The sequence below is a fragment of the Amia ocellicauda genome, chromosome 20 (genome assembly GCF_036373705.1).
Source record: "Amia ocellicauda isolate fAmiCal2 chromosome 20, fAmiCal2.hap1, whole genome shotgun sequence".
NCBI classification, from domain to species: domain Eukaryota; kingdom Metazoa; phylum Chordata; class Actinopteri; order Amiiformes; family Amiidae; genus Amia; species Amia ocellicauda.
In genome coordinates this window covers 13729238-13799924 of record NC_089869.1, presented here as the reverse complement: position 1 = coordinate 13799924, position 70687 = coordinate 13729238, and the positions used below count along the sequence as shown (strand labels likewise).

The window sequence follows — 70687 nt, the reverse complement described above, 5'->3', positions numbered from 1 at the left end:
ACATACAAGTTTGTCCAGGTTTCCAAAGTAAAATTAATTTAATTATAGTAGTAGTATGCATGAAAAAAAGGAAAATAAAATTACAAGTTGCATCTGTTTCTTTCAGTTTCCAATTAAGTTGTATAACAATCATATAAAAAATTTAAATCAATGTGTTTATTCTGCAAACCAGCAAAGATGTAGATGTTGAAAAAACTACTTTCTACAGAACCTCATTAGATTTGTTTCCTTTCAAAAAGTAATTTGATGTTAAAACCTTCATGAATACAACCCTGGGGGCTTGGTTTATTAAGCTTTTCTATCAAAATGCAATTTGCGCTATGTATAATACACAGAAGGATTTTTTCACCCAAAACCGAATGTAACTGGGTGGCTGGACACATCTCCTGTTCAAAGTGTGCATCTTGCAGGGACCACTGTTACACATAAGAAAATATCTCCAGCCAGCCGTTCTCTAACCCATTGCGAGTTGTTTTCATTATTGAAAATATATATTTGCCTGCATTTTATGTATTATTCGAACATTTTCCTCATTTATAGTTTTCTTTTTGGTCTAGTACAATGTGGATTAAAAAAAAAAAATGGATTTGAAGATAATGGGGCAAGTGTTTGTGTCCTGTGGCTTGTTTACCCTGTAAGTTGTGCTCAGAGGGACAGCAAGAATGAAACGGACAGGAAGATAAATGTGAATGATATTTTGGATGTTTGTTTTTAGATTTTTTTAATGAAGATGATGTATACTTACACAATCATGTCCAACTTTGGACCCATTTAGAAATTGTTGTGGACCTATTTAGAAATCTGAAAGATTTGTAAGAAGGTGTTATTTGAGGAACTTAAATTATAACGCATGAGGTGCTTTTACAATGCCATTTCTGATCCAGATCAAATACATCTGTACATGTGATCAGGATCAGTGGTGTCACGTCTACACTGCCATTTGATCAGGATAAACTGTCAACAGCCCTTCGAATGCGCAGCAACACGGAAGGCTAAACTTAATCATATGTATATTCAATTAGTAAGTTAAACATAGAGCTATATTAATTAATTAAATTAATTAAACCAGCTCACTTGCATGTTTTTTCACAACCCAAGCATTTGATCCAATTGCTGAGGATTTACAGTGCTATTTCTGAGCAAAACCAGATGCTACTGATGCATTTGATCCGGATCAGAAATGGAATTGTAAATGCGCCTACTGTTTAATCATAGTTCCTAAGAATATTTTTACTAAGGTATGCTTTTTTTTTTTTTTTTTCCTCCCTCATTCCTTTTATAAAGTGTGCTTTCTTCCCTGTGCCTGACTTGGCTATGCTGTCCATAGAAAGCAACAGACAATAAAACTCACTGAAAAGAGGCAGAATGTTTGGCATGGCCTCCATAATGAATTTTCCTCATTAGTTTTTAGGCTGACGGGCTGGAAGACAGTAGTAATTAGTTTATTTTTAGAATCACCAGGTGTTTTGTCTCTTGAATAATTCCATTTTGCAATGCCAATAGCGGGCCATCCTGTAGATACGTCTTGGCAGGCCAGCTGTTTTTCCTCACAGACCGATCCTAAATCATGAGCTTTTGTTCAGATGTAGATGAAGCGATGGGTCAGTTTTAGTCTGGAAGGTGACAGTAACCTGTGTGACATCTCCCTCCATCAATGAGACACTGTGTCGAGTCAGTTCCCTGCACAACCTGTTGACGATTAATATTTATATAACTTAGCACATCGTGGAGTAATGGAAACTGAATAAATTATTTGGTATAGTTGAATCTGTCATAGACCTTTAATCGTCACATTCAGTGTCCTCCCTGTCTCGGGGCCCTGTCTCCAAATGTGAGAATCTTTTGCTGTTAGGTCTTCAATAACTCAGGGTGACATCTTTCAATACTTCAGCTAATGGATTCATGTGTTGCCACAGGATATAAACCTTTCGCAGTTTTTTTTTTTGTGATAAATATTACACCTAGATGTTATTGAGTGATTTCTAATGTGGGAATGTGGTGTCCCATCTTTTCCAAACCGGAAAATACATATGCAAATGTTAAATATTGGTGGCAAATATTATTGCAAGATCTTAATCTGTGTCATCAATTCTTACAGAACAACGATAAGAAAATAATTAATACACTCCCAACATTTAATTGAATAATTTTTAACCCTTACACCAATTGATTACTAAATTTTAAGCTATTGTTTTAGGGGGCAGCTGTTGAATACAGCAGTCTGTACCATTGCCTATTTGAGCATCTGGGAGCATATCAGACCAAGAAGAGTTTAATTTCTTTAAATACATTTAGATTCAGAGCCCCTTCTGTAATCAAAGCAGGAATAAGAGTATTTTTTACTAGAAATCCCATGTGACACGAGAGCAGTATCAATAACTGTAATTGAAGTCTTACTTGTTTCTAATGCTCCTGTATGAGTTCTGTCAGCATATCTCTTGTTTCTCGCTTGGCTGTCATTTCTCTGGATAATTATTCCAGTGAGACAAAAGAAGAGAAAATATGATGGAAGATGAGTGATTCTGGCGTTTCATTTACTGCCAGTCCTGAGTGGCACTTACAACCCCTGTTGGTTAAGTGTTGTAATTACATTATCTGTATGCTGTGGAGCACAAACTGTAGTGCGTATGCTGGCTTTCAAGATGTGATTATCTCCACAGTTCCTCTACTCCGCCCGATTGTGTATGGTCAAGAAATTACACAGATACTGAGACTCCCTAAACCTGATGAGTAAGCATGTGAGTGTGTGCTCTGCTTGCAGGATGGTTAAGTGGAGTGAGAATGTAATTGCAAAACATTCATAAATAAACATAGATTAAGTCAGCAATATTTAGGTACAAGAAATATAAGATTTCAATAAGAATAATGAAGCTGTAGTCACCAGATTACTGGCACTGGACTTCACAAAGGCTTCAACCAGGAAACCTGCTTTTCAAGTGCGATTAGAACTGCTATCATCTTTATTCCCATATCTGAAAGAGCCATTCTGCATATTGAGAATAAAACGGCAAAGGCAAAAGACCAAGTAATAAAGTTCTGCACAACGCCCTGGGCCTGTGTTTTACCATGCAACCACACTCTGGTCAACACACAAATCTTTTCACAATTATTTTAATTCCCCCAGCATTTGCATGAAATTGCACAAGGGCACCAACTTGAAATTGCTTAAAGTGATTGCTAATTTTCCAGTGCACAAATAGCACATTTAGCAACCACATTTCTACTGTCACTTTTTTGTTGCCAGCTGGTACTGACAATAAAAATGGATTTTGTATCTCTGGCCTGCATATCCAAAGCCTGGACAAACAACAATATAGACTTTCTGCATTGAACGTCAGTTTTGCAATACTGCATCGGTTATCTGAGATACACAACGTAAATCTTACACATCACTAAACATGTTGTATTGATACATACACATGAATTACACTGCCTAATTAAAGCCAGTGAGTTCAACTTTTTACTAAATCAGTGTTAAGTTCTTAAGTTCTTTTTTTTGTTATTGTTTTCAGTTGGAACTGTTTTCTTATTATGACACATTAGCTAATGGAAATTATTACCAAGTCATAATATAAAAGTTTGTGATGTAATTATAGCAAAACCAAACACTGTCAGCTCTGTTTAGAATTAAAATTAAATGGTAGCTTCACTTAACTTGTTCCATAGCACTGAAACTAAGCCCTGCAGCACAGTATCACCTTCTCTGTTATTCTGAGTGCATTTCCAATTTAAACTCATCTCAGACCCTTTTTTCATTTTCTTGCTTGGAGACTTTCATATATACGGCTGGGAATGTTTTTATTGACATTGTTGTCATTTTGTTGGTGAAGTATCAAAGTGCTACCAAACATTAGCAAAGGAAATTTAAAAAGTCTGCTACTCAGTTAAATTGATAAACCTGCTAAAATTATATTTTTCGTAGCTGATACCCTTATCCAGGGCAACTTACAATTGTTACAATATATCACATTGTTACATAACCACTACTACACACTTGTGCTAAAATACGTCATTGAGGCTTGCTTTGCATTTGATGTTTTGGTAAAAACTGTTTTTAAAATATATATTCTTCCACCCCTCCTAAAAGCAGCCACATCTTTTCAGTATTCAATGTATTTTTATGTAGTAGTGATACGAAGATTAATTGTTAAGAAACATGGAAAATAACATATGTTATGTGTTTAGATGTATTGAAGGGTTTAAGGCCCTGCTTTCCATTGTAACTATGTCGGGTAAACTCTGTGTAGTACATGGACGTGGGCACAGTGTGCCATGTGTGGAAAAAGGCCTATTTGTGTGTAGCACATTGGGTTTAATCCTTTTCCCCCCCACTCCATTCTCACCACTGCAAACACCAGTTATATTCAGACAGGAATATTCATCACAACAAGTAATGCTGTAGGACTTTTCAGAGAGCTAAATCCCACAACCATGTGCTCAAATGCAGCTGTTTCTTGCCTGAATGGAGCAGCTGTCTTGCCTTATCATGCCTCGCATTACTAACGGTAACAGCTGGAAATCCCAGCAGGCAGAAAGCAAGCTTTTAATGTAAATGAAGGCCAAGTAGATTGATTTAGCTCTTTCTAATTTGTCTTTTACCTCAGAATTAACCCTTCATCTGTCCATTAATGTTCAAGGGGTCTGTTTTGCTAATGCTGTGGACAGGACCATGAAGAATGATTCAGAGGATTCAGATTCTGAATTTCAGGACACACATTAACTTTTTAATATGTATAACTTCAGTCCAGTTGTTTTCAGCATGATGTGTACCATGCACCATTTATGGAAGGTAATTACCACTAAGTTCACCTGAAGGCCTTTTATATAAAAGAGCTTGTTTCAGATTGACATCTCATTTCTGGGTATCCTGGTGACCTTGATAATCTTGCACAAATGTGAAGGAACAGAAGTCTGAAATGTCATATGAGGAATATCATGGTGGCTTTTCCACATTCCTAATGTAAATGTTTAACAAACATTAGAGTATAGAAACGATGCTGGACACACGTGCACAAAGCATAATCTTTTTCTGATTATCATCAAAGGGCCAACTCATACAAGATGGCCTTTAACAGAGCAGCATGTATTCCGTGCTTTCATGTCATTTGATTTCTTACTCGTTCACACTTCATCTGCTTTCCACCACACAAAATTGTATTGAAATTGTGTAGCTGACAGATCTAAAGAGGAAAAAAGGTAGTTTAAAAAATAAATGTGCAAATGCCATGAGTTTAAATTAATTTGTTTACATTTTCTGTTTAGTCCTCGTTGATTTGTCCACAAGATTAGACACACTGACCATGGCCTTGGGTTTGGGAAACATGGCTGTAACCAACTTAATAGAACATCACTCTGAACGACTAAACTTACAAATGATCAAATAAGCCAGTTGTCAGATGGAATTCATGAGAGAACCAAAGAATAACAACTAATAACAAAGATCATAGCCGTTGATCAGCATTTATGCGTTGGTACTACATGAGAAGAAGTAGCTATATCTGAACTAATAGCAAACATCACAAATGAAATACAACAGCAGTAAAACATGGGTAGAAAGGGAACAATTCAAGAAATACTGCCAAGCAATGCTTTAAAACTATGCTTATTTTGGTCTGCCTTTTTTTGCAAGACGCCTGCCTAATGATATTTGAGGAGGATTGCCTTGCTATAACTTGTTGCAAATGTAGTGCAAGCACTGCAGTTCCCTGCAGCAGTAAAGATAAATTGCCATGTTCTCAAGACTGAACAGAGGAATTAACTCTGACTAAGCGTGGTATAAACTGGTAAAATCAGTTTCATACCATAACAGTATGCTGGAGACGCCATATACAGTGAGGGGAAAAAAGTATTTGATCCCCTGCTGATTTTGTACGTTTGCCCACTGACAAAGAAATGACCAGTCTATAATTTTAATGGTAGGTGTATTTTAACAGTGAGAGACAGAATAACAACAACAAAATCCAGAAAAACACATTTCAAAAAAGTTATAAATTGATTTGCATGTTAATGAGGGAAATAAGTATTTGATCCCCTATCAATCAGCAAGATTTCTGGCTCCCAGGTGTCTTTTATACAGGTAACGAGCTGAGATTAGGAGCACTCTCTTAAAGGGAGTGCTCCTAATCTCAGCTTGTTACCTGTATAAAAGACACCTGTCCACAGAAGCAATCAATCAATCAGATTCCAAACTCTCCACCATGGCCAAGACCAAAGAGCTGTCCAAGGATGTCAGGGACAAGACTGTAGACCTACACAAGGCTGGAATGGGCTACAAGACCATCGCCAAGCAGCTTGGTGAGAAGGTGACAACAGTTGGTGCGATTATTGGCAAATGGAAGAAACACAAAATAACTGTCAGTCTCCCTCGGTCTGGGGCTCCATGCAAGATCTCACCTCGTGGAGTTTCAATGATCATGAGAACGGTGAGGAATCAGCCCAGAACTACACGGGAGGATCTTGTTAATGATCTCAAGGCAGCTGGGACCATAGTCACCAAGAAAACAATTGGTAACACACTACGCCGTGAAGGACTGAAATCCTGCAGTGCCCGCAAGGTCCCCCTGCTCAAGAAAGCACATGTACAGGCCCATCTGAAGTTTGCCAATGAACATCTGAATGATTCAGAGGAGAACTGGGTGAAAGTGTTGTGGTCAGATGTGGAAGAAATCGAACTCTTTGGCATCAACTCAACTCGCCGTGTTTGGAGGAGGAGGAATGACCCCAAGAACACCATCCCCACCGTCAAACATGGAGGTGGAAACATTATGCTTTGGGGGTGTTTTTCTGCTAAGGGGACAGGACAACTGCACCGCATCAAAGGGACGATGGACAGGGCCTTGTACCGTCAAATCTTGGGTGAGAACCTCCTTCCCTCAGCCAGGGCATTGAAAATGGGTCGTGGATGGGTATTCCAGCATGACAATGACCCAAAACACACAGCCAAGGCAACAAAGGAGTGGCTCAAGAAGAAGCACATTAAGGTCCTGGAGTGGCCTAGCCAGTCTCCAGACCTTAATCCCATAGAAAATCTGTGGAGGGAGCTGAAGGTTCGAGTTGCCAAACATCAGCCTCGAAACCTTAATGACTTAATGAGAGGATCTGCAAAGAGGAGTGGGACAAAATCCCTCCTGAGATGTGTGCAAACCTGGTGGCCAACTACAAGAACCGTCTGACCTCTGTGATTGCCAACAAGGGTTTTGCCACCAAGTACTAAGTCGAAGGGGTCAAATACTTATTTCCCTCATTAACATGCAAATCAATTTATAACTTTTTTGAAATGCATTTTTCTGGATTTTTTTTGTTGTTATTCTGTCTCTCACTGTTAAAATACACCTACCATTAAAATTATAGACTGATCATTTCTTTGTCAGTGGGCAAACGTACAAAATCAGCAGGGGATCAAATACTTTTTTCCCTCACTGTACCCGTAATCACCCTTATGCACTTTATGCCAGAGGGGAAAAAACGTTTTTTTCATATAAATGTCAGTTGTATAGGTGAATAAAAAGTAACTAAGAAATAAGTGAGAGATCTATAAGTATTGAAAGTGATTCTCTTCACTTCTGTGATGTTGAAGAAAGCATGCTTGGAGATCACTCTGGTCTACTTAGCCACACCACAGGTTTGCAGAATCTCAAAGTGCTTTACACTGAGCCATGTTTCAGTAAGGAGAGCATAAGTACAAAAAAGCATCCCCCCCACGTAGCAAACTATACTGTCGGTCAGGCTCCTGTTAATGTGGGCTATTGTTAGTAAGAGCTGGCCCTGATCTCTTCTACAGCTCTGCATTTTGCTCTTACATTATATTTGCCTTTTCAGTTTATTGGGTTTAAAAAGGGAATAATAATCAGTGATTGAAAATGACTACAGGTGGGGAAAAAAGGGTTGAATTCTGCGTTTCAGACCTGTATGTGTTAATTATTTTTGAGCTGTGGAAAATACTATGCCTTTTTAGTTAATATTTGAATGTACAATTTTATCCATTATTTTCTATGTACATTTACCTATGTGCTTTACCTAGAGGCTGATCAATAAGTGTGTATCTCTGAAGCTCTCTAGCATAGTAAACAAAGCCATTCTGATGATGTAAGCAGAAGTCACCTGCTATTGTGACATGTACTAGCTAATGGTATAAAGGCAAGTCTACAGATTCATTATTCCTTGTTCATTGTTCTTTAATGCAAAGTGTAAAGGATTTACAAGGAAATAATAGTGCCCTGAAGGAAAAACAAATTCATTATTTATTTATTTTAATTAATATTGTCAGTCTGCCTATACCATTTACTTTTCTTTCAGAAAACTATGAAAATATAAATTAAAAAGCATAAAAAATGAATTGTGTGGGTGTTTAAGCCAGTACATTCCAATACTGTATAATATTTTCAATAGTTTCATTAAAACCATAACCATTAAAGAGAACCAGACTGGTAAGAATCATTGTGGTCTGTTATGAAACTTTTAAGAACGATTACGTGAGCATCCTCACATCTCGGTAAGATGTATGTGAGGTCTAAATGGTTATCCTTAGCCTGTATAGGGGTCGGAGGTCATTAAATGTCAGTAATATGGAGTGAAAATGGGTGCTGTTACAAGTTCTCAGTGCCTCCCTTTGCCTTACATTTTCCATATATATCTATATATCTGTCTATATCTATAAAATACAGTTATTGATGTTATTCTAACTGCCCTTGTGGCATTGCATTCCAGTTCTTCGGTGTGATCATCAGCTGGCTGTACATCACACGGGTGGAGGATGCCATCGCGGAGTGTGGGTACACCAGAGACGTCCTGATCCAGGACTCGCACAGGAACGTCAAGCCCCAGAGCAGGATGGCGGCCTGCTGCAGGTGTCTGCCCGACCTTGACTGACCCACAGAGCAGGACTGAGCTCCTTGGACACCATCTTTGAGCAGAAGCAGAAAGTAACCTTTACATTGTACAGGTACCACACTGTTCCTTTTTAATTGCAGACTAGGGGGCTTAGAATATAGTACCACCCAGTGGAAATATTTTCTAAGGACTCTATTTGCTCTGACAATTATTGGCCAGTCTGCACTACGAAAGATTTTTGTTTTGTTTTGTGTGAGTGCTTTTTAAGTCTGCATTTTGAAATCGGTTCACATGCATTTTGTGTCTTATCAACTGGTAGCACATTATCAAACAACCATTGCACTTGAGATGCATCTACAAGCAGACAAATGAATTACTATGTGTTAATAATATTAATTTCCTTGTTGGTTAGGTTATGTTATGTTATGTTTTGTGTGCGTATGTGTGTGTGTATGTGTAACATAAACAATGTTGTTTAATTCAAACATTTTAGAAAAGCCATTTACTGGAGAATGTGTTATGATCCTTTTCTTAACTGTTGTGTTATATGTTCACCTATAACAAGCATCACAGCTTATGTATGAGTATCCTTAGTCATCTGTGTATGCTCTGTCTCTGTGACTGTCTTGGAGTTCTTCTGCTCAGTTCTGAATCGGTGTCGTCTCCGTCTGCCCTTGTGACGGTCACTGTCAATGCCATTACAGAGGACTGCTCGAGGACTGACCCCTTTTCTGTCAGAATTTCACTCTATATGATTTGTGACACATTCATAAAACATTCCAGATTAATACCCAAAATGTACAAAATATGAAATATGAAAACAAGTGATGAAACTGATTATTTTTATATGTTCATAAGTGACCTTGTGTGTGTGTGTACCTTTGTTAGTGCAGGACTACTGTTCTTAGCAGACTAAGAAATACATAATAAATACTGTCATTCTATTGCTATGTCATGAAAGCTCCATTAGGTTTTTTTATTTCTTTGAACTCATTTCATTAATTATAATTGGCATTAAATTGTTTATTTTTTGTATTTTACTTTTTTGTGACTGATATCTGAATTGCAGTGATGACATTTTAATGCCTTGCTTTATAGACACAAAGTCTGATAAATAAGTCATGTTTACAGTTCTCTTTGATGTGCCTTCTGAAGTGCCTGTATGGTGGGTTTTCTAATCTTGCCTTCTGTCCTGCTGTGCGCCCTGCGGGCGGTCTGGGTGTCTTGCTGTGACACTGTTAATATTTCACTACAGTTGTGCCTCACCTGCCCAACCCGGATGACTTATTAAACGAGTGTGCACTTTTAATCCATACCTTAAAGGGAGAGTGTATAGGATCCCTGTTATTTTGGGTGTTATGTATTCAATTGTGTGCTGTGCCTGACATTATACTCTTGGTTTCTGCTGAGATTTCTGCATCTTTAGTAACTTTCAGCATATAATGACTTCTGAAAATGCTTTGAAGTTCAATGTACACTGAACAGCATTACAGTGGATTGGAAATCTCATTAACTTGCAGACTTTATACACTTGTTGTACTGTAGTGAAGTGAAAGTCAAGCCTTGTTCACTTCACAGCTTACAATAAGCAACATAAAGGATTGTTATGACATCCATACAAATACAGTTGACATTTTTATTGGCATGTTTTCATAATTATTGGTTTTAAAATAAAGAAGGATGGAATATGTGACCTGAAACAACCAGAAGCCCTATTCATGCTGCTGATCCTTGTAAATCAGTCTGCCTTGGACACATGCCTCTCCAAATATATTGCCTTCACACCTATACTGTAATTCATTGTAAGCTGTAACCTCCTGACTACAAAATTATTTTATTTAAGAATAAACATTTTCAAACTGAAGTCTTGTTGTTATATTCTTCCGTGACTGAATTGTTTAAATTGAATTTTGTATGTGTAGTATGATTTACTTATATTTCAGTCTTACGAACATGCATATATATATTTATATGTGTGTGTAATGCAAAAATTATACAGAAACTACAGAAGCAAAGAAGCAGGGAAAGATGTATTGTTGGAATAACATGAAGAGACAGGAAAAATATTTAAATGGGTCAGAGAACAAACAAAGCTATATGATATATCCAAGAGTGAAGCTGGCAGTGATCCAGACACATTGCAAGAAGAACAGATCCGAGGCGGACTGAAGAAGCTTTAGAATAGATCCCAAGACATGGACAATGACCAGGAGAAAGACCACATAGAGGATGAGAAGACAGGATCGGAAGCAGTCCAGTAACCTGGAGAAGTGAAGCTGTGGGTTGAAATGGTACTACTTACATTTTATTTGCTTTTTGTTTTTCTTGATCAGCGTTATCTCCACCTTCCCAGACTCCTTTGACACCCTCTGGACATTCTCTCCCTGCAGCCCCAGAGATGGTGTGAAATCATTATGGGATGACAGTGTAGAAACGACATTCACTGGCCCTAGAAGAGGCACGATAGAGGCTTCTGAGCTGTAAATGCATCTCAAGTAGCTTTTAATAAAGCTGAGAGAACTCTACTCGAGGTCTGGCACAGTAGGCATCCATAGAGTCAACCTTTTCTGAGGAAATTGTGGGGCACCTAGTAGTATTCTCTGGCTTTATTCTTCTGAATTGTAGCAAGTGAGGCTATATGCTTTTTCAGTTTCCTTATCACACTTGTTAGTGCTTTGCCTCAGGTTTTTTTATATATTGTGTGTGTGTGTGTGTATATATATATATATATATATATAATTTATTTACATTATACGCTTGTTTGTGTTGATATTAAAAGGGGGAAAAAAAACACTAGAAAACTAGAAGATTGATTACCACTGCAATGCAACCTTTCAACTACCTTTCTAAAATAAAGGTTCTAATGACTTCAACACAAGTATCTGCGGTTTTCCTTTCCCTGAATTTTGAAATTGTACAGTATTGTACAGAATATGAGACCAATTAAGGAAGCTGGTTGGAAGAAATAACCTTCTAAATTTAAAATATTGCCAATATTTGACTAGAGACTTTATGCTTTTCTTTACTAAGTGAGACCTTCAATGTATGGCACTTATATATGCACACGCATACACACACACATTTCTTCCAAAAGATATTCCCTCATTTGGTGTTTTGATGGTGGTGGAGACCGTGGTCTAATGCGTTGGTCCAAAATCTCCCATAGGTGTTCAATTGGGTTGAGATCTAGTGACTCTGAAGGCCATAGCATATGATTCACATCCATTTTCATACTCATCACACCATTCAGTGACCCTCGTGCAATGTGGATGGGGGCATTGTCATCCTGGAAGAGACCACTCCCATCAGGAAAGAAATGTGTCGCCATAGGATAAAGGTGATCACTCAGAATAACTTTGTAATGATTTGCAGTGACCCTTCCCTCTAAGGGGACAAGTGGACCCAAACCATGCCAGGAAAATGCCCCCCACAGCATAACACAGCCTCCGGACCCCCTGACACTAGGGGTTAAAGCAGTCAGGCCTGTACTGTTCTCTTGGTGTCGCCACACATGCACTCGCCCACTTGACGAGATGGTGAAGGATGACTCATCTGACCATATCACTTTTTTCCACATCTCTGTAGACCAGTGCCTATGGTTTTTGCACCACTGAAGTATCAAATGTGCATTTGTCTTTCTAAAATCTTGTGGTCAACTGGGCCTGCACAGCATGATAGGATGTTAATTGCTTAATTGTATCATGCAGTACACCTGTTTGGAAGCATCTGCATTCATTATGGTCCTCCACTCATTTATTCAGGTTTTTCCTTTAATTTGTCACCCGTTGGTATATAGTAATATAATTTTCACCATTATCAAATTACAAATTTACTTTTCTATCAGTTTAAAATATTGAGAGATTTTTGTAAATGTGCTTTTCCAACCCAGCTCAAAAAGATCACAACAGTCTAACCCAAGATATCGACGCAAGCGTAAAACATTTTAAGTTTTTTGTCCATACTGAAAAACAGCCAGGTGTGTTGCAGACAGAACAAAATGTTTTTCTTGCATTTAGTCTCACAAACTGGATGTTGGATGTAATAGTTATCATTTACAGCTTTATTCCTTCTTTTTCCACATTTGAAAATAAATGTCTTTCCACCTTATAATGTGCACTAGTTTTGCACTATAAGTCAAATCAAATGCCAAATTCTGGTCTCAGCTGCCATTTAAATAACATTTTGTTTTTCACCCAGATCCTTTTCAAAACCAACCATATGTGTTAATTTCCTCCAAACAACAATTTGCCGACAGATTACTTGGTTCAGGATCAGTTTTAAGTTGTTTAATGTTCTTTGATTTCTGATCAACTGCAGCCAGAACAACTCTGAACTCATTCACCCCCACCATTGTTCATAAATATTGATTCATTTTCACTCTGCTCCTGCTATTGCTGTTATTTTCTTGCATTTATCAATATTTTATTTGTACAATTTGTTCCATTTTATTTCATACGGTTGGCAGCATGCAGTTTTGTCGGTTCATAATTTAGCACTAATCTACTAAAAGATTAATTTTCTTTCATCCTTGCTGCAGAGTGACTCAAAGTTTGAGTTTACTACACAACTGCAGTGTCCCCTGTTAGGTGCAAATGCAAACAAATTACTAATACAGCATCTTTATGTTTGAGGAACAATTCAGTGTAAGAAGAACAGGACTGAATAGCAGCATGTGCATTATACATGATCTTTCCTCTCCAGCTTTGTTATTAGTGAAGCAAGTAGTAGAACGTAAAGGATTGAAAGTTTTTTTTTTTCTCTTTTAATTTAAAAATGTCTGCTGTTCAGCTGTCTGACGCCACAAATATTTTAACAAATAATGGACTTGGGAGAGAAAAAATGCCACTAGAAAACAGGCTGGAACATTTGTATGAATGAGAACAGGCAATTTGGCACATCAGAGCTGCTTTGTGTGTGTGGAGCTCTTTATGATTTTCCAAAGCCGCATTCCAGTTGTTCCTCAAAGGTCAGAAGTGGTGTGAACAGCTCGCTTGTTTCAGCTATGGAATTACTATCCATCTCACTGGGGAAACGATCAATTTTTCCATCACAAATAAGGTTCTCGTACAGAAACGCCCTAAAGACATTCCCCGGCACAGTGCAGGTGTGCCTGTGAGCTGGCTGAGGTAATGGTGAGCACAGCTGGAAGACACTCTGCACGTTTTTTACTTGCTTCAATTGGTAAGAATTGGAAGCACACTGATGCAATGACTTTATTTATGTCATGTAGACCTTTTTAGTCACTGACCTGTTCTGAGGTACAATGCAGTCATTTTTTATGTTTTTGGGTTTTATTTCCTTAGCGTTCTGTGTGAAATAACCAGTATATCTAACCAATGAGTAACTCCACAAACCAAAAAAATGATACATTTCAAAATGTTCATTGGGGATATCAAGTCATTGTATACATGATGTCATAGTGGATCAGTCAGCAAATTGCAGGAAGGCAGTTTTGTAGCTATGAGAGATTGTTGTTAGCCATATTGTTGTAACCAGGTTTTGATAATAAGGAACCATAGCGTGAGGCTGATAACATGCCCATGCCCATTATGGCCATTTGTGGAAGTTGAACATGAACTCGTCTGAGAGAATTGCATGTGACCACTGGCCACGGTCCCTTGTTGAGGTTATGAACACCAGTGTAACTAGTGCTCTCATGATCAGCTGTTGGTCTTTAGGATGGTTGGCCTATATCAGTTGTCTACCAAAAGGTCAATCACTGACATTTCCATTTCATAATCAACATCACAAGTGCCTGACAACTGATTGTGAGATATTCAAATGCAGGGCTGTTTACTCAAAGGTAGAAAGCAAATCCAGGATGCATTGCATGTGTCGATTTAACATTTTTTGATTTTTGTATTTATTTATTTCAAATATTTTCTTTTTAATTGATGGACCTCATATCCACAGATATAAAGCATTGCAATTTGAGTCACTTACACAGCCTGGCAATCTGATTTTGAAGGTTATTGTTCTCAGTGGGGTCTTCTTTACAGGAAATGATTAACCTGTATGTATCATTATTCATTCTTTACTTTGATCTGGCTCGTACTTTTAATTCCTATCAGTGCTTAGTAAGCAGTATCACCCGAGGAGGTCTTGGGCCAAATGACGCACTTCCCTTTGTTACAACGCTTATCCCAGAGCCCCTGCTGTTTGGATTGTAAGATAAAATCCCTCTTTAGGGAACAGCTAACAGAGGTAATTATCGTACGAAATTGTTCCTTTAAGATAAGAAACAGTAATTATTATACAGTTGGAAAACACTTGTTGAAGTTCAGACTCAATCGATTTTGTGTCTTCAATATCTCTCCGAAAACAGCATATTAACGTTTTATAATTTCCAAAAGACAAACTAAAAGTCTACAGATCATAAGGCAATATGTACATTTTCAGGCGTTTCACACCGCATTTGAGTTTTAACATTGAGAGGCAGCTGTTTTTTATAATCCTTTTGCATGTATTTTGGAGATGAGTAAAGCCAGTAATCTTGAATCCCAGCAGTGGTAGTGGTTTTATTTAAGGTACAAACTCACTGCAGAAAATAGCCAAGAAACCCTAATTCATCTTGTTCAGTAGCTAAGCAACACATCAGGGGACTTTATTCCATACTGCAGAGACGCTGATAGCGAGGAAGGACCAGGGTGAATTATTATGTTTGCAAATGTTATTCTTTTGACCTTGTGTGACTGAGTTTATTGCATGAGAAGTGACAGCAAGGTGACAGCAGAATCAGCCGTGCCCGTTTAATTATTGCAAGGTTTATGTGCTACACAGCTTAGAATCCTAACCCATGAAGGAAATGGGTAACCTCCAATTAATCCATTGATTGGTAAATTGATCAGACAACTAATTTAGACAAGTAGTACAAGAAGCCTAAATGTATGTGCTATCTATTGTGCTGCCTATATCTTATGAATAGTTCATATCAGTCATGTACAGCTGGTTAACAAAATAAGCAATATTATGTGCTGGGACAGGGATTGTTGTTGCTTTTAGTAGTCTATTGTGCTGCCAAATACCAATGCAGGTAGGACTTCCTATAAGCTTGGCGTACTGATAGCATTCAGATGAGCTTTCAGGTTTGGCTAAGTTGGGGATTAGGGTTCCCATTCAACTTACTTCCGTTAGTGTGAGAGTACATGTTAACAGGCTTTTCTTACATACGTTGTCAGTGGCAGCTTAAATTTAGCTTCAGCTGCTGCTGTGTTGATAGGGTTAGGCTTGTTAAAAATAGGAGAAGGTTCAAAGTTCTAATTAGGAATTAGGAAGATTTGGGCTTCAAGGTGGTAAATAAAGATAATGTTTCATTCAGTCTGCTTTTGTTCGAGGCTTAGGCTGTGATCATGGAAACATTTTTAATTAGAATAATGCAATTACAAATATTTTAATATATACATTCTTAACTAGTGTGAAAGAATCTGAACTTTGGAAACTCATGTTTGTTTTCAAACAGTAAAAATAGGTTTGTTTTCCTTTCAAATTTTGAATTTATTTTAAACTTTTTGTTAGCTTGATATATAACCGAGGACTCCTTAATTAAATCTGTGAACAAAGGTGTTTAAGACTGTGTAAGTGAGTCATTTTATCAAAGTGATACATTCATCAGTATTCAAAGCTGTGCATTGTTAATTTTAGACTTCATGAATCATAGTGTTATTGCATTTATTGTCAGCAAAATTAGATCAAATTGTGTTCTCTTTTGATCTAGTATAAATTGCAACATTATTATACTGATATCATAAAAGATCACTAATCAGGTTGAATTTATGCTCCATTTTGGCAGAATAAAAAAATATAAACTGAATACATTTGCATTCCATTTTAGAACGCTAAACAAAACACGTCCTCTTCTGCCATACTGTGGAGTGTCTGCCTGTGTGTCAGGAGGTATTTTTCTCTAATCCCAGCAGAGGATAATAAGCAATCAGTTCGCTTTGGCAGATCTTGAGTGAAAGACACTAAAAATAAATTATTGCTATAAATGAGACGATAGACACATACACCACCCTTTCTAATCCCAAGACGGACGAACATTAGTTATTGTAGACATTAAATACACACTGTAACTAATGAGTCAGCCTGCAGACTATATTGACCTTTATGTCTTTTCTGAAATCCAGCGGTGGAGTGGATGTGCTCTGAAATGAAATACTGGAGACACACGGGGCCTTGTGCTAATTTCGAACAGATTTAATTTGTGTCCCGTCTGAGTGACATTCATAAATACAATCCTGACATACAAGTGTTGCTAGCATCTCCGAGTCACCTTCCTGTCCTGCAATATGAACTCGGCCTAATGAGACAGAATATTTTAGAATTTTGGTGTGAATGTCCCCCAGGAAAGAACACAGATTGAACAAATATGCTGTCATTAAGTGGATTGCTTTCTTTTGCAAACAATTACTGCTATTTATACCTTCCTTATCCCAGTGGTGTTTAGAGATGTTTAAAATGCATATTTGATGAGAGTAATAATCAACAGCAGTTACCAGGGACAATCCCTGAATAACATTCCTGATTGTTGGCACCATTGGATGACACTGATGCAAGAATGGCATATTTCAAAATCCCAGTTTGTTCTACATGTTTTGTAAGCCTGGAAGCTTTTAGAATCTGGTCTCGGAAAGAGAGGCTATTGTGTATGATTAGTTTAAAATCCACTGACCCAGGAAAGCTGTCTTTTACTGCTATTTTGTATTCAGGTCACATATTTCATGATCAGAGTAATAATATAGCAGATCTTTGTATTCTTATGAATATATCTGTCTTGGAAGGGACTGGGGAAAGGGTTTCAAATATGATTATTCTCTGCAGAAAATCAATCGTCTCTTTGTAGGTCTAGATCGGGCTTACACATGTATAATGGCTGAAATGTAATTGTCTTTATATGACACAATTTTGAGGAGTCCAGACATAAATCTGTGTGATCCCTGTTGTCATATAGCTTTGGGAGCCACTACTTCTACTTCTAATCATAAATATAATCAAACAGAAAAGGAACACTTACAGATCATACCAGAAACTGTGAAAGATGGACGTTTTTGTCATTCCTAAACCTGTGTAAATCAGAGCTGCTGCAATCTCCTGAAGGATTGATATGAAATGTGCCTTCAGCCTATGAAACGTGTCTAGTCCACAATTGAAGACAAAAGTCTATAGACTGGACACTGTAGACTAGATCACCACAGAATTGTAACTGGACAACACTTGTTGGCACATTCAGAATTTTTTCTACAGAGAAAACAAAGATCTTCATAAAGTAATTACATTGTATCCATTGAATGTTTTCCATAACAGAATTTCATCCTCATTTCATCTCCTTTACATTTCCAAAATGATTTCCCTGCTCGTACGGCTCTCTTATGTCACACACTCCAAACTTCAAAGACAGCATCAATCTAGGGGACCTAATGAAGTTCCATCTTGTATGACCTTTCTTCAGAACCAAAAGGAGATGGCTAATCTATTACAAAAAAAAGAAAATCTGTTTGATCACAAAATATTGCGAGGCATTTCTTCTGAGTACATTGAGTGATTTTGCTAACCATAATTGTATTATAAAATGTTCAGTCGCTTTTTTTTTTTTTACTACTCAATCAAGCTCAGAAAGCAGTACTCAGACAGGCAAGTCCGTTCTGAAAATGGTGGCTTTATTTACTCCACAGTTTTGTGTTTCAAGCCTTCCAATTTTCAAGATGGACTTCACTGGATATATTTCTAAAGCTAATTCAAATGCACAACATCTCGTGGGGTTGTAATGATACAGAGGCATACCTAATATATTCTGAAGATATGTGGAGTAACCCTTTGGCTTAAAAGCCCTCAGACTAGGGGGTTGAAGTGCTGAATGAAGGACACTGAAGAAGGGAACATGGGGCACAAATTCCATCAAGCTCAGTAAAGACCCTAATAAAGGACTTTACAGCAAATTAATTGGTGGTCTAAAGATAGGATGCCAATCTTAACACAAGAGAGGTGGAACCATTGAGCAAATTGGAAAAGCCATGTTGGGATCTGTTCAGTATTGGATCACTAGAATGTTTTTATTAATGCAGTTCATTGGCAATAACTAATACCCAAAATACAATAATCTTAATCGGTAATTCAGTTAGCAGTATTTTGCGTCTGAATGAAAGGCAAATGGAGAAATATCGACTGTTGCAAAGGATTCTGGGTTAGTGATAAACACATTTATTTGTATACATCCATACAGTCTAGATCAAACCACATGTGTAACAAACACAGCAGGCACTGGACAGGGCTCTCAATGCTGAAAATATTAGCCATGCAGTGTATTTATTAGCTGTTTTTACAATCATTGTTTTCTAGTACCCTAGTACTGAGAGCAGGGAAGCAGAGAGATTATCAGGTTTCAATATTGTTCTAGTTTTAAAACCAATAATTCAGAAATGGTTAAACAGAATTGATTAATAAATTATCAGGATTGATCAACACAACATTATTAATTAAGTGTATTCTTTAATTCATGCTCCTTACAAGAAAGAATACTAGACCTGTTTAAAATCTAATATCAAAGTCTTCAATAAGAGTAATCAAACCCTGTTTGAAGAACACCTTGGAGACACAGACTTTACTGTATTTTAGGTGTGGGCTGACACCTTGTGGCTTATCTGCTACAGACATGAAAATATTCTGAGTCTGTTTTTAGCCAGTGTGCCATCATGAATGCATAGGTGTGCTACAGAAGATCTGGACAAATTAGAAAAAAATCATTAACATTTATCCAAAATGAATACATTTCTACCAGAATCAAATGGGTCTGTACATCAAGACAAGCTGATGTTTTTTGCTTAATGTTAGTGTGTACAGGTGAGTGGGTAGGAGGGGCTGGTGTGCCTTGAGCTTTAAAGGGTTGGAAAATGCTGTTTTTAACAACTGTTTTCTCATTATTCCGGAGTAAATGCATTAGGTATTCTCCATCTCATGTTCTTTGCTGCTGTCAGGCAATGCATTATTGGTTTTATTCCAATGTATTGTTTTATATATGAATCTTTTATAGGGGTTATAGTGGTTATAACTTCCAACTTCCAACAATATATATATATATATATATATATACACTCACCTAAAGGATTATTAGGAACACCATACTAATACTGTGTTTGACCCCCTTTCGCCTTCAGAACTGCCTTAATTCTACGAGGCATTGATTCAACAAGGTGCTGAAAGCATTCTTTAGAAATGTTGGCCCATATTGATAGGATAGCATCTTGCAGTTGATGGAGATTTGTGGGATGCACATCCAGGGCACGAAGCTCCCGTTCCACCACATCCCAAAGATGCTCTATTGGGTTGAGATCTGGTGACTGTGGGGGCCAGTTTAGTATAGTGAACTCATGGTCATGTTCAAGAAACCAATTTGAAATGATTCGACCTTTGTGACATGGTGCATTATCCTGCTGGAAGTAGCCATCAGAGGATGGGTACATGGTGGTCATAAAGGGATGGACATGGTCAGAAACAATGCTCAGGTAGGCCGTGGCATTTAAACGATGCCCAATTGGCACTAAGGGGCCTAAAGTGTGCCAAGAAAACATCCCCCACACCATTACACCACCACCACCAGCCTGCACAGTGGTAACAAGGCATGATGGATCCATGTTCTCATTCTGTTTACGCCAAATTCTGACTCTACCATCTGAATGTCTCAACAGAAATCGAGACTCATCAGACCAGGCAACATTTTTCCAGTCTTCAACTGTCTAATTTTGGTGAGCTTGTGCAAATTGTAGCCTCTTTTTCCTATTTGTAGTGGAGATGAGTGGTACCCGGTGGGGTCTTCTGCTGTTGTAGCCCATCCGCCTCAAGGTTGTACGTGTTGTGGCTTCACAGGTGCTTTGCTGCATACCTCGGTTGTAACGAGTGGTTATTTCAGTCAAAGTTGCTCTTCTATCAGCTTGAATCAGTCGGCCCATTCTCCTCTGACCTCTAGCATCAACAAGGCATTTTCGCCCACAGGACTGCCGCATACTGGATGTTTTTCCCTTTTCACAGCATTCTTTGTAAACCCTAGAAATGGTTGTGCGTGAAAATCCCAGTAACTGAGCAGATTGTGAAATACTCAGACCGGCCCGTCTGGCACCAACAACCATGCCACGCTCAAAATTGCTTAAATCACCTTTCTTTCCCATTCAGACATTCAGTTTGGAGTTCAGGAGATTGTCTTGACCAGGACCACACCCCTAAACTGCCATGTGATTGGTTGGTTAGATAATTGCATTAATGAGAAATTGAACAGGTGTTCCTAATAATCCTTTAGGTGAGTGTGTATATATATATATATATATATATATATATATATATATATATATATATATATAATGCTCTGAATAACAAGACGAGGTAGAAAATTAAATGAATGTATCTGATAACAAACACAAATATGTAACAGCATTGAAAGAGTGAACATGTTAAAATGGAAGAACAACAGATCAAAGATGGATAGAAGACAGCTATCGAACAAATGTCGTGAGATGAAAAAAAGACCCAGGGAATGACCACATAAAGGATGGGAAGATTAAATAATACTTGTTGTAGCCTTGACATGGAAAAGGGAAACTTTAGATTGAAGCAAGTGGAAACATCTTGGAGAGGATTAATCCAGCAGTCAATTGATATAGGATGATGGTGATGAAGATGATTATATATATCTTCAAATATCTTCTTCAGCTGTTTAAAATAGTGGCTGAATGAAGTCCTCTCCAAGATGTTTCCACTTGCTTTGATCTAAAGCTTCTCTTTTCCAGGTATCGCCAGCAAAGCTTTGGAATTTATCTTCCCATTTTTTATGTACTCTTCTTCTTGGTCTGTTTTAATCCCTCCTTTTTTCTTAAAAAATGAGATCAATTAAACAATCAGAGAGAGAGAGAGAGAGAGAGAGAGAGAGCGAGCTAGGTTGTTTACAATAAGTCTACAGTGCCATCTGGTGACAGCTTTAGAACTAGCATCTACGTTTGTACTCTTTTTATGCTTTCAGTTACAAACAAAAAGTATGATAGGATCCACAATTATAAAGTCCTAGAGAAAATAGGAATCTACAAAGTGATTACCTTTGTCAATCTTTGTTAACTTATTTTCTACATTTGTTTCTACGTAACCACGCATCTCTGTCCCCTAAAGATTGAAACTCTTTTGTACTGGCTTGAAGACGGATAAAGCCCAGAGATACATATATGCTTATAAATACTTCCTTAGCATATATGGAATGTACCTGTCTATATAGGACATTGAGGAGTTGGTCACCTCATTAGGGTGCAGACAGTAATCACTAAATTATTCACATACTCAGCTGGTTTAATTAAAAAAAAAAAAAGAATAGGTGTTTCTTGTGTTAATCTCCCCTGGAGACAGACAGACAAGAAACCTACTGGCCTAATCGTATCTTTTTTGTCATGTCATAAAGAATACATTTTAAAATAGTGGGGGTTAAAGACCAAACATTTTAAAACACTTGAGTTGTTATTAGTTTCCATGAATTCCTCTTTTTTTCTGCAAAGTGTTCTTTACAATGCTATAAATCTATCCCAGGTTAAAGTATGTTCTTCAGCTGTATAAAATAGTGGAATTGACTCATTGAGTGTCATGTCACAGCTGCCAAAAAGAACTGATCAACAATAGAAGGATCTTATTGGCTCCCCAATGGGATCTCCTTTCAATGAAGGATTTTAAATGATCACAGTAAGGAAAGTGACAAGGGTAGTGCGGTATACACATATATAAACACAAAGAAAATGTCTAAATCCTGTCCAAAGCTTTCTTTGCCTCACAGCTGGCTCCTCACTGGAGCTAGGTCCTCCCACAGGACCCCGTCATCCTCCTTTGAGGTTCTTACCCCCTCCCCCTCCACTGTGCCAGTGAGAGAGATCCCTGGGCCGTCTTCAATTACAGCGCAATGAGGCTCGGCTGCTATTCATGTGACCACACACTGCAGCTGAGCCCCCTCAGAGCCAATGGAACAGGGCACAGACAAAAGGGCGTGTGGCAGCGGTCCCCAGAACTGAGCCAGGAGCCGGTGACACACAAAGGTAAGAATTAAGAAATAAATGAGATCAAATACTTGCATGAAAGCCATTGCTCAAAAGAACCAGGGGAGAACTAAGGGGGAATTAAGCGGTTGTATACGAATGAAAGTGAGTCCAAAGTGTGATTTAGCAAATGGCAAGCAGCAGTCAAGTCGTATGATATGTAGCAAAATTACGAAAGAAAGGTTTTGGACTGTAATATTTTCTTGCAGTGTTTTGAAAAACGTAAAGACAAATATGTTGCATTTAAGCTCAGTAAACATTTCACCTATGGGTCCTAGAATAGAAAAGAAAGAAGAAAAATATGATTAAATAAATAGTTTTTAGAGCTATAATAGCAAAAGTCTTCCATAAACTATATCACTTGTGTTATGTTCTTATTACTATTTTTGTTTAAACATACAGTGGAAAACTGATTTCAATGCATTGAACTGCTAATGATAACGATAATAAAATAAAAAAGCATGTCTCTTAAGCTGGGGTTATTTCTGTAATATATGCTCCTTTCTGTAGGGCTATTGTGTGTTTTGATTACAAAACGAAGTCGTGAATCGAACAAAGAGATCTTTTGGGAAATCTGAGGGGAATGTTTGTACGCAGATTCAATTATAAGACATGCTGGCCATAGTTGAGGGTCAAGGCAGAGGAACAGGCAGGGTTGATAATAACACAGGGTTGTTTATCAGTAGATTGTTTGGTAAAAATTAAGAGAAAGAAAAAGAAAGGGTAGATCAACAACACATTACTGCATTAAAAAAGTATGATGATAAACTTAAATTCTTCTAGGGAGGTCAGGCAGGGCTACCTATTGTAACCCCATGAATGATTTCTATATGTATGTGTAAATGTGTCTATAGAACACAGCTGGTTTACCCAAGCTTAGATACCATTAATAGAGGAAGCTAATCATGTGATTGTTTTCTGGGCTTTCTCCAGTGCCTGACCCCCATGGGATTTAAATGAGTCCAGCCCTGGCCTGAATGACTACCAATGGGTGTCACACATGGTATTGATGTCTTACAATTATTTCTCCTGCCTGTAAGATTATCCACGGTTAAGATAAATCACTGTTGAACAATACCTTTGATTGATTTCTTAGTAAATATTAAATCAATTCAGATTATTTTTCAAAATATACAATAATTCAATTTATTCAAAAATAAGAATCCCTAAATACGCTAGTGAGTAACCCATAACCAACATGGAGCAAACCCCAGAGTACACTGAAGCCCATGAGCTCTGTTGTGTTGATGCATTTTGACTTTTCAGCTGCAGGTGGCGCTCGGCAGGAGACTCTCCGGAATAAGCTGAGCACTGCTGAGAAACGAGCTGGTCGCCCATGTCTTCCCGTCACAATCCTCTCTCCTGGCCAGTCAGCCACAGTGACAGCATGGAGGCCTGTACCCTCAACCAAGGTAAGCCGAATGCAAACTCAGACCACTGCTGACAATGCTTCTCATTGTGTGTGTGATATTATTTTTAGCATCAGGAGATCAATCTGAGTTGGGTATTTATTATGATTTGTTGTTGTTGTTAAATACAAATATTGCAATAGTTATACAAATAGATGTATGTAACGGGAGTTGAATAGGAATAGTGAGACATTAGTGAGTGAAATTCAGTGGGTCTGGTCTCTGGTCTGGTATGTGGTGATTTGTTAGAGGCAGGCAGAGTGCTGAGGCCCTGCTGATGATGCTTTTTATCTTTGCTTATCACAAGCAGCTGTAAACAGGCAGGGGATGAGAGCACATTCCCAAGGATGACTGTTTGAAATAGGTGGGACCCTTTTCCTTTTTGACAAATCAGGCTGTAACAGTGTGAGGCCGGGCAGCTCCTAGTGAGCCTTAACTTCTTTCAGCTCTAGATTAAATCAACAGTATCAACAATTTGAATTGTCATTATTTAAGCAAAGTTTGTTGTTTTCTAATGGAAATTCTTGTGGTGTGCATGCTGGGTAATATGGTACGAAAGTAGGCACACATACACACATTAAAGAAGCATTTAAAACTGCCTGTGAGACAGTATTAATGTAGCAAAGACATACCTAAATGAAGCAGTATATATTATAGTATATATATTGTTACACAAAATGATTAAATACTTTATTCTCATTCATTAAAAATAGCATGAAAAATTATATTCTGAATCAAAACATGATGTATGGTCTCGTGTCATATTACTAGCAATATGTACCTGTGTATATGCATTAAATGATAATGTTGAACATTTCCCATATTGAAATATACCCAATCTGTGGATACACTGAGATATTCTGAATTTGTAATTTTATATGAATTTAAAGTATTTATAAGGTCTGATCAAGTCTTTAAATGTTATGTGATGCAGGAATTGATTGTTATATTGTACAGCTAATACACAGATGGGCAGTAAAGAGGCTGTGTTTAAATTCACCTTTACCAAAAAAAAAAAGAAGTACAATAAATACAATGTATTGTATCATACATGTACATGCTTTATTAACTGGGAATTCTCCATGCCCAGCGGTAGAGGGAGGTGGTGTATATGCTTTATCATGAAGTGTCTGGTGGCGTTGTGGTAGCGCAGATTCCCGCAGTTCTGCGCAGACCTGCGGAATCCCACCGATCGCATTGGTGGAGCAGCGCAGATCCGCGCACAACTGCGAACATCTGATCTCCAGGAGCGCAACCGCTGCACTAAAGCATTACGTAGTGCTTTGTGTCTTGTGAGCGTTTGGACACCACCCCTCCAAGCACAGCGACACTGAGAGAGGGCTCGCTGTAAACAAATCACGATTACGGTACGCCGGGATACAGTGGAGCCGTATTTGACATAAAAGCGAAAGAGGAACTGGGGGGAAAATAAAGCATGTAGAAAAGACTGGCGGTGGCGACGTTTTCAGCCCGAACCGGGTTGCTATTTGGGCATTGCTGTTACAGTTGCAGTGCCCGTGGACAGCTGTGTACCATATGATATTAATACACGCGTGATGGCGACCCAGGCGGAGCATGATCTCACTCTAGCAGAAGCAGAAAGCAACAAGGAGAAAGATCAAGTCTTCGGAGTCCTCCGGTTACAGGAGGAGAAATCGGGCGACAGGGTGGCCGCCGCTAGTTTGAAAGCGGGGGATGGGAGGTGGCAGGCTCCCATATTCGCCCTAGCCAGGAAAGCCTCGGAGACGCTGTCGGGAAGCATCCACGTCCTGCCCAAGGTAGTGGAGCAGAAAACCTCTCCTTTCTCAGACGACTGGGGTGCCAAGGGTGAGTGAGTGGGGGGGATGTGTTCAAGCGAGACCGCTCTGATTGATTTGCAGTGCACTGGGGTTACTGTAAGGATGATGTCATCTCTAAAAAGTGGGATACTGGACCGTGGTACCCATGCGTCAGGCGCATCTGTTTCCATAAACGTAGCAACAAAATGATGGCAACCATGGATCATCTCGAATCCGATCAGCTGATAATATGCAGCTTTACATTTTTAATTGTGCATTTTGCTCGCTGTGGCTATTTCTGGCACATAGTCTAGATGCATCTGGAGGAGTGGGAGCATTGGCACATCCAGCACCTTTGCTAGATGCCGGATGTCGAGCAAATTGTTCTTGACACAGTCCAAGTAACTACCTTGATATCGTGATATTAATCCATTGTGTTATGCAAGGCGTTAATTGATAGGTTTCCGAAATGATGCATTGATTATGCTTTAAGTATCTGAGCCTGTAGGTAACAATCAGTCCAGGTTTCATTACACGTGGTGACAGAATAAACCCCACCCCAAAGCCACACATGCCCGGCCGAGCAAAAGCGTACCGGCGGTGCCTTGCTGACATTGTATGGTTTGCACAAGGTGGTGCGATTACAGGCGTTGTGCATGCAACCTGTCATGGCTTACATCAGTGTGCCCGGGATGTGCCTGAAAACACAATGTAACTTTGTATAGCTTCATCGTTTACCCAAGAGGTAGTGCATGTTATGTACCTTATATGTTCCACACCAGTTTTGAATTTAATTCCATGTAGTAAGATTGAAACACATTGTTTTTAAGAACTTATCCTGAGAAAAGGTAATGACAAATGTATACTCATGTTGAAAATGTAAATTAAAAATAAAATTAAAATTAAACATGAAGTATAGGGGAAGGCTATGCAGATATTGGCTTATATGATAGTAGATTGTTGTCCAGTGGTTTGCATTGTACAGAGATGGCACCTCACAGGTGTATTGTGAGGCCTGATCCAGAAATTGGTTGAGTTTAGTGCCTCTTGACAGTCATTGTTTTTGCCTCAGGAGGCATTCGCTGGTGTGAGCTAGAAGGGAGACGTGTGTCTGTGTGCATTTATATCACCTTGATCCTGTGACCTTCATATCTACTTTATTTCCTCTTCTCTGAGTTTTTAGTAATTTTTGTTTTCTTTTCCTATCATTTGGTCTTTCATGCTTGGATTATTATTACTTACTGCAGAAAAGCAGAAAGCAGATCAAGCCCAAAGTGCTTCTGAGAAGACTGCTCCAGACAGGTTACTGTAACAATGAGAGTGTGACCTGTATTGCCCAGACTCTACACAGAACAGGTCAAAACAGTTGGCCTGCATGACAGTAATTGTAATGTCACTCCCTGATTTGCAGCCTTTTTTTTAATTGCATGCAGGTTTGCCAGAAGAGTGTGAGTGAATGATACATGAATGCAATCAGTTTCACGTAGTATAGTTTAAAATGGAATGAAATGAAATTAATTGGTTTACGGCTCAAGTGCAAATTTCACATTTGTTGTGAGAGGTTTCATTCTTCATCCATCTGAGCAACATGTCTATCCCATGGTCTCCTACCATCTGAGTATCATAGGAACTCTGTTGTTAAATTGTGCCATGTTTCTACTGCCCTCTAAGATTTGGAAAGCCAAGTATCATCTTTGTCTCTGTCTAAGAGAGAGAGAAAAATAATTGTATTCTCCAATATTAACCAACAACTGCTGTATCTTTGTATATCTATATCTTCTGTGGTAGAGTATTGATTTAATGAGCAAAAGCAGCAAATCTCTTAGTTTAGAGACGCTGTTATTCAATAAAGCCAGTTAACCTCCAGCTTGGTTGGGAAATCCATGATGTAGGATCTTACGATCAGTTGGTGCAGTAGGCTTTGCCACTTGGAAATTCCTCAGATAGCATTTGTTAACCATAAATATGTTGGTCTTTACACCCATTGTTAAATACCAGAGCAATGTGTACTAGATGTTGATAAGGATAAACAGCTATAAAGAAAAGAATAAGGAAATGTAATTATGCAGTAAACCATGTTGTGTTAACGGTGGAATTCTTGTATGAACTTGTAGAAGCACTTGCGCCCGATTGTGAGCTGTAGACCCTGTTCAGTCCCAGCCCTGTTTTGCGTGGTAAAAGGAGAGCTGCATTATTCATGCGGAAATAGTGCAAAACAAGCAACTGTCACTGTGCGTGGCATTGCTTCCTAAAATAACTTGCCGTGCCTTACCTACTTTATGAAACCCAGTTGCACAGGCTGTTTTATGCAAATATGTGTATAATTGCAGCTGGCTGTAAATAATTGCTTTATTCTTTTTCTTCTGAACAGTCTGTTTTTGTTTTCATTTTGTCCCCATTTCCTGTAAGCATAATATACTTTAACCCCTAACATGAGTTAATTAATTGACAAATGTAGCCTATTCAATGGCTATGTATAATTGTGCCTTTATCTACTGTTCTTGATCAGCTTGTTTTCTGACCAAAAATTGACACACACTATTGTTCCTTGTTTCAGGTGAAGATAAAGGTAAAGTGAGGAAGTACGATGTATGAGTATACGAGAAATATACGAGTTTGAAAAGGTCTCTTCTTAATATAGAAAGAGTCCTCAGAGACCCTTGCTGATGTGGCTGCTTCAGTGTATAGGTCTTCTGGGAGGGCTTCTTTACCTACATACTGTATGTTTACATAAAATATCATGATGGATGTTCTGCCACTTCCTGCGACGAACATGGAAGCTAATCTCAAATTACAAACATTTAGGTTATATTGAAGTGATTAATGGTGTACATTGTCTTCTCAGGTACTGTCAGAAAATAAGTTTCTCAAAACTCGTACTAGTTACGTTATCAAAGTAATTAATAAAATGTGACATTTTATTTTTGACCATTCGAGTTGCTGTACTTGGAGAAGTCAGTGATTTAACTTTCAGTCAAGTGGGAGGTTATTCGTTTACCTTGCAACGTGGCAGAGTTTATGATTGAAATTATTCATGGTGGTAAATGGATAACCAGCAGTTAGAAAACTAAATACTAAATACAACTAAATTAAGGCAGAGACCAACAATGTAAAAATATCAGCGGAGAACAAATAGGGTAACTTTGAAAACCTTTTACTGAAACAACAATAAAAAGCACTGAAAGTAGTTTGGCCTGTTTTGTAGAATGTATTAAGGGCTATAGACTGGTGATGCAGTTTTTTGAAATTGTGTGATAATTCCCTTGTCCTGTGTAAAAAGAAAAAAGAAAACCATTTTGATCATATGTGTTTGAATTTGTTTGGTGAGTAATTGGGGAAAAAAAAGGTGTCCTGAATTGTAATGGTTTGTTTTTCTCAGTTCTGCGAGATCCCATGGCAATGGAGAGAGCCAACCTGCTGAACATGGCCAAGCTCAGCATCAAGGGATTGATTGAGTCGGCCCTAAGCTTTGGGCGAACCCTGGATTCGGACTACCCCCCACTGCAGCAGTTTTTTGTTGTCATGGAGCACTGTCTGAAGCACGGGCTCAAGGGTAATTTCACATCGGGGATCTCTGGGGGAGCCTATATTTGTGCTAGGGGAAAAACAAGACATTCGATGCTTTTTATACTGGGTGACTTGGGATTGAACAATGATCAAATTGAAACTCTTATTGCACCCAAGCTGAAAACCCAAGAAATATCTACTTCTGTTTATTTATTTAAATATTGCACATAACAGACCCCATTTTGTTAATCAAGCTCTCTGGAAACATAAGTGGAGACCAAAGCTGGGTCTTGTTTTTTGTTAATCTAACTGTATTAATTAATAAACTCAATTATTAAATGAAATTGGTCAAAATGAAATTGTGTTCCATGTATTATAGCATGCAATTGCAGGGTGAATGAATAAAGCTCCCGAGCTCACAGCACTCTTTTTGGTTCCCAGTGAAGAAGTCTTTTCTTGGCTACAACAAGTCTCTGTGGGGTCCTCTGGAGCTGGTGGAGAAGCTGTGTCCAGAGGCTGGCGAGATTGCAGCCAGTGTCCGAGATCTGCCCGGCCTCAAGTAAGCCCTTCAGCTACATTACACACACTGATGTGTCTTAAGGAAATGAAAGTAGATTGTTCTCCTTATTTGCAAAGCTTTTGGGACTCAACTGTCCATCCCCTCCACACATCTTTTTTCTTTTTTCCCTGTGGCTTTTTCTTTTCTAAAGCTTTGTAAGTCTTCAGCACAACACAGCCACACTTTTTGTAAGCTTTTTTTCTATCCTAAGAACATGTCTTGTGTTGCTGTGTCAGAAATAATTTAAATAAATAATCCATCACACCGTGAAGATTCAGGGGAGCAAGCATGTTTGGGTATATTTGTTTAATCTTCCCTCAAAAGTGAAAAACACAAATACAAATAGAAAACCACAACCGCAAAAAGAAACACAATTGCAAAAAGAAAATCACAAAAAGAAAATGAGAAACACATTTTTTTTTTTTTTTAATTTAGTTTCTTTATCCGCCAGCAGCATTATTTCAATGCCCACCACTGTTATGGGCATGCCCACACAGGACTGAACACTGCAATTGGTCAGAGTCTGTTCTCTGCTCTCTGTGCACGAGAGAAACACTTGATTTAAAGTGTTGATGCAGGTTATGTTACAAACATTGCTTGTTTCTTTTTGCAGTTGCGATTTTCTTTTTGCATTTATATTTTGCACTTCAGGGCCACCGTACAAAGGGGAGGGAGTCAAGATGAATAATCTTTTTTTTAATGGAAATACAGGATTTGTCTTTTAAATTCAGATCCGGCTGCCCTTAGAAGGGAGCATGGTGTGTTTGTTTGTTGAATGCATGTCATAGCAGTGCAGCCTGACTCAGAGTCTGGAGGTGTGATGGCAGTTGTGTTTTCCTGTTTTCCTGTCAGGACCCCGCTGGGGCGGGCGAGGGCCTGGCTACGCCTGGCTCTCATGCAGAAGAAACTGGCCGACTACCTGCGTTGTCTCATCACCAGGAAGGACCTGCTTGGGTAGGATGGGCATTGGCAATTACTGCATTGTTTGCCACTCAGAAATCAGATTGAAGGCAATGAAGGATGTAAACCCGTTCTCCTCTTCAGCCACTGACCCTAAGCAGTAGAGTTTCTTAAGCTGGACTCTGGACTGATCTCAAGATATGAGGTGTGCAATTTCTGGCAGGCCTCATCTTTATCAGTAGGGACAGCCACATAATGCCACATGACCATAATATGTGGCCAGTCCACTTTGGACAATTTGTTTTTTCTCCCTTGTAGAGCATGAATTTTCATTCACTGTGTCTCCCCTGATGAGATTACAGCATGTCCAGGGCTTGTAGTGCCATTATTCATGTTTGGTCTTGCTGTTCTGGTTCAGCAAACGAACATTGTACAAACGGCTCCAACCGAGTGGCAATTCAAGTGTTATCCTTTTATCTAGCCTTAATTCAATATTGGAAGATGCCAGCAAGCATTAGTATATACTTCTAGGTTGTCCTTCTGTTCACACAACCACAGGCAATTTTCTTGACTGCAGATCTCAGCAAATTCAGCTTCAGTGAGGCTTTCTCCACTACAGTCACTGCAGTCCTGAAAATACAAAACCTATGCATCATTTCATTGAATTAATTTGAGGCACTTTTTTTTTTATGTCAATGTACATATAATTAAAGCTGTTTGTGATTCCTGTTTTCTTCCCCTATATAAAGCAAATTGGATGAAAGTGTAGTGGAATGATCTAAAGTGATAAATGTCCATTCAAAGATATCACTTTTTACTCTACCTTAATACCTGTCGAATATCCAACTGTTTGCTAGACATTCAGAGCAAATTAAAACTGAAAGAGCTGAGAGGCAATTGTCTCTTAACGACAGTTGCAGTCCTTAATAAATGTATAGAAAAACACTATATAAGAATTGGTATTTGCATAATTAAATAGTTTACCAACGTGCTCCTTTCTCTCCTCCTGCAGTGATTTTTATGAATGCTCTGCAGTGATGCTGGAGGAGGAAGGAGCCGTCATTGTTGGCCTGCTGGTCGGCCTCAATGTCATTGACGCCAACCTGTGTGTGAAAGGGGAGGACCTGGATGCACAGGTAAGGATGCTGAATCATTTTTGTGGTATCAACATACACTCACCTAAAGGATTATTAGGAACACCTGTTCAATTTCTCATTAATGCAATTATCTAACCAACCAATCACATGGCAGTTGCTTCAATGCATTTAGGGGTGTGGTCCTGGTCAAGACAATCTCCTGAACTCCAAACTGAATGTCTGAATGGGAAAGAAAGGTGATTTAAGCAATTTTGAGCGTGGCATGGTTGTTGGTGCCAGACGGGCCGCTCTTAGTATTTCACAATCTGCTCAGTTACTGGGATTTTCACGCACAACCATTTCTAGGGTTTACAAAGAATGGTGTGAAAAGGGAAAAACATCCAGTATGCGGCAGTCCTGTGGGCGAAAATGCCTTGTTGATGCTAGAGGTCAGAGGAGAATGGGCCGACTGATTCAAGCTGATAGAAGAGCAACTTTGACTGAAATAACCACTCGTTACAACCGAGGTATGCAGCAAAGCATTTGTGAAGCCACAACACGTACAACCTTGAGGCGGATGGGCTACAACAGCAGAAGACCCCACCGGGTACCACTCATCTCCACTACAAATAGGAGAAAGAGGCTACAATTTGCACAAGCTCACTAAAATTGGACAGTTGAAGACTGGAAAAATGTTGCCTGGTCTGATGAGTCTCGATTTCTGTTGAGACATTCAGATGGTAGAGTCAGAATTTGGCGTAAACAGAATGAGAACATGGATCCATCATGCCTTGTTACCACTGTGCAGGCTGGTGGTGGTGGTGTAATGGTGTGGGGGATGTTTTCTTGGCACACTTTAGGCCCCTTAGTGCCAATTGGGCATCGTTTAAATGCCACGGCCTACCTGAGCATTGTTTCTGACCATGTCCATCCCTTTATGACCACCATGTACCCATCCTCTGATGGCTACTTCCAGCAGGATAATGCACCATGTCACAAAGGTCGAATCATTTCAAATTGGTTTCTTGAACATGACCATGAGTTCACTGTACTAAACTGGCCCCCACAGTCACCAGATCTCAACCCAATAGAGCATCTTTGGGATGTGATGGAACGGGAGCTTCGTGCCCTGGATGTGCATCCCACAAATCTCCATCAACTGCAAGATGCTATCCTATCAATATGGGCCAACATTTCTAAAGAATGCTTTCAGCACCTTGTTGAATCAATGCCACGTAGAATTAAGGCAGTTCTGAAGGCGAAAGGGGGTCAAACACAGTATTAGTATGGTGTTCCTAATAATCCATTAGGTGAGTGTATACTCCACATTTTCCTTTGACTGTTCCTTGTTTAGAAATTAATACGGCGGCTTTGAAATTGAATATTTTACTAGTATTAACAAAAAATGTTGAAAACAGTGTGTGTCATACTGGATATAGTAAGAATGATACTAAAATGGAAATTGTTGTATTTCCATCTGTGATTTGCCCTTTTCTGACTGTTGTAGAAAATAGAAAATTAGTAATATCCACCTGCCCTGGAAAGATAAAGACAGAGTGCAAAAGGTTCTCTTTAATGTGCATTGTTAAACCAAGTACTTATTTTTGCACCGTGACGTGGAAAACACATTAAAGCAGTGCTTTTGTGCCCAGAGGACATGCAGCTCGTACTGTTACACATTATGTGGTGCTCAAACTAGCAACCTCTGAGCTACAAGGTACATCCTGCACACACCAGAACCCCCCATCCATTATTTAATGTAATAAATGTAATGAATAAATAAATAAACATCAATTTACAGAAAACATTACCAGTCTCTTGAGAATGGATTACTTGACTAATTGCAAAAAAATACTGACAACACCTTGGAGTGAAGAGGGGGTGATGGGGTTTTGACCACACAGGAACAGTACCACAGTAGTTCCTGGAAATCCAATGAATTTTGCTGGAGATGAAGTCATACTTCCAGTAAATAAATTTCACTGGAAGCAGTACTTTTTATTATCTTGTATCATTTATTTTCCTACTCCTGACAGAAATCAATGTGTTCCTTCTCTGTAAAAGTGATCAGTCTGTTTTAAAGTGAATTTGCCTTGAGTTATGATTAAAATTGGTGTTTCATGCCCTGCATTGATGTACAGAGTGAATAATGTATCGGTTTTGACTCTTCACAGGTTGGAGTCATTGACTTCTCCATGTACCTCAAGAATGACATTGATGACTACAGAAGTGAAGAAAGGTCATTTATATATCTTGATTTAGATTAATTATTACTGTTCAATAAATGCAATGCTTTACAGTGACAATTTAATTACAAATGTATGCACTCATGTAGTTAAATTATTATTTATTTAAGAATACAGACCTGCCAACCTGTACGCATTTTGAGTAGCATGTACGCATTTTGACTTCAAAGTGCACAGAAATATTGCTGAAGTTCTGTACACTTGGCGTTATTAACAGGATTGATTAAAACATTGGAAATATGTTAGAAGGACAATATCTCGCCCCCGCCCCGCTCTCTGCCAATCAATAGGCTGCACTGCGCGGCTCTGACATCAGTCTCGGGCCGCGCCGGCGCAGAGATGCCAGGCTGGGATGCAAGTCGAGCACTAATGGTCTTGTCTGAATGTATATTTGCTACAAGTGAAATAAAGCATCTCAATGTCGATACATTATGAAGCACTTAATCACTTGCAGTACATTTGGCAACTGATTAAAAAATTAGGAAGTGGGGGTCGACGAGGACCGACAGTATCTCATGTGTACGTGTGTGTGAGGGGCGGCGCAGGCACAGAGGCAGCGATGCAGAGTGCATTTCAGGCACAGTGTCCCCAGAAGTCGCGTCCAAAAACTGGGTCCGAGACCGGAGACACAGTCGATAGCGCGTAAGTCGAGACGCGTGTTGAAGCAGAAGCGTCGGCTCAACCATCGAGACGATTCGAGTAAACCGCCAACGCGTATATGAACTGTAAACACGTTATCACACAGCTGAGAGATGATTTCATTACGAGCACCTGTTAATCCGACAAGAGGTGACTATAACACCATCTATTGTCTCCCATATTACTCCTTCTCAACAGTAACCGCTGTGTCTCCCTCAAAACAGGTAATTACACGTGTACCTGGAGTACTAGAATACTGAACACAGGACTTACCGTAATTACTTGTGTAAAATTACTGAATATTAAAGCACCAACCGCAGAATGAAGCTCTGGAACTGATTTATGATTAGGTTCACTACCTATTTTATATAATTGGCAGCCTCCATTCCCCTGGCCTAAGCGGTAGCGCCTTTGGCACTCCTCTTCAGACCTTCTGACTTTCCACTCTCTCTTTGGAAACAAACCTAACGTGTGATGCCTTCTTGCAGCCATGCACGACATAGCAAGGTTAGCTAGAGAAAAAGAGCATTATTTTAGGTATTATTCATTGACTGTGCTGCTGTTCACTTTATTTATTCATTAAATGTTGTCTTTTTGTATCGAAAGCTAAAGTAAACAGCAATGAGCTACATATACTTATGTTTTCAGGTAGCTACAGATGCTCTGTTTTTATGTATTACTAATTTTCATGCATTTTATATTGAGAAAAAGCCTATCAGGGAGCATTATCCCGATACCAGGACACCAGGTTAATGTAAACACAAAGTAATGAAGGAGTTGTTGAAGTATATGCATACTGGATTGTTTTGTGGTGGACAGGTTGAGGAATGTTGTGTCTAGCTTACACCGCTGATGTGATACTCAAAAAAAATAAATGTACAGGGTTGGCAGGTCTGAGAATATATGACGCTTGGCAATATATTATTGGTCATTATATGTGTTGTTTATACAATATTCTCTTGTTCTCATTTGTAGAAATGGTCATATAACTGTAATTTTGGACCAGAAGAACTATGTAGAAGAACTGAACAGACAATTGAAGTAAGCACTGTGCTCAGCCCATCAGTCATATGTGGGTTTTTTTGTCCTCTCACAGTGTAACACGTTGCTGAAGACTCTGGCTTTTGCATTGCAATAATAGTGTCTTTGTCTCTGTTGTCATTTAGCTCCACAGTTCAAAGCCTGCAGGGCCGTGTTGACTCCCTGGAAAAATCAAACACTAAACTCATAGAAGAGGTAAGGGCTTCCTGTATATTACACAAAAGTGGGTGTAATAGTCAAAATCATATGTGACAAAACTAAATTTGTATAACATTTAATAACAAAACAATGTTGAATAAATTGCTATCGTGAATGGGTATTTGCAAACTCTTTCAATGACAGTAGTCAGTGTCTTTTAACAGCTGGTGTGTTTTTTATAGCTTTGAGTGACTGGCTTCTGTTCCTCTCATGAGGAAGTGAGTAATGAAACTGGATATGGATAGACAAGGGATTTTCTGAAGTTTTTAAGACCAAATTAAAAATATGAAAGGCAATACTGTAAAAATACAACCATAAATGTAGGGTATAGTCCTAGCCTATCCAAAATATGCTTCATATTGACGTGGAGTTTACAGTAACAGTGTTGACTCTCTTCTAGCTGGCAATAGCGAAAAACAACATAATCAAACTACAGGAAGAAAACCATCAGCTCAGAAATGAGAACTCTCTCATCATAATGAAGGCGCAGCAGCAGCTCCGGGTATGTCACAGTCCCTCCTGCACGGTTTACAATCCCATGGGTGTTTTACATGAATTCAGATTATTGTTGGGAATTTGAAGTATACTGAACCCACAGAAATCATGAAGCAGTTACTACCTTAAAACAAATGTCAGTTCCTGAATAAATCAGGTGTACACATGTCCGAGTTACAATAGCTACCTGTTCTCTGAGGTTATCGGTAGTAAAAATACAACGCCAGCATTTATAATCCTGTAATTGACACCTTGGGTATTTCGGATTATTATTTAGTGTGGTATAACAGGTGCAATTTCATTTTAACATTTCAGTCCTAAACTGAAAGATAAGGAGGTGACAGGCATATTGAATAGTAAAAGGTAACTGTTTTTCACTGTCTATATATATATATATATATATATATATATATATATTCACTGTTTGGTGAAGAAGAAGTAACAATCAAACTGTAGCACACTCAATATTGTATCTATCGATAGCACATCTGTCAAAAATGGTGTTGTGCATTTCTAAATGTACAGTGCTCAGAAAGACAGAATGCACCTGTGTTCTCTGACTAATTCACTTTAATTGCACCGTATCCAGGATATATTTGGATTGGCACTGTATGTATGCTGGCACTAGATTAAGTGTGCCTGTCTACATGATTATGCAGCTATGACAGGGCAAGGGGAGTGCAGTGTGGGAGTTATTAGGCTTTCGTGGCGCTGGCTGTAAGATGAGCAAGATGTACATTTTCCATCTGCAGCAGGAAGGCTCCATTCAGGCTCAGATATAATGACGTCAGACGGAAGCATCAATTTAATTCCGTTGAGTTATTTCTCCTGCAGGTTTCAATCTGGAATAATGAGAACCATTTAGTGCAGACTGGGGGAGGATTGCATATCTCAGTAAAGCATGTATACAATACATACTGATTATTTCAGTCTAGCCATTAAACCTGTTCATTTGAGGATCATTCCTTTCATGAGCTCTGCAAGGGTTGACTGGGAGGAAGTCGGTTACACAATTCTCAGCTAACTGGTTGTGGGCATGCAGGTGTGACTGTAAATGTCTGCCTTCACTGAACACAATAGGCCTGCTCTCCTTGTCCGTTTGCACAAAGACGCATATAGGGGCCTAGACATGTCAGATTGTGAGCGTCTCTCTGCTGTTGGGTGCGAACGCAGGTCACTCAAGGGGATGTCGATGTGGAACTCGATACCTACAAGCAGTCGAGACAAGGAGTCGACGAGATGTACAATGAGGCGCGGAGACAGCTGCGGGAGGAGTGCCAGCTAAGACAGGTGAGTGTATTTGCCACTTTATTTCCCCTGGAGAGTGACAGAACTGCAGCTTATTCTCTGGAATGATGATTCACTACAATGCAGAACAATTTAGTAATGCACAAAAAGGTTTAATTAGTTTGAAATGTAATAGTATTTCGCATCCCCACATGTTGCTGCAACTGGTTGGGTAACATTCTTGTCATTTGTTTTTGTTTTGTTTTATTTAGTCTTGAGTCTGATATTTTCCTTGAACTACCCCTGAGAAGACTGTATTCTCTCTACAGTATTGATGCACATGCTGTTTTTTATTGCATTGTTTTTGGAAAGCTCACCCGTATCTACCAAAGAGGAAAATCAAATCATAGACTGCATGAATGCCAAGTGACTGCAAACTGTCCCTCTCTTTGGCCACTTTTGAAATGTGTGCTGTGTGGCAGTCGCAATGCTTAGCCAGTTGTGGGCTTTTGTCTGTGGGGTGGGGGGTGCAGGCAGACTCAGACGGTGAAGCTGTGTCCTTGCAGGACGTGGAGAACGAACTGGTGGTGCAGGTCAGCATGAAGCATGAGATGGAGCTGGCCATGAAGCTGCTGGAGAAAGACATCCACGAGAAGCAGGACACGCTCATCGGCCTGCGGCACCAGCTGGATGAGGTCAAGGCCATCAATGTGGAGATGTACCAAAAAATGCAGGTACCCTGTCCTCAGCACTGCCTGACGTCCATTCCCCACCCCCCCAGTTCCCATCATTCTTGTTGGTTGACTTGTATTGCTTGATCACCAACTTAAGCCTGGTAGATTAATTTGAATGTTGCTTTTATTAATAAGATGTAGACTAGTAATTGAAGGACAATAATCATCTCTTTGTTTATGTATAAATCCATCCATTGTACTCTGATGATAATATAAGGACTGCTCCTAGATTTAACCTGACCATCAAAATGGGTTTCCTTGAAAATCGTTTTTTTTTTGTAAAATCCACTTGGAATTAAGAGTGATGGAATGAATGTATTCATCAGTGGTGTAGGAAACAAATGAGTCCCAAACAGGTAAGCAGAGTGTGGCTGAGTGCTTTCTGGTGTCTCTGCAGCGCTCTGATGACAACTTGAAACAGAAGAATGACATCATCAGCAGGTTGGAGGAGAAGACCAATCAGATTACGGCAACCATGAAACAGCTAGAACAAAGGTACAGTATGTGATCATTACTTTTTATAGTCATTTGGATGAGACGCTTTTTGAAACCATGATAAAAAATGAGTTCCTTGTCCCTCACAACATTTCCCCTTTTGTAAGCTAGAACAGTCACATTGTTCATTGTGATTGTATTCCAGGACTTTCACAGGTATTCTATTGCACCTAGGTGTCTTAAATGGCACTCTGGTGTAAAAACCTGTTTGCTATGCCTTGTGTATCAGTGAATATCGTAATGAAAAGTATGATTTAACCTGTATTTTCTTTCTTCATGCTATGCCTTTTGTGTTTGTAAGCTGTATTACATTTATAATGCATTGTGATTTGATGCACCCTGTGATAACCATGTTTACTGCATTAGAAAGTGACTTTTCTTTCATGTTAGATTGCTGCTTTAAAATACAAAAGACCTTTTTGTTTTCTCCTTGACATGATTGTGTTTTGCTCTCATACAATCGCACTCAAATGGCTTGTCTGTTGTGTGCCTGTAAGTCACTGAACATGAGTGCTGAACCCCCGAGGCTGTATATGTGGGTTGTGTTCCATTGCTCCTGTTCTTCTCCATTTTAGCAGCTGCACCTTCAAAGAAGTCTAGATAGTTGGTTAGTTTGTCTTGTGTAACGCCACACTGACTATTACTGCTACCATTTCTTTGTCACGAATGGGTAACCAAGTGTAAATGGCTTTTGTACGGCTTTGTCAATTTCTGTAAGCAGAGTTGGATAAAGACCGTCGGGCCAAAGTGATTTTTGTCTGAAGCCCTCCTGCTTGCTAACGAATTCCCAAAACATTATGCATTCCGTCTGTGCCAAATTGTGAGCAGTTCTTTCTTAAATGATGTCTGAATGCTTGGGCGTGGTCAGTTGAACAAGTTGTTCTGGAGCCCCTAGCTAGATGGTATCCAACATAGTATACAGTGTAGTGTACTTAAATATTATGCCAGGAGGCCAAGATTGGATTAAGATTTATTTATTTTTGAATAATGGTAATAGATCCATTAAAATAATACATAAACCACATTAACGGCCAGCGCTTTGATCTTATCCCCTCTCGTGTTTAACTACAGCTGAGACTGCAGTGGTCTGACGCCACTTTGCAAACCAGACCGGTTGTTGTATTATTGCAGTTTTCTTTATAGCCTTTGCTTTCTTCCACTCCTTGTGATGATTAGAGAAAAAGACTGGGCTGGCTCTCTGTTTCCAGAAAAAGTGATAAATATGTCAGTTATCCAACCTGTCCGTGTTCACTCTGTGTTGCTCGGCTGTGTTACAGAGCATTCATAGCCCAGTCATGTTTCTGTCAACATGGACCCCTCCCCCTCTCTTCTGTTAGTTTATGATGCCATCTGTTTGTAATTTCTTTACTAATGCGTTGCTTAACAATTTTTTAAGGCTTTTAGTAACATGAATATTCACTGATATTGACATCCTCTTTCCCTTTTTGTTCTTCTGTTTTCCTTTCTTATCTCCATTTTTGAAAACAAATCACACATTTTTACATCTCCAACGCCTTTCTATTTCCCTGGATGTGTTTGTTTGTGTTGTTGTTTTGTCATCTCGTTTGGTTCTCTGACCCACAATATTGCTATAGTGACAAAGATTTGCTGAGCCAGACGCGAACTCTTGCAATGTCATTTGTGAAGTGTGCCAGCAGCGATACTGAACACCAGTACAAGCTAGTGAAAGACATTTCTTTCTGAGCTCCTGGAGTGTGGACCCCCATGCTTTGTACATATTAGACAGTATTTAAGAGAAATGCAGTATCAATTATAAAAAATACAAATATTAATAGTGAATTTTTTCTTGGTTTTAGTTTTTGTTTTTCATTTTGTAAGACAAGCTTTGTAAAATCTTTTATAGGAAAGACAAATATGCCCTAATTGTTGTAATAAGAGAAATCTAACTTTAAGGTAGAACATCACCTCTTAGAGAGAGAGAGAGAAAAGTATATCCTGTCTTTTAACATCAGCTGAATAAATAAAAGTAGATGTTTGGAAATATCCCCACTTGTCCATGGTGTGCGTTATTCTGCGTGAGAGCGGATCGCTGACGTTGTGAGGATCTTTGTCCATCGTCGGAGTGAACGGTTCTCCCTCACCCCTCGCCCGTGCCCTCTGCCACGCCTCCACCGTGTCCCCTACACTTTTTGTTTTGTTTCCTTTTGTCTTTGTTTGCTTTTAGATGTTTGTGCTTTGCTCTTTTACTTTTGCTCGTCCTTTCTGTTGCACTCTTATGCCCCCTGTAGTTGTAGCCTCAGTTTTACCCAGTTGGTTTGAATTACACCAGATTGCAGCAGGCCGAGAAGGATCGCTCGAGTGCAGAGGAAGGGGCCAGGAAGTTCAAACAGGATTTTGCCAATAAAGCGGACAGCTTACAGAGGCAGATCTCCCAGAGAGAGAAGCAGCTGTAAGTACAACCGCAAGGTCGAGCGCTGAGGCCTGTAGGAGGTGTTCCTCTTTTGTCACCTTGTTCTTTGGGCCTTAATCTCTTTAATTTAGCAAGACGGCTGAACACGTGATTAGACGACCTCAATGGAGAACTAGTAAGTGGTGTTGGTTGACCACGGTAGCAGGTGGGCTGTCCCTGTCAATGTGGTGATCTGTCGGATAGAATATATGTATTGCTGTTGAACTACAGTGCACTCGCATTGTTCCTATTGCCATGTAAGCAGACAACAGAAAGCATTTTCTGTGCCCTGAGCTACAGTTTTTTATTTAATGTATTTGCAACATTAATGAGCCATTTAAGTAATAATGAATGGGTTATCATGAACAAGCTTGGTTTAAACAAATTAATGATATGATTCTCTGTATGGAGTAACTGTTTTGGCTGCTCTAAACAGCTGTCTTTTTAGTATTGTCAGAGACCTGTACATAGCTGCAGAAAATCCCCTTTTCTGATCAATGTCATTGTTTCTGCCGAGACAGACTCCAGCTGGAAACAGACTTAAAAATAGAAAAAGAATGGAGGCAGACGCTACAAGAAGACCTGGGGAGAGAGAGAGAGACCATATCCCAGCTCAGCACTGAGGCTCAGCAAATTAATGGTCTGAAAAAGGTAACGGTGCTTCCATTATTACAGCACTTTTATCCACATTTGTCTGTCTACAGTAGAGGGAGGCATAAAGGAACGCTTGGGTTACATGTATCTGTTTGACCATGGAAGATTCTGGGCGTTAGGCCACATTGAATGATCAGTCACAAAAGTAGATATGTCACATTGAAGTGAATTTCTTGTAATCACACTCAAACAGTTTGAAAAGACATTATTTGATCTAGTCACTCACATGCATCTCTAACATTTAGTCAGTTGAATGGCTCATTCTTTGTAAGCTGCTTTAGTTTCATTCATTTCATTTAAGGGAGATTGGAGCTTTTTATGGAACCAATGCACCAATGGCAGGGGTAATTGGTGACATACCTAAAGGTCTGCAGCACAATGCTCCATTGAGATTGATGCATCATTCACTTTTTACAGTGTCCTAAGTCACAATTTCTCTTTGTCAGGAATTTCACAGATTGCAAGATGAAAACGGACAACTGAAGCGGATCTGTGAAGAGCAGGAGCAGGCTCTGCAGGAGCTGGGCTGCAAACTCAGCGAGTACAGTCATTCATTCTTCACCTGTCCACTGCTGGTTCACATCCAACCAGCTTCACCTGCTCCACAATGGAGAATGTTGTGCATGATGTTTCTTTTCTATTTTGTAGATCAAAGTTAAAAATTGAAGACATAAAAGAAGCCAATAAAGCACTCCAGGTCTGTATGGGAAATTTAGATTTGTGAAGGGCTTGATTACTGCAGCAAAGGAGTAGTTGACTGTGTCTCAATGCCTTTTACAGGGTGGCCAAGTGTGGCTGAAAGACAAAGATGCCACCCAGTGTAAACTCTGCGAGAAGGAGTTCTCCATCTCCCGGAGGAAAGTGAGGATCACCTTTCAATGTGCTTTAGTGATCATTTGCTTCCCTCTGTTCTACTGACACTAAAGTCTCTCCTGATGAATACTCACTCAGTTTTGATTGTCGTCCTCCAGCACCACTGCAGGAACTGTGGGGAGATCTTCTGCAATGCCTGTTCGGACAACGAGCTTCCTCTCCCCGCCTCGCCGAAGCCCGTGCGTGTGTGTGACACCTGCCATGCGCTCCTGCTGCAGCGCTGCTCCTCCAACTGCACGTGACTGACACGCACTGCCTCTACAGCTTGGCTGGACTGGGGCACTATGTAACCAAATTGTATTTTGGTGGTGTGAAGAACATTCAAGAGGTTTTGAGAAACTGGGTGACAAAGCTGATCTCGTGTGGCTGCTGCAGGGTTTAGGATGAGAAAACCCTCTGGACTAAATGGTCTGATTCACATGTGCCTCATTAGAGAAGCTTTGAATTCCTCAACAGCACAAATTGTTTCTAAAATGTATACATACACAACATGCTTATAAATGGATTCAAGCAAACCAGTGTGCTTTACTTGGAATGTCCCTTAGTGTCTAGGCTGTGGTCCACTGGGTTTAGAACGAGTGCTTGTAATAAAATAACCATTCCACAATGTCTTCAATATAAAAAAAAAAATTTATTACACAAAATGTACAATAGCATGGTTAGCTATACAACAGCTCAGTCTATGAACATCTGGAAATACAAAACTGCCCAGTAATCCGGTTTAAAACATCCCCCGCAGTCCGCCCCCTCTCGAGCCCATTCCTGCAGAGCTCCCATAGAATCCACTGCTGCGGCCTGAAAGCACCAAGGACACTGGGCATTAGATAGTCAAGCGTCCGTCTGACAAAGGTGCCTCTGAAATGGCCATTCAAAGCTGAATGACTCCCAGAATTCTTTAGTTCAAGCAAAACAGTCCAGATGTTTGGTTGACGGGTCTGATTTATCCCCCCCAAGCCATTGCAAGAGCAGCAGCTCGGAGATCACAACACTGTAGCAGACTAAAGTGCAAACAAAACCTGTCCATGCATTTACTAGTCTTCATATAGAGCCACTGTCATTTCTAGTTGAATGGAGTTGCTGCACAAACTCACCACCACCACCCTTTTCCAGCCTCTGGGATTCTTGTATCTGTTAGTCAATCAAGGAGCTCCCACACATATTGAACTGTCCCCTCCACAGGAGAGGTGGCAAACTGGACTGTCTTAAAAATGTTACACAGCAAACCCTAAGAAGATGCAAATCACATTGAAGCAGCTCAGTGTGAACAACAAGGATCTGTAGTGGAAATATGGCTCTTCATGCATGATCTGATCTACAGGCACCCTTGAATGCACTGACTGTCACCTCATATAAATGTGCTTACCATATCCACCCAGATTGTCAGGGTTAGCATATCCACTCTCATACCCTCCAGACATCCCCATCCTCCCTGATGAGCCATAGCCCCCATGGTTACCTGAGGGAAGAAAGGGGAGTCACTTGTCAGTGGGATCCAGGAACAAGAGTTTCTATTTTTGCACAAATCAAAATTGTTGGATGATAGCCTCTTAAAACCTGTTCCATGATTTAAAAAAAAAAAAAAAAAATACGAACCCATTTCAGATCCTCCACTGGCTGTAGAGTTCAAAAACAGCTCAATGTAGCGATGTTCTACAATTAAAATATAGATTTTAAATCTATAGCATTGAAGTTACATTACACATTTCCAAACTTTTTTCACTGAACAGTGAGGGGGAAACTTACGCATGTGATTTTTGTCCTTTGACATAGCTGACACTGCATCTTCATGTGATCCAAACTCCACATCCGCCTCACCTGTGGATTTGCCGTTGGGTGCCACATCAATATGAACTCTCACAGGGTTTAAAGGTGAGAAAAACTACAAAAAAAAAAAAAAATCAGGATGTGAAAGACATCACTCATGAACCAAGGCCTGGCATCTACACGAGACCCTTACACTGGCGATGTCGGCCTCTGTGGCGCGGAAGGGAAGCCCCCTCATGTGTACGAAGTGTCCACTGTGAAAGCCAGAGCTGGCGTCTACTGCTCCACTGTAGCCATGACCCCCCATACCTGCACACAAGCACATGTTGCTCTCAGGGTGAGAAGAGAGGGCTAATCAGCTTTTCATTGTAGTTTGGCCACTGGATTATCACCTGTGTATGTTTTAGTATACTGTTGAAATTAAGACTAAACATTACTTTGCACAAGGTTCACACTGGAAGATGCTATGTTCGTAGTTTGCCTTCTGCAAGATTATAAACACTTACATATGCCTGAAAACTTAAAAAGCAATTCTAGTAAGTTAACTCAAGTCACCCCCCACACTTACCTCTTCCTCTGTCACTTCTTATTCGGTCTTCAAACATGCCATTGCCAAAACAATAATTATTGAAGCCATTGTAGTTGTCAAATCCACCATAGCCTAAGAAAGACATCTCATGTTAGCTCATTCACCCTTACACAAGCCTCACTGTTCGACTGCAAGGCTGCTGACATCAGAGCGCTTGCACCACACACATTTTTAATCACCTGTCACTGCCTTTTAGGAAAGTGAGTTCAGTCAGGCAAAAAGTATACTGAGACAGTATTTCAGCTGAAAAACACAATTGTCTTTGGAAATCACCCAAGTGTCTAATAGATCTGTGCTGTTGCTTAGCATTTCTTATGTCTGTGCCAGGCTGAAAGACTTGATGGCAAAATACTGCACAATGTGCTTTTCCCAAAGGAAACATAGAACATTGATGTGCTTTAAGTGAGAAGCATAATATTTGCTCAATCTGTGTAATGGATAAGGGAAACATTTAATAAAATGTTTCATCACAAAAAAAAAAAAAAAAAAAAAAATCAAATCACCTCTTAACCTAAGCTCATTCACTTTGAAACAGACAGCATGTAAATGAAGTGAATTTCACAATATGATTAGTGTAACTTACCGCCACTGTACCCCCCTCCTCCACTGCGCATCTGGTCCAAAACACCGCTGCCCCCTCTGCCTGGCCCAGGACCAAAAAAACCCCCGCGACCCATAATGGGCCGGTCGTAGGGGCCCGGCCGCTGTCCCATCATCCTCCGAGGCAGTTCATAGTATGCCCGGATCTCATTTCGGCTGCTCTTGAAGATCTCGATATACCTGTACGAGTTCACACGCAGGGGATTGAAAGGCAAAACATACACAAACACCATTCAAAGACTTCATCAAAACTATGAACAGCATTGTAGTGGGAAAACATGGAGATTTTTTAAAATTATCACGCCCATTTAATATGGAAAAGCTGAGGACCTGTCTACCTACAGAATAGGACACCTTACTCTGACAGACAATTTAAATAGCTCAGTTTATAAAATGGCCACATTTAAATAAGCGACATGGATGACAGGAGGCATGACCACACCCTTCTATTAAGCAGAGCTGTTTGTGACATATGTAACTTTTCCCTCAATCATGGGTTTCTACAGGAATGAATGGCACTGGTCGTGCATGTTTAACAAACGAGCGTTACCACGACATATGCTGTGGGGAGACGAGATGCCTTTTCAAAGACATTTCTCCTCAAAAAAAAAAAAAAAAATTGCCCTCCCTCTGTGGAAAGGAAAATGTCTGGTACAATAAACGGCAAGAAGTCATTCCTTCCAATAATTAAAAAATAAAATCTGCCCATTTTTGGTAATGTGAATGCCTTTATTTATTTGACTATGTCTGATCATATCATCTTTGACTTCAATTGAAAGATGCATGACCCCCCACCCCACATTAATTATAGCATTAATTCCCAGCCCAGTCTTTCCATCCCCACCTGTGCCCTATTCTTTCCTTGTGTTTCCCCAGTGCCTTTTCTGCTATCTCCTTTGAAGCAAACTGCACGAAGGCTTCCCCTGTGCTCCGCCCCTGGTAGTCCATCGGCAATGTTATCCCATTTGGCACGATTTTCAACCCTTTAACCCAAGGACAAATAACCCCCACAAGGGGAAACATGTTAAAAGCCGTGACATTCCCATCTACAGCAAAAACTTCAAGCAGAAAATGATATTTCCTCTAAACCACCCACTACTTGTTTTTTATATATATTTCCCCCTTTTTTTTTTATGTTAACTGGGATTTTCAACGGTTAAATAAAGAAATTAAAAGGAAAAGAAATCAATTTCGGCTTGTTAATTAAACACATTTTATTCAATGAATAGACACAGAAAGCAGCAGCTTTGCTACAGAAGATGTTGTGACTTTTACAGCAGTCTATACATTTGCTGGTAATGGATACATGTGATTTTGTTTTCGGTTTCCATTCAGCAAAATTGGATTTCTCCTTCAATAATTATCATTACTAAACCTGCTTGAGTTTTTTTTCTTTATCTGAACAGTTAAGGCTCAAATCTCAAAAGTACTTACATTGTCAAGTGAGACACTTATTTGGGGAAACCTTAACAGTTACTGCATGAAGATGTTTTGCTGGAAAAGCAGTTTGTTTATAGAAGAGAAGGTGTTTCATTAACACCTATTGTGGCTTACCACAATATTTCACTACTATTTTACAGAGAATAATAAACCTTTGGACCCATTTCAACACAGACACTCAAAACTGTTAAATAATCAAAGAACAGTTAGTTTAGGACTGATTTGACAGTGGCAAGTAAGGAGTCATGCATTTTATGAAACACGTATTAGGGACCGTCAGGCATTTCACGTCAAACTTAAAGTTACCTCAAATCAAAGAATTGCAGGCTAATCAAATACTACAAAAGCCATTCATCACTTGACATGATACACAGGCTGTGTTCAGAAAGAAGTCTACTCCTCAATAAAGTGTTCAGGAAGCAACATCAGGCAGTTTTGACAATGCCCTAAAAGTGACAACATGTTCTACACAGCACTACCACAGCCTACGCTGGAAACATAACGTTTGCTCTTGGGTGAGATTACCTTCAAACATTGTCCACATACAAAGTCTTATATATCGGTTCAAGCATCATAACAGCAGATTTCATGTCAATGCTTAGCAATCTAGACACCTACTTGCCCTTTTATTTTCAGAAAACAGACAGATCCTACTCATTCATTCAAGTCCTGATGACTTCAAAGGCAGACATTTTATTCACCACTATTGTGAGGCACAGAAAACTGAAAATAAAATTGAATTTTGCCTTCAATCAAAATTCAAGGAATCTGCCACTGGGCTAGTTTAAATCTCAGGTATGCAGAAGTTACAGAACGTCAGGTACCTGAGAAGAACTGAACAATCTCCTCCTTGCTGCAGCCGAAGGGCAGTCCTCGCAGCCGCACCATACACCCACTACAGCTGTCATAGTCACTGGGGCCACAGCGCTTCAGGACCCAGTCCATCTCACTCCGGTTCGACTTAAACACTGGAGGAGAAACCAAGGAAAGGGTACTGTACGCCACGTGAACCTTCAACTCTGACCAACTAAAATACAGAGTCTCAAAAGTGTACACCCAACTGCATTTGCATTGCTTAACCATTACTGAAGCATATCTTCAGAGGAACACTTACTATTATTATGATTTACATCTTAGCAGATGCCCTTGTCCAGGGAGACTTACAAAACACAAGAGCACTACAAAGGGCAAGAATACAGTGCAATTCAAGCCATAATACATTTTACACAAGTGTAGACGAGATATACAGTAAACAATACGAGGTCTCACATCCTAGATTGAAAAAGCTAGTTAGTTTTTATATTGCATGCTGGATTGTACTTCAAAGCCTAGAAATGAAAAAAACTCATTCAGTCTAATAAAGTAGTAAGTTTGAAGAAAGAAAAGAAAATCTTACATGTATTTTATTAAAAAAGTAATTCATTTAATTGATGAAAGTTAAAAGACCGTTGCAAAATCCCCAACACACAAAGCAGTGTTATTCACCAGTGGGAAGAAGAGAGAAATTGTCTGATCATAAAAACAATCTCAAATATTCTGCAAAAACAAGAATGGCCTTTAACCGTCTATACACAACATGTACCTCTGAGCAACAGTCACGGCTTACCCTCGATGTATCTATGGCCCATGTATTTCCGATCCTTTGCGACTGCGTTTTTGAAGTCCTCTGCGGTTTTCAGCTCGACGAAGGCTTCTCCGCTGGGCCTGCCCTCTTTGGAGTATGTGAAGCACACGCCATTCACCCCGCCGACTATGTTACAATCTGCAATGACAATACAATAAATTAGCCTAAAACATATAAGCACTGTATGTATTTGAATAGTACTAAAAACAGCGACTTGTACGGTACGGACGCTGTTGAGCACCGCACTCACCTGAGAAGAAGCCGGCCACCTCCTCCTGTGTGCAGGACCAGGGAAGGCCGCGGATTCGCACCACAAACCCCTCCGCATTCAGAGACATCTCCCTGCTTCCTCAAAAGCGACTGCTGCAAAAGTGGATAAGGCCTTTAGGACTCAGTGGAGGATCTTACCATTACAAATATGAGCATCTATATAAAATAGCACAACTTAACCCACAAGACAACCTCAGGATGTTTCTTCCTGGCAAATAGGATGTCACCCCATATATTAAGAAATATACAAGGCTTTGACCTGTCAAAACGTAAATCTCCTTTGGGGTTTCAAACTATACTTTTATTCATGTCAAATATGTTGTTTAAAATCACACTGGAGCTAAAGTAAATCCAGACGTCCAGAAACGCGGCGCAGGGCGGGGGTCGGCGTCATCACCCCGGGCACTGTCACCTGAACGACCTTTAAAGCTCGCCTGTGGTCGCAATAGCGGCGGGCACATAAATGACGACATGGTCCGTCTGACAGCACAGCCTTTCAATGCCACGACACAGACGTGGGCATGCATAAGGAAACGTGTGCGCTGCCCCTGTACTGTCTGCCAGCTGCACTGAACGTGTGAAGGTATAGTTCAAATCCCCACCATGCACTTCCAGTAAGTCGGTAGCTAACGAAAACAAGCATGAACAGCAAACTATCTGCATACTCTAATCATGTAAAGTATTATTGGGGCGCAACGCATATTCGTTCCATTACACTGCAGGTCAATTCGTGTGTATTTTTCATTTCTTGCGGGGGTTTATTTGTGTTGTATTTCCAGTGCATGCACAGTATATCAAGCCATCTTCTGAAACATTAGGCCTGAGGTGAAACTAAACAGCATCTCTGCCGCTTACAATCGACAAGCCTCAAGGTGCATGTTGACCCACACCTAAAAACCTTTACAGAAATGACATGTAAATTCCATGTCCCTTTCATACAGCTTTACGAAGATAAAAGATGCGTTTCTCACCGTCTCTCGGCACCGGAACAGCCCGGGTACAGCGATGTCTGTCCAAAACACATTCTCGCGAGAATCTGCAGCGTCGCCCGAAGAGCGAGTTGGTCCTGCCGGGACGCCGTACAGTGGACATGTTGAGTGTGGGCGCAGGATGTGGTACACTCACTGGAAACAACATTTATGTATTTGGGACATTTCATACCATGTATGTATTTTGATGATACAGTTATCACTTTATATCACTACAATGCTTCGTTGGCATAAGGCATGCAAGTTACTGATCTTGTCCAGCATCTCCCTTCTTATCTCCAGAGTTCACCTGTCACCTGCACATTGCTAGTGGCACTTCAATTAAAAGGCCACATTTGAACAACGGATACATTAAAAGACACCAACTGCCATAAATGAATGCAAAGTTTTGCATTTGCCTAATTGTGGCATTTCATAAAGATACATTTGAGCTAGACATTGTAATTTTTCAGATGTAGACTATATTGCCATACTATTGACAGTTCTTGTGCAGCAGTTACCTCTAGTCCACAGACGGTTAATGTATAATATGGGGCGTTAACACAGTGTATAAACTGTCCAATCGCGATCATGAGAAAGCTCAGAGATATCAACTGTCCTCCAGCCCGGCCACAGTTGCGCAGCGGCGGCTTCAATGGAGCTCCCCGTGTTCACAGTGGACTCGTTCTCCAGCGGCCCGTTCAGCGGCAACCCGGCGGCCGTGTGTCTGCTGCACAGTGTAGGTGTTCAACTCATTTCACTCAAACTTCAATCACAAGTCTATTTATCTTGTACATACATGTATATAATGTGATGCGTTTCTGTTGTCAAAACAAATCAGGAATTACAGGACGATCTTTATCAGAAAATTGCAGCCGAAATGAACCTGTCCGAGACTGCTTTCATCCGGAAGTTGAATCCTACAGATGACTTTCACTCAGGTACCACAGTCCCGTGCATACTGTGCGTTATCTAGACCAAGAAAAAAGTCAACGTGTCGTGCACATCGGTTAATGCTTAACAAAGGTTGCATTCCTAGAACTACAAACTGATTATTATTGCTATTAGTGCATTTGAGGCGATTGGGACATGCAGACGGTTGTGGTCTCTTGCAGGGGCTCGTTTTGGGCTGCGCTGGTTCACACCCGCCACTGAGGTGCCCCTGTGCGGACATGCGACGCTGGCCTCGGCCGCGGTGCTGTTCACTGTGACAAGTAAGGGCTCTTCTTACCAAGCGCAACACCACCACACAGCTGTGTGTAAAGGGGACTAAAGTAACTATACTCTGACAAGTGCAGAGAGGAGTGGTATTTACACAGGCTGGCATTTTTACATTGCTCAATTCGGGCGTCACAACAGGACACTTGCATTCACACAGAAACTCCTGCATGAGGGGGGAGGCCCTCATCCCGCCCCGCACATTCCCGCACACTGGCAAATTTGAGAAGTTGTGGGACAGACCAAAGTTCAAAACGATCGTGTCAGCAGGTATTGTCTTTTGAAAATAGACGATAGCACTGATAATTTAACTATTTGTTTCTCCTGAAAGAGTACTACCCCCCCATCTACCAGCATGCATGTGGCCCACTCGTATTCTGCGTTATCCGCCACCGTGCAAAGTCTTGTTGTGCAATATAATGCAAACGTAAAAAAGTCAAACGTAAGCTGTGCAACTGAAAAATGGCATATCATGGAGAAACCGCCAATCTCCGGGATGATTTAATCAATGTAAATTTAACTTAAGCATAATGTATTAGGGTTATATGGGTTTATATTGCAACGCGTACTAACTGGAGATGATCCAGTGGTTAGTAGGCAGCTCTGTACTAAGTTCATTGCAATTGACCCATTATTATTATTATTATTATTATTATATAATGTTGACAAACGTATAGTTAACCCAAGTATTAAGGTTAAGTTTTATTACGTTTACTACTTTCAATATAGTTGGGTCTTTGTTTTTAATTTAACGACGGGGTATATTCATCAAGGGGTTTACACCGATTCATTATTTCTGTATTGAATAAAATCCATATCAAACTTAACATGCATACATCACCATAATACTTTATTAACAGTAAAGTCAAATCAATAGCCGACCTATATATAAACCTATACAATACATTAAAACACGAAGTCAGATTAGCTGCAGAAAAAAAACAATTCTATACTTACTAGCTAATGTGATGTCGACAAACTATGCATATATCTAATTAAAATTAAATGTTTTTGAAAGGATTGTGTGCGTATTGGGCATTGGGGTGGAAAGGCTGGGAAGCCCTGGTCCACAGCTGCAATGCTAATCATAGCACCGACACACTGGTTACTCCAAACCCTTACAACACCGTCTGTGAACAAACGCAAACGCGGGCCAACAATCCGCAAGATCCAGCAGAAATCACAGTAACGCTTGTATTGAGCTGGGAAAGCTACCTTCAAAGTTTATCAAACAAACTGGATGGCAAAATAACAACCAAAAGAGCCCACTTACCGAGAGACATGTTGTTCCCCATGTAGCCGAAAAACCCGCTTAAACAAGACGCACATCAGCCACCTCCGCCCGCACTCTACGCGGCGCTGAAGCCGACACAAGGGCTGCTTTCGCAGCGAGTTAGCGCTGGTCTTGTCGCCCAGTGTGCTGCAGGTAGAGCAGGCCCGGACCAGTGCTAACCCAGCCCTGTGAAACCAGCCACAAGGCTGTCCGCCGCGCTCAGTGTGAGTCGCACCTGCGGCCCGGCCCGGCCCGGCCCGGCCCGCCTCCACCCTGGGGCCCGCCTCCGAGCCCCGAGCAGCGCCGCCCCGAGTCTCGGCTCTGACACCATGCAGGCTGTAGTCTAATGTTTTTATTACAGTAACATTTCATCACCTGCCATTGCTGACAGAAGCTCTTATCTCTCACCGGCCCTCCGCTGCCCCAGTGATAAAAGGCGCCGGTTTTTACAATTCATCGCTCAGATATTAGACCCCACCTATGAAAACCCCATTTGAAACCCAGGTTTCGGGGAACCGCCCGAAAAACGGCGATTCCCCAAAACCTGCCGGCGTGGTAGAGAACGGCCGCCAGCGAAACTCACCCCGTCAGAGGCCGCATCTCGCCCAGGACTGGACGTGGGCTCTGCTGGAGAGGCTCAGGGGCCACAGGGACCAGGGACTGCAGGGCGAGTCCGCGCTGGGAAGCGACGCTTAGCCCGCTGAGCCACCACGCCAGCGGGGCCACGGCGCGTCTCTGCCCGAGTCCAGCTCGTCCTCATCAGCAGCCGCTGCCGCCAGGAGACGAGCTGGACTCGGGCAGAGACGCGCAGTTTCCCCGCTGGCGTGGTGGCTCAGCGGGCTAAGCGTCGCCTCCACAGCAGCCGGTGTGAGAGATAGGAGCTCCAGTCAGGAAAGAGAAAATGTATCTATGGCACACGCATACATAGCTAAATTGCATTTGTTTTTTTTAACTATTATCAGGACTATACATATAATACGACGCTGATGTGAAATATTTTAAAGAACATAACCAATGTGTTGCGCAGGCGGAGGTTCGGACCCGGCGCCGCCAACCCCGCTGAGCCGAGCCTGCGGCCTGGGACTCATGGTGTATTGGCATATATACGAAGTCGTCTATAGGCTACATACAGCCCACTTCAAATTATTCATATACAATGCATTGCAATTCCAGCTGGGTAATAATTCATGTAGAGCTTCTCAGACATTTCATAGTATTTAATCAAACCTTTCAACCGACAATTTGTACACTGCTTATTTATTTTAGCTTATTTATATTTGCTGCAATCAGTGACCACCATATCCGAGTCCGAGTCGAGACAAACTCACTTTTTTAAGCCAATATGTGAATAGTATAATGGACAATAATTACTACTTCTACTATTAATACTACTAAGAAACACCACCACATATTCCACATACAGCTCTGGAAAAAATGAAGAGACCATTTAACATTGATTTCTGAACTTGAAGTGGTCTCTTCATTTTTTCCAGAGCTGTACATGGAAATACCCTTCCTTATGGGTTCAGAAAGTTGTTAATCATTTTCTAGATAATTCATATTTAGACCTTAATTAATGTGTACCAAACAACAGGTCTATGATTAGTACATGGAATAGTTGTTATTAAACCAGTGCAGATGTTAAAGCACCCCGAATAAGAATATATGAAGTGAGAAGATGGTAAGGAGCCTTATATTCCAAATTGACAGGGACTCTTAAGCAACACTTTCTGGTTTTAGTTTTATGCACCTACATTGTGTATGTTTTGTATATGGACAACTTGCAAAAGCAAACAGTTCTTAATACTGTCAAATGACTCCAAAATTGAAATTAAGTACTGACCTATGTTTGCATTAATAGTAGTTTTTCACAAGGAAATAAGGTGTAATACAAGATTTCAGTTATTGAATACAGAACTCTGCCCTGCAGCATCAAAGCTAAATAGAACAGTGTAACATTATTATTATTATTATTATTATTATTATTATTATTATTATAGTGCCTGGCCTCTGTGCAGCCCTGGACCACACGCCAGTAGTAATTGAATGCACATTCAATTCATGAGTGCAGGCAGTGGAGTGACGTCACAGTTGCTTCTGGGGGGCTGCAATGATAAAATATAGGCCACTTGCCCAAAGTCTGAAGCAGAGGTGATTCTAGGGCATGTGGGGGCCCCAGACAGAGGTGATTCACAGCTCGGGGCCCCAGGCAATTGCCTAGGATGCCTACCCCCTTGCGACGCCCCTGTTCTGAAGGTATTTCCGGTGAGGACTGGCGGGAATTTTCTCTCTCCCTTTGTCATTAAAAGAAAAAACGTCCTGCCAGGGTAAAGTATTTGTACCCCAATGGGCAAGTGCGAGCAGAGTGCAACAATAAAAACGTAACATTATTTTGTATTGTGTATGTGTTTTTTATTTTATACTGACGGTATATTATCGCCCCCGTTTTTTTTTTTTAACTAGGCATACGCATACCGCCCCACTTTAACCGCTGAGTTAGCATATATTTTTTGTATTTTGCTGCAAATCCTACCCAACAAAATATATATACGACCAAACAGTTGTACTCATAAAAGCACATACGAACCAGTACAAATGGCATAACGTGTACTGTGGGACACTAGTGGTAATGATTTACGAAAGATAAATATTTTATTAATATGTGAGGAATAAGTGATGATTTGTACAATCCTCAAACAAATCTAATTTTTTCCAGAAAATTCAAACCAAACACTCACTTTTGAGACCTTAAGTGGAGCGCTCCGAGCACGCCTAGACGGGGATTACATTGTGATGGACCTGCCCATTAATGAGCCCATAGCCCAGGTTGGTTCTACAAACACTTCCAAACATTCCTTAGGCCTATGTACATAATGCAAAGATTTTACAAATCCAAAATTTATAAATAATACACAATCACTTATGCTCCATAAACACCTACATCTTCTTATGATATTTGTATAGTACACTATTATAGTTTACCTATAAACAGTTGTACCCTGTATTGAGCACAACACTTTCCTTTTGAAGTATTATTAGTTTCCTATGCAGACAAGACTTTAGTTTAACGTGTAATCAAAACATAATTACTATTCTAGGAGACATTCCTTAAAAATGTTCTTTGATTTTTTTTAACAGGACCCAAAGGAAGTGAAAGAACTGATAAAAGTAAGGTTTCTTGATAATAGTTTAAGCAAAATATACATTTAAATGTTTGTAGATTAAAAAAAAAATATGTTAGTGATGGAAAGTAGCGGACAATGCACTTAATCAAGAAAGTGTAGCCTCGTTTAAGAACCTATGATGGGAAGGGGAGTATTTGACCAGAACAGAGTGTGTGTTTGTTTTGCTGCAAAATCCTCTTGTGTAGTACCCATTTAACTTAATTTTAAACACAAGGGTGAATCAAACACGCTTACTAGCAGTATATGAAGGTACACATCCAAACAAGGAGTTGTGAGCCAACAAGTATTGCCCTTTAAAATGTACTTATACCAAATATAACTACAAATATAAAGTAACTGAAAATAATATAAATGAATATACATTTCTTTAACAAGGACAGTCTGCAGATCACCAGCCATGGTTACCACGGAGCTGAAGATCCATACAGCACTAAAAGTGAACTGTGTAGAAATGCACAGTGCCTCCATGCCTAAATTCTCTGTAACTGCGTTGGTGTGTTAAAGGCAGCAGTGGGCGAGTTGACGGTCCAGGATGTGCTTTACTGCGGGTCACTAAAGAAGATCATTGTACGGCTTAGTGACACCTATGAAAGGTAAGAGGTGATGCTTCAGCAACATTTAGCAGCCTGATATAACTGAATATTGTTTTATAAAAGCATATTGACAGAGTTTAAAGATTCTCTTGTAATACCTACTGAATCCCCAGTGTCAAACTACCTATTCCTCTTGTGAATCTGAATAACTGTCGAGACAGATTTTTCTATATCCGTCAAACTAGTAACTTGCTAAGGTATTAAAGCATATAAAGTTGTCTGAAATAGGATGATTCCTTCCTCATTTTACTAGCTCAGTTATAGAGCCATCATGATTCTGATGTGAAACCTGGATATGATTTGACCTCAGTCTAGTCGCTCTTTGTAAACAGGAGCATAAATGGTAAAGGGGGTCTTGTGTTTCAGGCATGTGCTCGAGTCCCTGAAGGTGGACCCCCAGTCTCTGATGCGGTGTGAGACCACTGGGAAAGTGAAATCCCTGGTCGTTACCCTGAAAGGAAACCCCGCAGGTCAGCCTGCGTACGACTTCTACTCAAGAAATTTTGCTCCTTGGTATGGGGTTCCTGAAGACCCAGTGACAGGTGAATTATCTGCAATTTATATCTAATGCCTTTTTTGATGACTATTTCATGTGATGTACAATTCATAAACACAGTGGCTCCAGCAAGTACCTGATTACCTTCTTTACAAACGTTTCTTGAAGCAGCTGATAACAGGGGCTAAAGGCAACTTCAGTTGATTAAAACAGATCTACTGTTTATGGTCTAATGACCTGAATGCAGATTTTAGTTTGTATTTCAAACCAAAAAGACAATACACTGTCTTCTCTCCTAAAGGCTCATCACACACTGTCCTCGGCAGCTACTGGGCAGAGAAACTTGGCAAACTGAAGATGCTAGGTAAGAATATGGAGATCTCTCTAGAAATAGACAGCTACAGTTTTCTTGTTGCAATTGTTGATTATTGCTCGGTGTCTACAAGTAACTAGGTCTGAATCAGGGTTATCCAATCCTGGACCTTGCAATGTCCACTATATCTTAGATCTGCATTCTCAGCTACCAAAAACCCAAAATTCACATTGAATGTGGAGCTAAAGGCTTTCATGGTTAGAGCTGGGCCTTCCTCGGCACCACCCTTAAATGGTACGAGAAACCGTCTGCTCTCTGATTGCAGCTTTCCAATGTTCTCCACGCGGAGGGGAGCTGAAAGTGTCATTGAGGGAGGACGGGAGAGTGGATGTGGCCGGTCGAGCAGTCATCGTTCTCCAGGGGAACCTCAGACTTTGAAGCCTGTGTAGGCCAGTATATCCAGGAGTCCTGCGCAAATTAAAATGCCTTTCAGATGTATATGCAGTGCTCTTCCGTGTAGCTACACTAAGCTCCGGTCTCAGTATGGGCAAAATGTTGTGGGAAAAACCATCATGATTTTCCTTGGAAACTCAACCACTTCTGAAGAGTATTACAAATACTTTACAGAAACAATAGGTAATAGGTAATATCAATTTATTTTAAACAGTGAACATGTTAACGCCATACAAATTACAAAACTTCAACATTAAAAATTACAATCACATACAAAATACTTTTTCATTCATACTTGTAAAATAGAACTTCCTATTCCAAAATCTGTTATTAGTTTCATCATCATTTCAGGATCAACTTCGTACTTAAGGGTCATGCTCAAAGGCCTGTCTTGCGTAGACATTTCTCTTTAATTAGCAGCGCCAAAACTGAACTCATCCTTCTTGGTAAAGTGCAACTGAAGGAGAAGAACTGATTAGTACACTTAACCTTGCATGCAGACCTTGAGATGAGCTTTCAGCCCCTAGTACATTTTCCAAAATTCTTGAAAGTATCAAACAGAATAAATCTCACAAAATAAAAACATCTTGGTAATCACTTATAGATCAAACTATAAAAGCAGCAATGTGAGACTTGTTCATACTTAAAATGATATACCAGTATTTCCTCTGAGAATACTGCTGCTCCACTTAGACAGCTCTACAGCACTGAAATTGAATTACACTGTGCGTTCGTCGTGGGGATTGTGCTGCTCATTTGTGATCCGATCAGTACTGGCAAAATGAAGTCTGCAGGCAAGCCTGAAAAACTATGGGCTGCAGCCTTGGTCTGTAACACTGTCTCACTCCTGGTCCTGGAAAACCAAAAGATGATCACGAGCCACGGGCCTCATTACACCTCGGCCCCAAACAACTTCAAACAATACGTCATGCACTCAACATTAGCATTGTTTTCAGGTCTTTGGGGATTTTAAGATGGAAATAAACCCTGCAGGGCTGTCGCCGTCACTGTAGCTCAGCAGTTAGTAAGGGACAGCACTGAAACTAAAAGTATGGAGCTTACAAGCGAGAGTTGTGTCCGTACCAGGCGTGACGAGCTCAACTGAAAAGGTCAGATTTTCAATTGAGGATCCCAGCAAAATAGTATGATATGAAGGACATTATTGTGAAGCATTCAAGATTTGGATATTTAAATAGCTTACGTGTGAAATATACAGTAGTCGTAAATTAAGGTGTTCAAGTTTCAAAATTCAGTAGCAGCTTACAATAACCCTGGGAATGGTGCAGTACCAAAATGCATTGTGGGAAGGCATCCTTTTGTTCATTCAAAGATACCCAGCAAGAAGGAGATGCCTCTCTCAGGCACTGAGGTATGGAAGGTAAGAGTGAGATTCCACATCCCACTTTCACATTATAGGGAGATGCTTGGGAGGACTTCATGTGCTCCTGGTGGCAGCTGGAAAACGTGGGCTTTTGTTAAGGAAAAGACTGATTGCTGTATTAGATCAATGAGAGCAGTATGTGCAGACAGTCTGACAGTCATTTAAACAAAACAAAAAATGTATACATAGAGATATAAGCCCACCCTCTACTGTACTCCTCATCTACCAGTAGACCATTTCCGATCATTAGAAACACTACAGCTTAGACGGAGAAACAATTTCTAAGGACTACAGACACTACAGAATAAGCTGAGGTTTATATTCATGACTAAAAAACCCATAGGAAAATCCAGTGGATGTGTGTGATGTAGGCTCAGGGAAGAGGCAAAAGGATATCATCTGTTCCAGGTTCAGGTGAGTCAGCAGTTTTTCCAGGGGCGGGTAGTGGCACAGTGTTGGCACACAGCCCAGCATGATTAGCTTGTGCTTGGCTCTTGTGATTGCAACATTGAGGCGTCTCCAGTCTTTCAGCAATTCACCCAGCTATTAAGAGACAAGTGGCGGTGATCAGCTGTGTCACACCCATCAAGCCAGTGGGTGAGCTCCACACGGTACAGCATTCATCTGCCACTGCTGATTAAACATACTTTATCTTCTCTCAAAGCTACCATAACAAAACATGCTTTCCAGCCCTCTCTCTCCTCAGTTCAGAAAGCCAGATTTGATTTCCTCCTGGCTGCCTGGTCTAACTATTTTAAACAGTCCTCAAAGCATTAACTGACTCAGTTCTCACAACCTGCAAGGGATGCTTAAATGTGTTCGATTTAGCAAATGCCTTGCTTAAGCCACTGAGAATTCAAGTGGACCAGGACCCCACTTTACTGGGTGTTTATCCTGCAGGCTGTGAAATGGATCAGTGCAACATGACTTTCACTCCCTAGTCAAAGGGACAATATAATCCGTACAAACTACACAACCAGGAATGGTGCAACACACTCAGACCAGTGACCTCGGGCACATATACAACACACCCAACATCATGGCAATGGTGTAGATATGGATACTGGATACTCACATTCCCATCGCCATGACTCCTGACAAAAGACACGATGATGACGCTCTTGTCCCGGCCTTGGTACTTGTCCACCGTGTTTACCTCCACTGTGCCGAACACTGAGGCAGACAGCAAGCTCGAGACAGTCTTCAGCTGCTGCCGATATGGGGCGATGATCCCGATATCTGACGCCCGACAGCCCGCCTGAACACACAATCAAAAAACGTCACAATAAAGAAAGACTGCCAGGCTAGACTTCGCGATGCCACAGCTGAGGGCCCCAATTCTGTATTGTGCTTTGGTAAGGACACATATTTTATTGTTGACTCCATAGTACACTGGTCCTTTATGTCCTTCCCCCACACATTCCAGAAGCAGGTCCTACACGGCCAGGGCTGAGGCACCCTGGCAGAAGGGTATGAGAGTCTCTGTCTGCAGCACCGGTTCCGATTGTAAACAAAGCATGGCCAGGCATGACCTCACGGCATTCCTCACCAACTACACAACCAGCTCAGCAGTTTACATAACTGGCACCATCCTGACAGGCCCTCACCTTCAGTAACAGGCTGACCACACAATGAACCAAAGCGGCCTCCGTAGCATTGCTGACTCCCCCTCTCTCCACAGTCTCGGGGGCTGGAACCTGCAACCGGAAAGCAAGACAGTCATGCATTGTGTGTGTGTGTGTGTGTGTGTGTGTATGTATATGCACAGTAAACACGGTGTCAGTGTCTGTACAGCAGCTCTGGGGCGTCACCTCCTGCGTGTTGAAGAAACAGACTGGGTTCTGTGGCTCCAGAGCTGCTCTAATCCACCGGACGTGTTCTGCCGATACAAAGGAGGTCTCCATTCGCTGCTGCACGGCGCCCCACGCTGGCAGTTCAAGCACGGCGCTGGCGGTCCGATCAGAGCCACACTCCAGCCTCCCGCCATACACCAGGGTGTTGCTCAGAGACATGATCTTACTGAAATCAGGGGGACACGATTAGAAACACACAAAAATACATGCAATGTAATGTAATGTAACTACCATCTAGAAATAATGGATATTCTGTTGGGAATTCTAGAAGAGGAGCTCTCATTTTGTTGTATAATTTACAAAACACAGACTGTTCACAGGAACACTACAAATACATTCAGGTGTGCAAGGATGTCTGAACTGCAGCCTTGTGCCAATTCCTCAATAGAAATACATAATGGCTCAATAACAATGACTTAGGGTTAGTATCCGGTCTCCAGTGGGATTGTAATAGCATGTCAGAGTCGGTAGCAGAATTTTCGTATACTCTTCCTTCCTCTTTCTTCTTCTGTGAGCCACTGGCCTTTACCTGTTCATTCTATACTGGACAGTCAGTTGGACTACGGCATCACTGTGGTACTCCAGGCGTTTGAACAAACTCTCATCCATACCCAGAGACCTGCAAGATTGAGGGAAAAGCAAATTTGAAGTTGGTTTAAACCCATTAATCAGTCACAAGATCCGGATTTCTATAGACGGGTATAAACAGACGGGTATAAAAGTAAGCATATCCTTGTAACTTTGTCACAGGCCAATCATTTCTGTATCCCTCAAGAGGATCTACTGGGCTGCCATGTGGTGTTTGAAGCTATGTAAAGCAAGGCAGTTGTCCACCTCACATTTTAGGTGGAAATACGTCCAATGTCACCCGTCTCACCTGGCCTCAGAGTTCTGGACGATGGGCGGCAGCTGCTGGTGATCGCCGACCAGCACAAAGCGCTCGGCGTAAAAGAGGGGTCCCAGGCACACGGGCTGGCTGATCTGAGATGCCTCGTCCACGATGCAGAAGTCAAAGCGTCTCCGGCTGAAGATGGGGTGCTTGACACCCATACAGGTCGTGGCCACAACAAGCTGCAGGGGGCCGGGGAAGAGGACCGGCATAAACACGTTAGAGACCAGTACAAAACGCACAAACAGCAAAGGCTTCAGGCGGTGTACTCTTACAATTGTGGAGCTGCCACAATCTGATCAATTATCTTTAATGTATATTAAGCTAGACAATGTAACCCACAAGGTTTACTGGGCCTAAAAGGAGATGCAATAGGTAGTACAAAAATGTAATTATTGATTTCAGAAGCTGCCATTCCTATGCTCCCAGTGTCAACTCACTTCACTACTGTAGAGGTCCTCCAACCCGGCGAGAGTCTGAATGGACCGAGACCGACACCTCTGCTCATCGGTGAAGGGACGGATGTCCGGGTGGATTTTCTGCACACGGCCCAGGCGCAGGAAACCAATCTTGAACTTCTTCAGCTTGAGCAGGATGTTGTCCACCGCAGAGTGAGTGTAGCTGGTCACCAGCACACTGAAGCCACAGGCGTGCAAGATCCTCACCTGTGCATGGCACGGACGAGTTCAAGTGGCTGTTAAAGATGCCACGGGTATTCACAATCTACTTTATATCAATATTATGCCATCTTCAATCTTCTCGTGCACCTGAACAGAATTGCACTGCATGCTGTAATATTCCCTCTTGCAGAAATCAGGAATCAGAAATGAGTGTTTATTGTAACAACATCTACAGCTAAGCAACAAACAAAGATATCAAACTGGACTAAGAAAACTGATATGTAAAAAGGGTCTTACCAGAGTGCAGATAGTTGTAGTTTTCCCAGTTCCGGGCATGCCCACAATCAGAGTGTAATCTCTGGACAGGAGTACCTTTTTCATGGCCTGTTTCTGAGGTTTGTTTAATCCTACATTATGAAACAAAACAATAAGAACCATTAGAGTCACAATGCATGAAAGTCAACTCTCTCAAGTATAATGATCAGTCAATAAGGGAAACTGGGCCTGGCATGTGGCTCCCAATATACCTTTTAAGATGTTGGCTACAGTGTCCTTGGCTTCTCGTGGCAAGACGCTGCTCAGGTTTTGAATGAACTGTGGAGGCCGGAAGTCTACTATCAGCTCTCGAAGCTTTTCACTGGAGAAATGTAAGAAGTAATATAACAAAATGTGGAGAAAAGGAGAAAATTTAAACATTGTGCACTTCTCAATCCCTTTTGAATGACCTGCCTCAAGTAATTTCCCATAATGAATTTGTGAATTACCGTCAAATGTTTTTAAAATATTTCATTTAGTGTACAGCAGGCTTCCACAGGAGAGGAACACAATGCACAACAGTAAGCATTAATATCTTAAATGTCGGCTGCAAAGACGAACCTGGTGGCCGAGTTCTCCATAAGCTTAGACAGGTTTCCCAAATGAGTGTCCATGCCGCCCACCCCCTCGTCCTGGTCCAGTCTGAATACGATATCCATCGGATACCTTGAAAGGTTTCTTTGGGAAGACAATATATATATATATATATACACACACACTCTAAGAGTTAATAGATATTGTATCAGGATACTATTATAAAGAAACAGCGGTGGGTTTTGTAGACAATTCTTTCAAACAAATCTACAATTTCCAGTAGTGTATATATCTATATATCTATATGAGTAGTCAAAAGCATCTCACCGGTCTAACATGCAGGTTATTTGAGTCCTGGCCACTTCAGTGATGTACCCAGAGGACACCGCAATCAGCTTCCCCTCCTGGTCACTCACCACCACCCTGTCGCCCACGGTCAGACTCATTTCCGGGATCTCTCCGCTCCGGCTCTCAAAGCGGTGGGGGTACTGATTGTCCGAGACCGCCTGGACATGACCGGTCCGCACAAGATTGCCAACACAGCCCCCATTCTTCTCCCTGGGGTGCAAGGGAGAATGACAGGTGGCTATACTTTTCACTGACAAATCAACAAACGATAAATCCATATCCAGAAGATGCAGAAGAGTTAGTTAAATGTTTGTCTCACAAATCAGTACATAATGGAGCAGGGGTGGGACTTTTATGTTATATTTTGTGTTAAAAAAGGGTCTCTTCGCCACAAGGTTTTCCCACAGCAAACTTATCAAACCGCTCTCGACACTTACCTCTCCTGAGCGGACAGAAGCCATATGTTCTTGCGGCCTGACTTCCTCTCCATGCTGCGGCCCTCCAGAGAGCACAGCAGGACCCAGTGGCTGAAGTACACAAAGTGGGCCTCCTTCAGGTGCTGGCTTTCCTCTTGCAGGAATGGCAGCAGGTCTTGTGCCGGGGGCTGTGCATTGTCCGCTCCCTCCACCGCTCTGTGAACAGAAGACATTTACAGAGATTGCTGAAATCAGAAGGCCTCAAAGTCCCCCCCTTCCTGAAAATATGACACACAAAACATCACATCACAATGCTCCCTGTTTTTCAGTGAAAGTACAGTACTGCCAACGATATCAGGAGCAGCAGCAGCTTTAATGCATATTGTACCTGTTGTAGAGGGCACAATTCCTCCTTTGGGAGCAGTATTTGCAGGCCTGGCGATCACTGATGACCGAGGGCAATGCTGCCAAACGTGCGGCCTCCTCCACTCGCTCGATACTGTTGCCAAGATAATATGCTAATGTGTTCCTCAACTTCAGCAGCTCTGATGGGTCAAAACAAAAACACAACAGAGTGGTTATACCAGGTTTTACGCTTCTAGAAAGGTGCGAACAAGTGTAAGTTCTTTAGCTTGGCAATATTCTAGAAGAACAAAACATGGCCATGATCAATCAGCTCACCTCTTCTGTCCATATGGTTCCCCACGATGGGATGCATGTTGCCGGTCTTGAGGTAGAGGAGGAAGCCTGCCTCGGGGTCTTGGCGTCTTTCAAGGCTCATCAGGGTGTACAGAATGACCTGCAGAACAGTCCGGAAAGATGATAAATTCCAGAGATAATGCACGTCTCTGTGTCGTTATCCATGTAATGCGTGCTAAACAAACACACAAACACCATTCGTATGCTGCCCCGTGCCGTAGTGCGTCGTACCTGGCCACGGTGCTCTATGGAGTTGGACTCCTTGCCAGTCTTCAGCTCTAAGGGCATCACTCTGTGGTGCGATCGGCCTCTACGGTGGATCCTCACTCCGGCCGTGAGGTCGATCTTCCCCTTCAAGCCAAACCGCGGAGACCAGATGTTCTCCTCGACGTCCAGGAAGTCTGTGACAGTGATGCTGCAGGCGGAGTCGTATTTGGTCAGAGTCCCATCACTTGGTCTAAAAGGAAGAGGTTTACAGACTTAAAATGTTTTGTTTTATGAAAGACAGAAGTAAGTCAAATTGCATGTTGCACAACCAAGAGCTACAGCTAGAACACATACATACTCACCTATGAGGCTAGAAATTACTGGAATAAAAGATGTAACCAACAAGCATAAGGTCATCTTAAGAAGAAACTCAACTTAGTTCTTGTCTATATTTCAAGCAAATGCTAAGCTGTTGGCATTAATAAAACACACTCAAAACTCACAGTTTAAGCTGTAGCTGCTTCTGTCCTGCCTGTTGGGATGTGTGAAGGTAACTGTTTGCCCAGTTTGAGACAGATGGCAAATACTCTTCTATTTCCTGCCGAACATCTGATTGGCTCTGCTTTAGGCTGTACCTGCAAGAAAAATTACATATCAGACAGAGACAAAGAGAGGTGGAAAGTTATGAAATCCAAAGACTGAATGATTGTCAGGGTGCGGTGACACAACAAGTGGCCCAACTATACATAGAAACACAAAGCTGAAAAACCTCTGAATCCCTGAAAGCCCTTACATTTCCCCGAGGTATCTGGGCCCAAACAGCAACTGAGTGGTTATGGCCTGCAGCTTTTCTTCAGTGAAGTCGCCAGTAGCAGCTGCCTTCTGAAAGATCTCGTGAACGATAGTGCCAACCAACATCTGTTTGGTGCCTCTGTCAAATGCCTGAAATAAAGAGGTTTAATCTTTCAGTTCATTCACATATTGTATATGTTGCAAGAGTCTTGAAATTTGGACCAAAATTTATTACTTGCATAATGTTTGGTTTTAAGTTGAATCATAATGAATCGTATAAAAGCTAAGAGACACAAACTGAGGTGTGGAGCTCCATCCGCACCTTAAAGCGCTCGCTCAGTACAGCACGCCTCATGCAGCGGATGCTGTTGGCAATGCTGGTGCCAGAGATGAGCAGGTCAGGTGATACAACCAGGAAACCGGACTCCCTGTCAATCACCCAGGCTCCCGATTGTCCGAGCCCCTCCAGATGAACAATGTCACCAATCTTCACCGGGGTCGACTCCCTGAAGAAATACAAAGATTCAGCAATGATACGTAAGCCTCCACTGTCCCCACATTATTCTTGCAGAAGTACAACCATTTTAAATGTTATTATCAGTTATTTGTCCAAGTCACAAATGTCAACTTGAGTAAATAAGCTACATTTCATTTTGCAAGTTGTAGGCTAGTGATTCTCGCAGAGGAAACTGAAATAATGTTTAACCGCTAAATCGAGTAGTGCCCTTTGAACACAAACATCTCTCGTAAAATACAACAAATACTAAAGGCACTAAAAGAATCGTTGACTAAAACAATAAGACTAACTCTGACTCCAATGCCAAATGTTCATCAGACTCCAAAAACAGCATTGTAAACGACATCTCAATTATTTTCTACATTTGTGAGGATTTTGGGATGCCCTTACCAGCCGTCCTTCAGAACGCAGAGCTCTGTGGAATCGGCATACTGGGAGGCCGTGACAGTCAAGTGTTTCTCAGCGCAGCCACGAGGGCCCACACCCTCTTGTACATCGAGGACCCAGTACCTGTTGTGAACCCCAGTAGCCAGAATGGCATAGTCAGGAACGGCCTTCTGTTTCCTAGAATAACAAAATTATATGATAAAATTGGTAGTCAATTACAGATAAATAGACAAATCTGAAATGTCACTTTAAAAACACACATACACCGATCAGCCATAACATTATGACCACTGACAGGTGAAGTGAATAACACTGATAATCTTGTTATCATGGCACCTGTCAGTGGGTGGGATATATTAGGCAGCAAGTGAACATTTTGTCCTCAAAGTCAATGTGTTAGAAGCAGGGAAAACGGGCAAGCGTAAGGATCTGAGCGACTTTGACAAGGGCCAAATTGTGATGGCTAGACGACTGGGTCAGAGCATCTCCAAAACTGCAGCTCTTGTGGGGTGTTCCCGGTCTGCAGTGGTCAGGACCTATCAAAAGTGGTCCAAGGTAGGAAAAGCGGTGAACCAGCGACAGGCTCATGGGCGGCCAAGGCTCATTGATGCACGTGGGGAGCGAAGGCTGGTGGTCCGATCCAACAGACGAGCTACTGTAGCTCAAACTGCTGAAAAATGTATTACTGGTTCTGATAGAAAGGTGTCAGAACACACAGTGCATCGCAGTTTGTTGCGTATGGGGCTGTGTAGCCGCAGACCAGTCAGGGTGCCCACGCTGACCCCTGTCCACTGCCGAAAGCGCCTACAATGGGCACGTGAGCATCGGAACTGGAGCACGGAGCAATGGAAGAAGGTGGCCTGGTCTGATGAATCACGAGTTCAAGGTGTTGACTTGGCCTCCAAATTCCCCAGATCTCAATCCATCGAGCATCTGTGGGATGTGCTGGACAAACAAGTCCGATCCATGGAGGCCCCACCTCGCAACTTACAGGACTTAGAAGGATCTGCTGCTAACGTCTTGGTGCCAGATACCACAGCACACCTTCAGAGGTCTAGTGGAGTCCATGCCTCGACGGGTCAGGGCTGTTTTGGGACCTACACAATATTAGGCAAGTGGTCATAATGTTATGGCTGTTCGGTGTATAAGCTTTGTTTGTAAATATCTGGCAAATACATAGCAATACCAATAGTTTCATTATAATTAAGTTTGAATAGTGTTTAAATAGTGATCTACATGTGAGGCTGCACATTTTGAGGTTGTTATTATCCAAATACATGAACACGAAACTAGAAAATACTGTCTTATGTACATACAGCACTGGTTCAATTTGTTTTCAATGTTTATCATCAGCTCAGTAAGCACAAATATTTCTGATCTTTAGTTCTGGAACAATTACCTTGCCAATAAACCAACACAAAACACACCCACAAACATACTGCAAAAGCATGGCCCACAATATGCCAGCTAAGCCAGTAAACACATTTCATGATTATAATTAACAAACCCTCCTAGAATGACAAAATGGAAACCTCCTTACTCTCCACTGGGTTTCTTTGGTTCTGGCGCCCTGATGCTCAGTTCCATGGCATCATCAAACCAGCCCTCCTCCAGTCCATCCATGTTATCGGTGTTGCCACTGCCGCTTCCATCCTGATCCTGAGCAAAACCTGCAGCTCTCCCCCCCAAAGGCTGACCAACCGGGCAATGTAGATCCCCCACACTCCTGTCTGAGCACAACCCTCCCTGTTCTCCAACAAGAGGCTCCACAATCTTCCTATCGCAGGCCGGGCCTTGCATTACACTCCCAAGGGCTTCGTCAAAGGGGTCTGTAAAGTCAGCGACATCTTCCTGCTCAGTAATGCTGGTATAGATGACTCCTTCATCATGGTTTGAACTGAAGCTGCTGCCACTGGAGGTTTTGGCCTCCCTGGTATTAAGAGAAACACACTTCGAAGGGGGATTTTTCTTCCCCAAGGAAAGAAGACCCTGACGTCTCGTGCTCTCAGGCCTACCATTCTGTAAAAGTTTCTCCCCACGTTTTGTTTCAGCAATTCCCCCCGTTGAGCTTTTGCAGCCTGCGACCCCCTGCTGGATTTCTGCCGATGAATCGCCAATGATCTTCAAGCACTCATCCAGGAAATGTTCCATCGGGACCTTAAGAGCCTGGCCGTTCCTACTGCTGAGCACAGGCCTCTTCATGGACGCTTTTTTCAGCCGCTTCGTTTTCTGCAGGTCTTCGGGGCTGCAAATTTCTCGTTTTACCGATCCATGGTTGATACCATTCTGCAGGGAAGATAAAGGGCTCTTGCCCATCCCTGCTGAAAAGACCGTTCTTCTCGCAGTGAGGTTCCTCCTGGATCCGGAGCCACTGGAAACCAAGGTACGTGAAACTGGAGACCCAGCCTCATCCAGCAGCTCCCTGCCTGGGTTGGAGATCCTGATCTGGCTGTCTGGCGTTTCAGGCACGGAAAAAGGATCTGTCGTCAACAGAGGTGACAGAGGGACGTTCTCAATTTCTTCATCACTGCTACCCAGAAGACTGCAGACCATACTCCTGACATCAACCTTCTCTGCTACCACATGGTGGTATGTGCTCTCCTTGTACAGGGATACTGGTTTCTGCCACCAAACAAAGAAATCAAGGGGACACATACAATCATTAACATGTTAGGCTGAACATGTACCACCTAAACTACTGCTACTACTCTTAAAATCATTTGTCATTATGAATAAACATGTTTGGAGCTCAACAGACAAGTTTAACATGAGAAAAAGAGAGGTATGGTGATACAGAAAGTGCAATGGGTCAGATCCTTAGATTTAGTTTATTAAGATGTAGTTTACAACATGCAATTCAATCGGAAAGACTTTGACACTTGGCATGTAATGTAAATATAATCTTACTTCTTGTTCACTTTGGAAGATTCATCACAACCAACAGATAAGGAAGAATTCGTATACATTATAACGCATCGACTGTGGCTCTGGGAAGCCAGCAGTCCATTGACGTAAAGTACAGCTAAGCAATTTAATGTTTTAAACGATCTTACCTTTGAGAAAAAAGAACTGATGCTTCTGTTAGTATTTCCAGCTCCCAGCTAAAAAAATAAAATGGCAACAATCAACACAGTTATTGTCTGTGACATGCAACGAACACGTCTGAAGTTGCAATTCTATTCGAAAATAAATACATCGGTGAAAGAATACCAACCATGTTCTTCTTCAGCTTCGTTTTCAACATGTTTCGTACTCTGTATGTAGGTTAACTATGTATGTGTATAATCAACTTAAAAATGCATGCTGTTCAATAAAATACATATATATATATATTCGCACCAGGGCGCACTTTAAAGTTTTTCCTGGGTGTCTTGGCTTAGACTTCCATACCGATTTCCTAAAAGCTGCCCTTTGTGGGTTCAGTAGTAAAAAGCGGCTCCATCGCTCGATCAAGCACAGCGTTATTCTATAAATTGTGCAGATCACGGCTACACACACACACACACACCAGAGCCGAATTGCGCGCCGAAGGAAGTCCGTTCTGAGAAAAGGAGAATAAACAAACTAACCAATTAGATACCAGCTCTGAGGAGGCGGGACTTCCTTTCGAACGCAACTGCGGTCGCGTTCGACGCCATTGGTGGAGCCCACAGTGCAGATGCGCGCAGAGCTGCGCAGATCTGCGCTACACGAATGCGACCTCAATGTCAGGAAGCGTGTATGTTGATAGTATTTTTAACACGGAGTAGTGAAAAAAGTCGTAGTCATAAATCAGAAGTACTTCCTTGCTTGCCTGTCTGTCTAGTTTTAGGGCTGTGCCTG

At 41.0% G+C, this 70687-nt stretch overlaps 5 protein-coding genes across 13 annotated transcripts in view; 3 read left to right on the top strand and 2 right to left on the bottom strand.

The window, feature by feature from the left end:
* tspan15 (tetraspanin 15) overlaps positions 1-10693 on the top strand; it is a 54609-nt gene extending 43916 nt beyond the window's left edge. For both annotated transcript variants that reach the window (XM_066693176.1, XM_066693175.1), the window contains one exon: positions 8707-10693. In XM_066693176.1, the coding sequence (XP_066549273.1) occupies positions 8707-8868 (162 nt within the window). In that variant the 3' untranslated portion in view covers positions 8869-10693. The remainder of the gene's footprint in view (positions 1-8706) is intronic.
* Positions 10694-22766: 12073 nt separating this feature from the next.
* Positions 22767-43636, top strand: rufy2 (RUN and FYVE domain containing 2). 4 transcript variants are annotated; one of them, XM_066693387.1, is made up of 20 exons: positions 22767-22880; positions 23814-23883; positions 24147-24292; positions 29447-29620; positions 30016-30133; positions 30986-31087; positions 32046-32169; positions 34284-34348; positions 35970-36035; positions 36161-36230; positions 36634-36735; positions 37902-38018; positions 38489-38689; positions 39087-39184; positions 41475-41594; positions 42116-42245; positions 42695-42789; positions 42897-42945; positions 43029-43109; positions 43220-43636. In XM_066693387.1, the coding sequence occupies exons 3-20, from the start codon at positions 24217-24219 to the stop codon at positions 43361-43363; spliced, it is 1932 nt and encodes a 643-aa protein (XP_066549484.1). In that variant the 5' UTR covers positions 22767-22880; positions 23814-23883; positions 24147-24216; the 3' UTR covers positions 43364-43636. The 4 variants fall into 4 exon arrangements, with proteins under 4 accessions (XP_066549484.1, XP_066549483.1, XP_066549482.1 ...); XM_066693386.1 differs by lacking the exon at positions 23814-23883; XM_066693385.1 differs by lacking the exons at positions 22767-22880; positions 23814-23883; positions 24147-24292 and adding an exon at positions 25576-26116 and having other exon boundaries at positions 38522-38689.
* A 96-nt stretch (positions 43637-43732) lies between these two features.
* Positions 43733-53072, bottom strand: hnrnph3 (heterogeneous nuclear ribonucleoprotein H3 (2H9)). Of its 4 annotated transcripts, none has more exons than XR_010805105.1 (13): positions 52868-53072; positions 50380-50532; positions 49389-49501; positions 49121-49276; positions 48339-48482; positions 46919-47057; positions 46058-46254; positions 45454-45546; positions 45079-45194; positions 44865-45000; positions 44715-44771; positions 44213-44577; positions 43733-43916 (listed from the first exon to the last, which is right to left on the bottom strand). XR_010805105.1 is itself a non-coding variant. In XM_066693390.1 (13 exons), exons 3-13 carry the CDS (start codon positions 49474-49476, stop codon positions 44333-44335), a joined length of 1233 nt encoding a protein of 410 aa, XP_066549487.1. In that variant the 5' UTR covers positions 49477-49501; positions 50380-50532; positions 52868-53072; the 3' UTR covers positions 43733-44332. The 4 variants fall into 4 exon arrangements, 3 of the variants coding, with proteins under 3 accessions (XP_066549487.1, XP_066549485.1, XP_066549486.1); XM_066693390.1 differs by having other exon boundaries at positions 43733-44346; positions 44485-44577; XM_066693388.1 differs by having other exon boundaries at positions 44485-44577; positions 52868-53071.
* LOC136715965 (phenazine biosynthesis-like domain-containing protein) lies at positions 50964-57952 on the top strand. Of its 2 annotated transcripts, XM_066693391.1 has the most exons (9): positions 50964-51115; positions 51218-51317; positions 51492-51590; positions 55584-55693; positions 56006-56035; positions 56557-56645; positions 57012-57187; positions 57443-57505; positions 57780-57952. In XM_066693391.1, exons 1-9 carry the CDS (start codon positions 51032-51034, stop codon positions 57890-57892), a joined length of 864 nt encoding a protein of 287 aa, XP_066549488.1. In that variant the 5' UTR covers positions 50964-51031; the 3' UTR covers positions 57893-57952. The 2 variants fall into 2 exon arrangements, with proteins under 2 accessions (XP_066549488.1, XP_066549489.1); XM_066693392.1 differs by lacking the exon at positions 51492-51590.
* A 139-nt stretch (positions 57953-58091) lies between these two features.
* Positions 58092-70388, bottom strand: dna2 (DNA replication helicase/nuclease 2). Its single transcript, XM_066693383.1, has 23 exons — positions 70080-70388; positions 69919-69966; positions 68406-69487; positions 66869-67042; positions 66284-66467; positions 65963-66111; positions 65673-65804; positions 65194-65419; positions 64945-65062; positions 64652-64808; positions 64285-64479; positions 63827-64057; positions 63527-63643; positions 63178-63287; positions 62948-63057; positions 62471-62695; positions 62019-62212; positions 61671-61760; positions 61100-61307; positions 60896-60985; positions 60364-60546; positions 59685-59831; positions 58092-59371 (listed from the first exon to the last, which is right to left on the bottom strand). The coding sequence occupies exons 1-23, from the start codon at positions 70107-70109 to the stop codon at positions 59318-59320; spliced, it is 4254 nt and encodes a 1417-aa protein (XP_066549480.1). The 5' UTR covers positions 70110-70388; the 3' UTR covers positions 58092-59317.
* Positions 70389-70687: the final 299 nt, after the last annotated feature.

Excerpts from the sequence above, each read along its gene's own strand:
- LOC136715965 (XM_066693391.1), top strand. The coding sequence starts at position 51,032 with ATGGAGCTCCCCGTGTTCACAGTGGACTCGTTCTCCAGCGGCCCGTTC. Across the intron at positions 51,591-55,583 it reads GGTGCTGTTCACTGTGACAA|AAAATTCAAACCAAACACTC; the intron begins GTAAGGGCTCTT and ends AATTTTTTCCAG. Across the intron at positions 57,188-57,442 it reads TCCTGAAGACCCAGTGACAG|GCTCATCACACACTGTCCTC; the intron begins GTGAATTATCTG and ends TCTCTCCTAAAG.
- rufy2 (XM_066693384.1), top strand. The coding sequence starts at position 25,846 with ATGGCGACCCAGGCGGAGCATGATCTCACTCTAGCAGAAGCAGAAAGC. Across the intron at positions 36,736-37,901 it reads AGGCGCAGCAGCAGCTCCGG|GTCACTCAAGGGGATGTCGA; the intron begins GTATGTCACAGT and ends GTGCGAACGCAG. Across the intron at positions 38,690-39,086 it reads AGATGTACCAAAAAATGCAG|CGCTCTGATGACAACTTGAA; the intron begins GTACCCTGTCCT and ends GTGTCTCTGCAG.
- hnrnph3 (XM_066693388.1), bottom strand. The coding sequence starts at position 49,476 with ATGTCTCTGAATGCGGAGGGGTTTGTGGTGCGAATCCGCGGCCTTCCC. Across the intron at positions 45,195-45,453 it reads AAGAAGTGACAGAGGAAGAG|GTATGGGGGGTCATGGCTAC; the intron begins GTAAGTGTGGGG and ends GCTTGTGTGCAG. Across the intron at positions 44,578-44,714 it reads CAGTGGAGGATCTGAAATGG|GTAACCATGGGGGCTATGGC; the intron begins GTTCGTATTTTT and ends TTCTTCCCTCAG.
- dna2 (XM_066693383.1), bottom strand. The coding sequence starts at position 70,109 with ATGTTGAAAACGAAGCTGAAGAAGAACATG. Across the intron at positions 64,809-64,944 it reads GAACCATATGGACAGAAGAG|AGCTGCTGAAGTTGAGGAAC; the intron begins GTGAGCTGATTG and ends TTGACCCATCAG. Across the intron at positions 64,058-64,284 it reads CTTCTGTCCGCTCAGGAGAG|GGAGAAGAATGGGGGCTGTG; the intron begins GTAAGTGTCGAG and ends CTTGCACCCCAG.